Consider the following 72089-nt stretch of genomic DNA (forward strand, 5'->3'; position numbering starts at 1 on the left):
CCTGTGACCCGTTATTACTTTATCAGCTAAACACTGAGTGCCTCATCAAGTCTATTTTTATATGCCTCCAGGAATGGTGATTCAACCACCTCCCTTGGCAATCCATTCCAATGCCAAACCACTTTTTCTGTGAAGAATTTTTCTTTATCTAACCTAAACTTCCCCTTGCACAGCTTGACACTGTGTCTTCTCATTCTGTCGCTGGTCACCTGGGAGGAAAGACCAACCCTCACCTGGCTACAACCTCAGAGAGTGATAAGGTCCCCACCTCCTCTTCTCCAGGCTAAACACCCCCAGCTCCCTCAGCCACTCTTCATGGGGCTTGTGTTCCAGACTCTTCACTAGCCTGTTGCCCTCCTCTGCATGCATTCAAGCATCTCAACATCCTTCCTAAACTGAGGGGCCCAGAACTGGAGCCAGTACTCAAATAATATATGCCTTGTTCTGGTAAGAAGAAAATCCCATGTCAGTGTCATTAGGAACTATCACTGTTTCACAGGAGCAGGTGACAAAATGTGGGAGGGAAAATCTGTTAAATTCAAAGGCCACAAATTCCCTGAAAGTAACTGCATCATCTTCCTAAACCAGAGGTCTCTCTTTAACTCTGTCCTTCAGTGCATGGGAATTCTCAGTGTTCGCTTTGAGATGTATGACAGCCACTATATTGCTGGGGTTGAATTTGTTTGCCCATCTGTGATAGCTGCCTGGGGAAGCTATAGTGCCATGTTTCAGGTCTTTCAAAATATAAATCTACACCAAGCCATGCAGGGACATACCAAGGCTATGTAACAGTAAGGCTCTGGATACTGTTTATCCTGGAATTTTTCTTCTCCTTTGTAAGGTTTCCTTCATCACTGATGTGATCTCTTCCTGTTGAGGAATCAGGCTCTTCTCAAAATACAAACATCTCCTAGGTAGCAATTAAGAGCCCTGTTGTGCTGATCACAAGTTTTAACCCTGTTCTGACACCATTCTAGAAACTCTGCTTCTTCCCAAACATCATGCTGGCAATGCCATACTATTCCTCCCTCTGTGAAGGACCAAGGTAATGAAGTTTTTTCACAATTGCAAAAAGCCCTCTGGCAATAGGCTTTGCCTATTTCCCCTACATCCTGTGGATGGGGAGGGAGGTGTTGCCTTTTTTCATAGCAAAGAATTTGATCAATGAACCAAAGGTCCAGAGGCTTTATGCACACCAGATCACCCTCCCCAGTGTAGTCTGCTCAAGTCTACATTGTCTTTACCCTCATGAAACTGAAATAACCCCTGGAACTGTTAAAATGGGGAACTATGAGAATACAGCTCACCAACTTTGCTCCTGTTGACCTTTTACCAAAAGTTGGCAGACATCAATCATCCTCAAATTTGTAATGTTCTTCCCATGCAGGAATTATTTCAACAACAACAAAAAGTATCTTCCTGTTGTCTCATAGACCCAGGATTTTAAATAATGAATTTTTCTGACTTTTTCAGGTCTTTCACTTGAAGCATAAACCAGAATAATTGTTTATATGTCATTCAGAACAGACTGATGATAATAATTCATCATGTATGCATATGTATGTATATATATGCAAAATAGTATATAATATACCAAAAGTATTTGTATATATATCCCGAGAGTATTTGTTTATATATAATATAAAATAATGATTATATTATTTTCCTTATCAACTATAGCTCTAGTACATATGAATGGCATTTATACTGAGGTTTTCAGCCATCAGTCAACCCAGTTCTCAGAAACCAAAACCACATATATGTCTAAACAGTTTGTAGAACACCAATAATGTCTACAACTAAGACATCTCAAAGGCCACTCTGTGCTGGCTGCATCCTTCTCACTCAGGCAAAGACAAGGGTATAGCAGCAATCATGGCCATGGCTGCATATCTAGTGTTATCCACCAGCTTTTCTCACTGAGGAAATCTTTCACATCTGAGTAACATCTGATCTAGAGATCCACTGATGAAAACACTCTGGGAGCACATGAGAGTGCCACACATTAAGAACCAAACAAACAGGATCCTTATCTCTTTGGGAGAAAACCGTCTCAGTATTGACCTGCACAGGGTTTAGAAATTATATGATTTTACTGTGCATGGACTTTTAACAGATTACCCTTATTCCTAATATTTATAATTATACACCATGAGATCTCCAGTTGACATAAGAGACATAGACATGGTTGCAAAACATAGATTATTGACTGTGTTACCCGAAGTTCACTAGGCACGTTCTCTTTTTATGTGAGAATATTACACAGCATAGAGTCCGTGATGCCTTGCCCCCACTTTGCACTGCTCAGGTTGTTACCACAAGTATATTTGATCCTGAGTGTGGGCTTCTCCCCTGTCCTTCTTCCAGGAGGGCACCTCTGCCTTGAGAGACTCCTTGCTGTCATTGTCTGTGTCCAGAGGCGGGGTGAGGGACCCACAGGTGAAAAACCCAGGCTGCAGGATGTAAGGAAATAGCCAGAATAGGAAAACCCATCACATACAAGACTGAATATAATTATGGGACACCCAAATATATCTTGGGTCCCAGAATATATTAGGGTGCTCTGAACCCACCTGTCATTGCAGGGGGAAGGGTCTGTCATAATTTCTTATGATGGGGACCTTGCCATGACAGCTGTGCTACCCCTGCTACAATGATCAGTCATATCTCAGGAGTCAGGCAACAAAGTTAAACAAAGTTATCTTGTTCAGTTTTCAACTCAGTTTGGAACTGGGATTAGGGGTGTCCATGAGGTGGAAGAGGAAAGGAGTGTCAAGCCCATGGAGCACAGCATTTCTAGGCAGACCCTGTTCCCCTCCCAGCTCTGCTACAGTAGCCAGATTCAGAGATTGATTCCTGCTTTGCCTTCTGTTTGCTCCAATTTCAGACATCTATAGGCGTCACTGAAGTCCTTAATTGTGCAGCCTGAAGTCTTGCTAAGGAATTCCTTCCCAGCAGCAGCAGTACTCTGAGTTGCCAGTATCTGAGGGGAAAGTACTGAGCTGTGAAAGTGGAAAGTGGAATTTGCTGTGGCTTATTTGGGATCTTCTGAGCTCCCAAGAGAAACTCACAAACTCTTAGCTGATGTGATTTAGAAATGACTTCTAAGTTCTGCACAGTACCCACACTGTCTGCATCTGAAGTAAGTGGACTCCAGTTGCCCAGATACACCCATCACAGTATGTGCTTTGTGGTAAACAGGTTTTGACACATGGCTCTTTGTAGTGAAAAGGCAGAGGTCAAGATCAAAGCTGGATGTTGGCATCCTATCGGCTCACACTTGCTGTGGCTTCGCAGAAAACACAGAGGCAACGGCTGAGGTGACATTTCCATGGCTGCTGCCTCCAAGCCAAGTGAGCATTACCCATTTTTTTATAGCTGGGCTAGCTTGGAGCAGGTGGAGTTCAGAAGATGTGTATAGATGGGGAAGACTCTTGTGATTTTACTCTATTTACATTATATGTACCAGAAGGCCTGAAAGGAGAGGTCAGGGTCTTGCTATACTTGCATGTATAGCAAGTATACATGCATGGCATAACACTCCTCAACTGAGGAAACTCCAAATTAAAGGCAGGAGACAAATCTGAAGCAACAGGAGGGGAAGAAGGAAACAGAACAGTAGAGAGATCAAAATGCTTTGCAAAAAGTATAATTTAGCACCCTTGATTTTTCTTTAGGAAAAGAAAGAGAATATTTGTTTGGCAGTGTGATGGGCTTATAAGGAAGTGTGCATCAATTCTATGCTCCTTAGTAACACTTCTGCATATTTGATAGATTGAATTATTTGATCTTCAACATTTCTGTGTGCTTAGATAACATACAACTTGCAAAAAGAGATTTAGTTTGTAGGGATTTTGGTTCCTGGAAGCTGTGTTGTTAATCATTCGCTTAAATACTGCTATTTTTATCTTGGTAATATTGAACTTAGTATTCTCAAAATACACCCAATCTTGATAAAAGATTCTGACTGTTGCTTTACCAAAGATAAGTGTTACTGAAGATCTAAGCTAACAGATCTGCTTACTCTGTGCCTCTGGGTTGTACGTGTGTAGTTTCATTATGAAAATATTTCACTTATTTCATGTTGCTGGTAGCCCCACAAAGCAAAGGCACATTGAGAAATGCTTTTTTGGCTGGTGTCACCAGCTGAACTTCCAAACAAGGGTTTGATTGTCCACCTGTGAACTCACATTGCTATTATCTTCTTCTGCAGTTTTTGCAAACATCATTATCTGTGATGTTTTGCAGGGCTGCATGAATACCTTAAACATTGCCCTGTATATGTTCAGTGGGCTCTCCTGGAATTATCAACAGGTGCAGGTGTCAGTGGAATTGTGCTGTAAGCCCAGATCCACTATGCAAAATCACAGACCAGCTGCTTTTCATACTCTTTACATTGGTTCTCAACCCTTTTGATGTAGAACAGGCAACTATGTAAGCCTGTGTTGAGAAAAGAGCTGGCATCAAGAGACTGTTTTCTGCCATTTTCAGCCAGGTTATTTACTGTGCTGAAGTCTCTTGCTGGTAGGCAGAGAAATCTGTGAAAATGTATGGTCCTGAAAAAACTTGAAGGCTCAGAAAAAAATTGAAGAAAGCTAGTCCTGATTATCCAACCCTTATACAGGACCCCAGAGAGCTGCCTGGAAGGGAAATTCCCAGGGACCTCTAATGGGGGGGAGGGAGACTTCAGTGTGAGCTTTACTGCAGCAGTGCTGGAACTGGCCTGAAGAGTTGTCAGCAGTTACCACACAGAAACCAGAGGAAACCAATTTGACTCGTCATTTTATTTGTGTACATCTTACTTAAGTTACCTCTGCAAATAAAGGGATTGAATTTGGCTTAAATCTTTAAACAAATCTGATAAAAACCACAGAGCTTTATCAATTTTTTACCACAATACAAGCACATCCCAAAAGTAACGTGAAATTTGCATTATTTTGATGTCAAATCAAAAGTAGCCAAATGTGGAAAAAAGTATTCACAGTTTAGTTTTATTTTAAACAAATTTGACCTAAATCTCAACCTTGGTTAAGAATTCAAGATCATTTAACTTTTGCATACTTTGGGGTTTTATTAAAGTTTGTCTGTACAACTTGCACTGAAATAAAGTGGCTTTGCAAAGCCACTTTGAATATGAGTAATCAACAAGAACAAGTTTGACTCCTCCTCATCCATTTGGCCTCCTAGAATTTTCCCTTCTGCATTTCAAGGGACCCAGTTCAGTTTGCAGGCATTGAGCAAAACTTTCCTGAAGTTCAGGCAAAAGATAGTCCTCATCTGGCTTGTAGAGCAGGGCTCATCTCTTCCACCCTGTTTCCTGTATGAGCAGAGTTATGTGCAAAGCCCTTTTCTGTCTTCCTTCCCTTCAGAACCATGAGCAGAGGTGCCTGCAGGAGAGGACATTAAGCATTGGTATCACAAGGTCCCAGGTGGGAATTCTGTAACCCAGAGGAGTGAGGTAGCAGAAGAGAGAGAAGGGGAGGAGAACAAGACGACCCCCCCCACTTCTTCCTCATGTGCATGCCTGAAACCTTACTATACCCCACTAATTCTGGAGTCTCTTTTGTGCTTTCCTCACTCACTGAAAGCTTACTGCCAGCCGGAATTTTGCTTTTATGAGGGGCAGTAACTGGGGTAGCTCTAAACATGCTTGGTGGTTTCCTTACAGCAGTATTAGTCTCTGACACAGGAGAAACAGGAAACACTGGTGATGTGTAAGATACCAGACAATGATGTATAAGATGGTTGCATAAAACCCTCCCAAAGTTCTAAACTTTCATAGGTGTTCCTTTGCCCTTGGCAGATATGGGCCACCGGCTCTCTGCAGGCACAGAGTGTAGCCAGCATCCAGATGCAAAATGCCTAATTAGGTGATTTATAATTGTGTCAGTAGCATGTGGCTCACCCAATGCAGAGCATTTTGCTGAGCATTCACTTGGTTATCAAATAACCCCTCCATGAGGGGTGATTTAAATGACCTGAAACAGGCTGAAGGCTCAGTGAGGTGAGGGAGAGAGAATCCTCTGTAGCTCACCTCTGGCAGTCACCTGGGGAAGGCAAAGTCATAGTTCTTATTAAAAATCTGATTTTGGTACTTTAACCCTGAATTCTTCACACAAAGTTCATTGGCAGTCCTTGGGATGGTACTGTGAGGGTGCAACCATTAGACTGCAGAGCATGTTCCATCCCTTCTCCAAGTCTGTGAGCCACTGCAGTGAAGTGCTGTCCCCAGGCCCTTGGGATGAGACACCGCAGTACTTCAGGCAGCTGTGGCATCCTCTGCCCAGGCCAAGCAGCTGTATATCAAGTTGGAGAAGCCTGAGTGTTTCAGATCACACAGGACACTAATATCTTACTGGAGAATGAGCCATGTTCTAGGTATATGTCCTATCCAGTTTTTAAAAATCCCTTTCTGACAAGGTTTAAAGCCATTTTTCCTGTGACAACACTTGTGAATTGAGCTGCTGGAGTATGGCTTCAGGAACCTACCATATGTAGACAAAGGAATAGCACTTTTCTGCTACTGGATCCTTAGGACAGCATCTCTGAGCAACTCGCAGTGTCACAGACACAAGTAGGTCCTTTGTGAATTGCTTAGTTGCACCTAAATATCTGAAAATTACCCTTGTTACCCTTGCTCTAGAGTCAGATTCTTTATCTGCATTTGCCATCACCACAGAAAACAGAGAAAATGTACCTTAAAAATTGCTAAGAAAGGATTCCATGGCCATGGTGGGATGGCCACCACTTCATGACGGGATGCTTTGATGAGCCATCAAAGTGTTCTGACTGAAAGTCTGCATTTAAAAAATCCACTGCATGTGTTTTACTCTACTACCTAACTGTAACAATGTCCCTCTGCTTGTTTTTCTTCACAGCTCTTATTTTTTTTGCTGTCTACTAACTGAACACTTTTTGTCATGGAAAGGGAAATGGGTCACCATTACCTGAACACTGTTCAAGTTTCTGCAAGATGCTTTGGCTAATTCTAATTACAGAAGGAGAGCTGGGATCTGTGTGCTGGAGGCATTTGTGTCACTTGGAGACTTTTGTTTCACAGTTGTGCCTAGTGGCAGGATTTTCCTTAAAACATACAGAGACCTCTTTTCTCATTAAATAAAACATATGTTTTCTTCATCTTGACTGAAAAGGATATTTCTCTTACTCAGATTTTCAGTGGAAATTATGAATCATGAGCCACTTTTCAACATGGGTGGCTGTTTTCTTTAGTATGTCTATATTTTCCAGTAAAGAGCATACTTTTTTTCTTTGATCTTGAAACAGAAAGATTACCAACAGTGTTAGTAGGAAGAAAAAACAGGGTCTGATTCATCTGGGTTGGATTCCTGATGCAGATGAAGCTTCCTTTATCTTTTGAAGCTGGTGATGGTGCAGTAGGAAATGTTTCATAATGCTTTGCCTTGACAGTGTGAAAAAGAAAGAAGGAAATGCAGAGAAGATGCTCAGCAGCATCTCTTACACTGCCTTGATGTGGCTCCTTGGCCAGGCCAGACTGCTGAGGACCACTGAGGGTGCCTGTCTGGCTGACAGCACAGCCCTGTCAGGGGCTGAGCAGCTCCTTCAGAGATGGAAAACCTTAGGAACAGTGTTTGGGAGGACAGTGAGTACATCAGACCCTCATACAGATGAAGCCCCAGGCCAGGGACTGTTTTGCTGAATAAATATATCGTGCTTGAAAGAGATCCTTATTCACTGGCTGCATGTTTTAATCAAAAAACCCCACAGCTTTTTGAGTAAAAAACATGGCTTTTTTTAGAAGCAAAGTACTTTTTGCTCTGAAAGTATGCCTTAAAGATTGCTTATTGTAGCCTACAGAAGGACTGTAGGTCATAGAAGTTGCTGTCTGGCTAAGGTTTTGTCAATCAACAGGGTGGATATCAGGTATTTTTTCTAGAAGCTACCTGTCCCCACGGGCAATATTTGCCAACTTCTATTGCGAATGGTGTTGTGTCATGGTTGTGACATATTGCAGCTCCCCAGACAGTAAATCCTTTAATTTAGATTTTCTTTCCTACACTCCTGAAACCCTCTAACATCATCCCTCCCACACAGCCATGACAATGTCTTTAATTTCTCTTTCGTGACCACAGTGTAACCAAGCAGGGCCTTCTGCCAGGCCCTTCCCCTGCGTTCCCCTTTTCTACACAAGTGAGCCACTGTAAAGTCCTGCTGCTGCCAGCCGATGTCCTGGAGCACTACCCTGCTGCAGGAGGGGAATTCCTGCTTGGGCTCTGAAGCACAGGCATTAAGAAGAGCCAGGGTGTGGAATAAGGTAGATTTCCATGGAGCTGTGGTGGTGACTGAACAACAAAGACACAGCCAGGAGAAGGGACAGAAATGCAAGCACTGGTCTGGCTTTCGAGGATGTAGGTAGCAAGAGCTACGGAGGTCTAGCTCCGTTTCATGAGAGCAGCAGCACTAAGCTCTGATTAGAGAGATCCTCTTGTCCCTTTGTCTTATGGTCCTGGTCCTGCCCAGCTCTGTGGTAGCCCCATAAAAAGGAGCATCAACACAAGCAGTTCTGCTGGCACTCAGCCAAGTGCTCAATACAACATCCATCGTTTCACTCGGCCCAAAAGAGCCTTAATGAACAAATATTTTTTTTTTTTTTTTTGGGTGGGGGGGTGGGAGTGGGTTTGGTGTGTTGTTTTGGGTTGGGTTTTTAAAGGAAGAATTATTTGACTGAATAGACAAACAACAAGTACCTTACACTTTGTGGAGGAACTAAAGGACTGAGAATCCCAGTTTTGAGCTTCCTCCTCTAGTGTTTGGCCTCAGGGGCCTGAAAAGCCAATGCAGTGCTCTCATACTCCGTAGATTATGTTCAAACTGCCACCCTTCGAAGGCAATATGCTCCCTCCTGCTCTCATCAGCTGGAGCTAACGTAATTTCCACTTTTCTCAGTGGTTCAGAGATTTTTCCAGAAGAACCCTAGGGCAGCAAACGAGTCTTCCTTCTCATCAGGTGGAAAGGGAATTCCCCCTTACAAGTCTTTGCATGATCCAGATGTTAAATCCTGGCCGCAATTTTGAGACATGTAATACAATATATAAGCTGCAGTGAAACTTGCTGCTGCAGTGCATTGAGACAGGGATGAAATATCATTGGTGATGGATTTGCCAACAGTGTACTAAAAACTGGGACTGTTGCAGGATTTAATATGTGGAGGACATTTGATATTTCAAAGTTGTTAATGTTTGCAGTTTTTAAAAATGATTATGCTTGATGTGTGCAGCAGCTAAATCTTTCTTGTTGATAATCAGAGCTGATTTATTTCTTTTTAAAAATTGATCTTGAGCCATACAAGATCTTATTACTCCCAAGAGGAATTAAACAGCTCAGGCATAATCATTTAGATGAAGTTCACCCCCTGACCTCTTATTCATATCTCCAGTTCATACCTGTCCACTTCATTTTGCCAGAAAAGCTGTTTAATCCTTTCTATTCCTCCCTCTTCTCCAAGCAACTCCACTCATTGAATTGAACTCCTAATCACAGAACATAAATACAAACTTTCATCTCTCAAAGAAGTAGGAGATTTTTATCCCAGTAGGTAGACTGCTATAACCATGATGGACTGGACAATTTAAGGGACTGTGCTATATGGAATGTCTCATTGCAGCTAAAGTCAAACAAAGGCAGAGATGTAGATCCAGCTCCCCAGTAAATCTTGTATGGGCAGAAGTCCCTACTGACCACATGGATTTATTTTTAACTAAATATTTTCAAATACCTATTGTTTTGTTTGGTTTTTTTTGCTGTATTTTTCTGCATGGCAACTTATAAATTCAAATGTACAGGAAACTTCCCACATTATAAAACACTTTATGAATAATGTTGTGTGATATCTTCAGTACCAATCCTCATTTTGATTCATCTGTTTGCTTTACTCAAGTTTGGGAGCCTCTTTTCCCCAGCCTTAAATAAACTTCTTAAAGCCTGTAAGAAATATGATAGAATTTAGAACTATTTGAACTTTGAAGTCAATAAAATACCTGTACTAAGGGAAAATGGTCCTGTTAGTGTCATTTCATTCCCTACCCCATATATTAGATATGAAGCTGCGGTCTTAAAGTTAATCATTAAACTCCAAGAGCATTCATACTTGGGTTAATAATTCAGCTTGGGAAGCTAAACTTGCAAAATACATATCAAGGTTTGCATTTCAAACCATCTCAAGATATACAGGTATTCAAATTATGATGTATTTATCATTTATCCTTCCTCCAGAAATAGTCTTTTCCCAAAGCTGGGAGTTTCCAAAGAGAGATTTTACTTTTTGAAATGATGACCTGTTATAATATCAGGCTTTTTGTTTAGTTTTACTGACTGTTATTTTTTATTTTCTTTTATTTTAATCCTTTCTTGTCACACAGTCAATAGACTTGGTTCATGTTATTTTTACATATTTTTTTCTTTTTTTTTCTCAGCCTGTCATCTTTTACCTTTTTCCAACTCCTTTTCACTTGGAGGTTTTGGAAAATAGCAGAAAGAAATTTAAAAATGTCCCAAAATAATCTGGGACATTATAAGCATACTGCATAAGGGATTAAAGGAAAGAAAGAAGATATGAGACAATATGAAAAAATACTTTGTCATTAAAATATTAGGAAATACATGCAAACAGCATCATTACCTCACTTCCTAGAAACAGGCCCAAATTTTTGGTTTTCAGTTTTAAATTTTTTTTTCCTAAGTCCTGTTATCCACTAAAATACTATACAGGGATAAATTGCCCTGCACTCTCTCCCTATTGTGCTGTGGATTTTACTGAGATTAATTCTTTCACATGACATGCATGCATGCATGAAGGTTCTTATGGACACATACGACATAATTTTAAAAAATGTTTTATTAAGAATTAAAATATATTTTTCCAGAAAGAAAGGAGTAATGGCACCTGAGACTTCCACAAGCTTTCTTATAAGGAATATAAGTAATTTATTTCTCCAGTGCGGGATGTATGTATTTTGAACTGATTTGTTCAGACTTCCATCATTTGTTGTTTATCCAGCTGCATCCCAAGGCAAACCTCAAGTTTTTCCTTCTTTCAGAAACTCTTTGTTTCTTAAATTTCCTTCTCAGTCTGGTGAAAGGTTCCAGAGGATAAGACTCTCCACTCTTACATAGGATCTTGCATCCAGTTCTTCTCATAGGTAGTAGATAGCTATTTTCACCAATAATTTTCAAACACAGTAATGTCATCAGTTTGGTGGTTTTTTGTTGTTTTTTTTTTTTTTTAATCATGAAATCAATGTATTTATGGATGTACAGAGGTGAGCTTAGGTTGCTGGGGAGGTCAAGTAATTTGTCAAAGAATGGTGAGAGAAAATATAATGTGACCCAATACACCAGGGTTCCCCTCTCCCTCTCTGCCTAGGACCTAGTTACACACCCCCCTGAGCAGGGCTGTGTAATTGGCAGTCCCTGCTTCATTTGATGCTTTACTCATTTTCAATGTCACAGTTAGCAGTTTGCACCTTCTCTCTGCAATACTTCTGTGTATCCAGGTGTTTGTTGAGGAAAACCCTATTCTTGATGTGCCAGCTTATTTCCTCCTTGTCCCCATTTGCCCTATCAAATTTGAAACCAACCTTCTGTATGCCAGACAAGCAGGCTGTGTATCTCTCTCAAAAGTATCCTCTGACCAATATTTGGGGTTTTCTAATGTATCACAGAGATGTTTAGAATCAATGTACTGCTCTGGTTCCAGCAGCCCAAAGGTGTCTGGCAAGATATGCAGGCTGGATTCACATCTGGTCATTTATGGTCAGAGTTTTGATGAATTTCACATGGAGCATGAAGGATTGATCATTTCATTCACACTGAAGGCTCTGAGCCATTTGAGGCACGTCAAGTAACCCCTGAACCCTCTGGGGAAGTTGTAGAGGTTTCATGCCAAATGACAAGAGGAAGATAATTGCAAAGCAGAGTCCATGAATATACCAGCCATAGGGACTGTGTTGTGTTTGTGCTGCAAGACGTGAAGAGGAGAGATTGTGCCTCCTAGTTTAGAGGCAGATCTTGTAGGTTTGAACTGACCCAAGGAGCAATTGCAGCCTTACAATATATCCATCTTGTAATATATTCCTCTGTTAGTAAAAGCATTCTGGATTTAGTTAAATAAGAGGAGCCCCAAGGTGTGAATGGCAAAGATGTATTGACAGCACAAATATAAAAAATGCAAATGCACATAACTGAGGCAGAGTGTCACAGAGAAGTCTCTGCTGTACTGTCTCAGGTTTTGTTCCTCTTCTAAACTAACCCTAAGAAAAGGGCAGGTGCAATACATGGCAGTATGGCTGTACCACAAGGGTTGGCTTTGGAGGTAGTCTTTTTTTTTTTTTTTGTCTCCAGTGGAAAGTTTATCATAAAGGAGACTAGAAAAGAAAAGTTATTTCTGTAGCAGCACTACAGGAATCTTACATTTTCTTCAACTAAAAGCTGACATCTTTAACTTGTTATCATTTCATGTCCATGAGTCAGTGCATCAGGCAGGGTGATCAGTTCACAAACAAGGCTAGAGCAAAACAAAGCTCAGAACAGTACTACAGTGGGTGTCACATGATTGAGCACAGGGCCATCATGAGAGCTCAGGGAGGCTGGGAAAGGTGGGGAAATGCTGATTTCCCATTGTCCAAGTTCAAGTAGATGGAAAACTGCTTCCAAAATTTCCATGCCACAGGCAACTTATACCTAGAATAGAAATGGAGAATCAGTTATGTGCAGCACTCATATGTCTGAATAAGTCAAAATTCTGCTTCTGTTCTGTATCCAGAACTGCTTGTGTAGTAGCTTCTGTAGGACTTAAGTAGTTAGGAAGCTCCTCGTTCTCTGCAGAATATTTGCCCTTAGCCAGTAACACTCATAAATCTAGAAAACCACTTCCCTACAGAGATTTTCAGTATCATGCATCATCTCAAGAATCTGAACAGAACAATTTCACATCTCTTCCTCATGCGTAAGATCATTGCTTTGCACAGATGTGAAGCAGTGGCATTTCTAGGAACCAGCCCACCATTATGATTCAAAAGGTTTCCAGAGATTTTGCTTTTAGTTTTGTCTTCCTGCAAGGTGGCAGCATGAACTCCATTAACAAGATATTGTAAGAATCCCACCCTGTCACCCAGCCACCCACCAAGAATCAGTGGCAGACACAGCAAGCAGTTCTTCCCCCTGCCCCCCTCCCAGTGAAAGCCTTGCAACAGACACAAGCAGAGGTACAGCTGGGCTTGACACAACCTCAGATTCTTGGTTTTTTAGCTGCGTTCACTGCTGCCATGGGCATGTATTCACTGTTGTACTCATGGGAGTTGGATTCACACTTCTGATTCTGCCAACAGAGAGAAAATGCCATGAATTTAATTTGTGGTCGCTTACCTTTGCCACTCCTGCCTTTGTTCATTAAGTAGGGCAGTTACTGTTTTCAGTGGGAATATTTAGGTCAGAATGGACATATCAAACTCACATAGAAAACTTGGAATAAACAAACTGAAAACTAAAAACACACATTGCCCAAAAGAACAGTTTTGGTTTTTTGTCTTTCCTGAGTCAAATCTAAGTGGCTTTGCAGCAGAACAGTGCTGGAATTGCTCCACTGATGATTGTTTCCCCTTCTTAAAGAAAACAGTCAGGTGTACTGTTTACCAAAGTAATTTTGCTGCATTTCTCCTCTTTCCTTTGGTTCCAAGCCTTTAAATCAATAAACAATTCTGTCTTAGAAAAATTAAATCTGAGCTACTGTCATCAATGACTTGAATTCCAGTGGTAAATTAACACCTCAGTCTTTTCATCAAAAAACACAGCACTGCTGAGTATGTGCCTGTCCCACTCTCTAAATCTCATTAAATCAAGTTCCCCATCCATGACCTTTGGGAGAAGGGTTCTGCATTATCTCATATGTTTGCTTACCTTGTTCCTTAAGCAACAGGCCACAACACAGCAGACACAGGAAATGGCAAAAATGATCACACTGATAATAATCCATAACATGAGTCCAAGTGAAAAGCAGTCCTCTTTATCTGAAAATAGGAGGGAAAAAAAAGTCATTACTGGTAATTTTCATTTTTGCCTTCTACAGATGACTTCAATTCTTTTCCCTCTTCATATTAATAAGTTAGCAAAAGTGAACTCTGAAGAAGGATTTTGCTGAGGTGAATTGCCACCTTGCAAAAGTGTATTCAGTAGGAAGCAGAAGATGGCATTTTTTCAGAAAGAAAGGGGAAACTGTTGGCACACAGTTCTGAAAGTGTAGACTGAAAAGAAACAAAGCCAGGCTTGAGAGCACACTGAGAAAGAAAAGAAAAAAACAGAAAAAATCCAACCTCCAACATAGTGTTTCAGATCTGAACAAGGTTTAAGCTTATATGCAGTAAGTACCACAGGTGATTTTAAGGGCAGCCTGGTCAAAAGAAGGGTAGACTTTGTCAGTGGTGTTTGGATAGGGAGGCAAGCTGAGGTACTCAAGATTGCCCTTGCCCAGAGAAAATATAGGGTGTGAAACATTTAGAAAAAGCTCTGACCATTTGGCTATCCATACAAATGGAAATGGACACTGCAGACAAAACCAAATGTCACAGCTTGATTCTGAGAAGCTTTTTAAATACAGAGAGGATTGAGAGACAACTTGACTAAAGCACGTAATTGCTGTAGCATTTCATCCTCTATCTTTGTTTATTCCTGGTGTTGGCAGAGAGGAAAAGAAAGCAAGGGAAGGACAACAGACAGTACCATGCTGCAACTGAACTGTATGCAGAACTAAGAACTGGTGTGAGCAAAACCACCATTAACTCTTTCAGTTTAGTATACTGAAGAGCCACTGAATGAAAGCCAGGTCAAAATTAAAACCTGGGCAGTTAGTCTTTCTGGAGTTAGTCCAAGCCCTTCTCAGAAAACAGCCAAAAATTCTCAACAGCTGTGGATCTCTTCTGCTCGAAGGCCCTAAAGCTGAAGGTCTGCTTCACAGAGGTGAACACCATCTTCTTCACACCTCAAGGGCATCCAAGAGTTCCATATACTGCTACTAGAATGGATATTTTACAATAGATTTTCTTTAGTCCTGGGCTTTTGAAGATAGCTCTCAGAATGGATTTTTTTCCCACTGGCTAGACCTAATCTTAACATTTATACTCAGCAGCTTTAAAATGGACAAGAGAAATTGCTGTTGCAGGCAGGCAAAGGAGAGACTGCAGTACTCTAGAAGCTGTAGTCAAACTAACTTGGGTGCCACCACCACTACACAAAGCTCAGCATGGCCTGCAAAACCTGCACAAGAAGATGAAGAAATATGGAGAGGATGTGCTGAGCAGTGTGCCAACACAGCTCCACTGTTACCAGCCCCCCCTGCTAAGTAGTTTTAAGCTGCCTGGTCATTAGCTGTGTGAACTCTAGCCACATTCTTCACTGCAGCATAGCTATACCCAGTGTCTACTTATCAGTAAACTGAAGTGAGGGGAAAAGAGAACTAAACTTACCTTGGACGTACAAATAGGTTTCTTTCAGATAGCACTCTATGTAAGGAGGGGGTAAGAATATCTCCAGGTAGTATGTGTAAACGTCAATATGTTTTCTTTCCAGATTTTTAAGAATGAAAGTGGTGCTGCTACTTGAATTCTGTGTCTGACAGTAGGTGACATTACTCTTGGAGATAACTCTTTCTTTGCTCAAATGGAGTGCACAGATTTCCTTCTTTTCACGCCCTTTGAAGAGAGTCATGCTGAATTCGCTCACATTTTTGGGGTTGGGGAATGTGAAATAGAAGTTTCCATTTTCAAATTCCACCATCACCTGGCCATCAGAGACATGGGCCTGATCTGAAGACATGAAAACAATAAGTATAGTCACACATATAGCAGTGAAAAGAATCCTTAAAGTGCTAAGAAACTTATTTAAACAAAACAAATGAACCATGTGATTTTAATTTAAGGCATGTAGGTATTCAGAATGGCCTGCCTGTGAAAAGCAGCCCTCACAATGAGATACCACTGCATTATTCTGATTGTGCCAGACATTATTGATAAAATAAATGAGACCTGGCCTGTTATCTGCTCTAAGGCTGGAGAGATTACTGTTAGCATTAGATCAGTGACCTTGATAATATTACTCACTACTAAAGCTACTAAATGGTGAAGTTACTAATATTACTTACAATATCAATTACTAGATGTTGTTCAATGGCCCCCTGGACCAAACACTGTATAGACATATAATCCCTGCCTCAGTGTCAGATTGTCCTATTCATAGGTAAAACATGTGGGACAAAGATGATAATGATAATAATGGTCTCTGTTTTATGGTTTGTAATCTGTACCCTATTGAACATGCAATTATAAAATCATTAGATTAAAAATGACCCTTAAGTCCAAGCATTAGCCCAGCATTGCCAAGTCCACCACCAAACCATGTCCCTAAGTGCCATACCAATGTGTCTTTTAAATTCCCCCAGGGGTGATGACTCTACCACTTCTCCAGGCAGCCTGTTTCAATGCTACACTGCTCTTTCAGTGAAGATTTTTTTCCTAATACCCAGTCTAAATTTCTCCTTGTGCAACTTGAGGCCATTTCCTCTTGTCACTTTTTACTTAGAAGAAGAGACTAAACCCTACCTTGCTGCAGCCTCCTTTCAGGTAGGTGTAGAAAATGGCAATTTCTCCCCTGAGCCTCCTTTTTTTAAGGCTAAACACCCCCAGCTCCCTCAGCCACTCCTTTCACCAGCTGTGTTGCCTCCTCTGGACACACTCCAACACCTCAATGTCTTTCTTGTAGTGAGGGACCCAAAACTGGACACAGGATTCAAGATGTGGCCTCACCAATGTTGAGTACAGGGTGACAGTCATTGCCCTGATCTTCCTGGCCACAAAGTAATTGATACATGCCAGGATGCCACTGGCTTTCTTGGCCACCCACCTGGGCACACACTGGCTCATGTTCAGCTGGCTGCTGACTAGCACCCTCAGGACCTTTACCAGGCAGTTTTCTAGACACTCTTCCCCCAGCTTGTAGGGCTGCCTGGGTTGCTGTGACCCAAGTGCAGGACTTGGCACTTGGCCTTGTTGAACCTCATACAATTGATCTTGACCCATTGATCCAGCCTGTCCAGAGCCTTCCTGTACTCCCACCTAACACTTCCACCTAACTTGGTGCTGTCTGCAAAGTTATTGAAGGTTCACCCCTCACAGAGGTCATTGATAAAGACATTAAACAGAACTAGCCCCAAAACTGAGCCCTGGGGGACCCCACTTGTAAGCAGCTACCAGCTGGATGTAACTCTATTCACCACCACTCTCTGGGCCCAGCGACCCTGCTAATTTGATGATGTAGCTGGAACTTTAAAATGGGATGTGAATCCCAAGCTCCTATGCGACTGCCTTAACCACAGGACCTGACTTGTCTTTATGGAATAGTCATTTGAGACATGGCATAACCTAATTCAATCAACCCAATTAGTTAGATGGCTTTAGTACCATTACTGCTCAGATAATAAAAGGCGTAGAGGACAAATGTTACTGTGTGCATGCACCCACATGCAGTCCAGAAATCACATTTGACCCTACCAAAATCTCTATGAAAAGCTCTCAGATGTTGAGTAACTCTCATTTTACAAACTTGGAAAAGGAAAGAAAGTGAACTGACCAAAGACATCCCGCTACCTCACAGCTTGACTTCGTAAAGTCAGCAATCTATAGCACAGGAAACTCCCTCAGACAAAACTATGTTAAAATGTGCAGTAAAAAATGACAGGTTTTTTATTTAAGGGCAGTATATTCTGATGCAGAAAGGTATTTACAACTGTAAGCCAAATTAGGCAAATGCATCTTACCTATATTTTTGCATGCACATGATGAGCAGCTGTCAACTCCTGAAAAATACAAAGTTGTTTTCTGTTTAAAATTCAAGAAGAGCAATGCAGGAACAGAAGGTTAACCATGCAATATTAAGATGCTGAAGCTATTTTATAATTTGTATCACTATCCTATCTGATACTTTCTGTGCTACACTCTAAAGTCATATGATATGATAAAAGAATGAAATATAAAAATCAAAATAGAAAGAAAATGCTCAAGAGAAGAATTTATATTGATCATACACATAACATTCACAAATTCTTAAAACACCTTTACAAAGTAATACTTGTACTTCAGAAACAGAACTGACATGAAAGTAAAACTCTTTCACCAAGATACTGAGGAAATCTGCCTGAAATAAAAAGCATATTTTTGATTTCTCATGAGTCCCGATTTTGCAATAATCCAGCATTATGCTTTTCCCAGACCAAAGTACTCATTTCCATCAATGTTTGTTCTGCTTCCCTCACTGCTTGACACAGCACCAAAATATAATTATCTGGATCATGTTCCTAAACATACATCAAGAAAACATTCAAGCAATGCATATGGTTTTGTTCCTTTTCCAATAGCAACTTTTTCTCTTATTGTTCATAGGTGATCTTCATTACACAACACAGACACATTTTTAAGAATTGTTGTGGTTTTGTTTTTTAAGCCACTGCCTCCATCACCACACACCATGGCAACACTTCAGAATGATTTGTATGTCAGTACTAGCAACATAGCAGAGTCTGATAGTGTTTCATTTGGAATTTTCCTTTTTGCAGTGCCCTAAAATTAAATGTTCAGACAGATAAATGGAAAAAAAAATCTATTTGCTGTTCCTGTTTTCTGGTAGCCTGAGTAAGTTCTTCAGATGCTGCTTAGAATGAAACATATCTACATCAGGATTTTATGACACTAAGGAAATACAGGGCAAATACTTAAAGACTTTGATGCACTATCCTATTCTTGTTACAGCTGCATGGTAGTCTAAATAGATCCACACAGAGCAGACCCCCAGCTGTGCCAGGTATTGCACTGATTGCATAGTATAAATAGTCTTTTTTCCAAGGCACCTGTTATCTTTGACATTTAGCTTGTAAATGCACAAGAGCATAGGATCATTCTCTTTTGGGTACCTTTGTATGATCTCAACTCCTTCAGTCTTTTATTGTTCATGCTTTTTTTCCTTTTTGAATTCTTGCTCCTCAGTTACTGCCATTGGCAAGGGCATTGAAATGGATTATATTTAAGATACCTTTAGTGTGACACAGAAGCTAATGGACTTCTGGAAGACACTTTGTGATGCTCAGTTAGAGAGCAGTAAAAACAGTTATCCCTTCTTGACTGATTTACCATTTCCCTAGTCATCAAATTCTTCCTGGTTTACGGTGCACAGTCAGCACCCTTATCTAATTCTGTGACAGTTCTAATATCTGTACTTCTCTCAGGACTATTACTTTAGTATATGATAACAGACAAGGTATTTAGCATCTTGTACCGCTGGTGTGAAGACCAGACACAGAGAAAACACACAGCTTGCCAAGCTACAGTGAAATAGAGCTCTAAAACCACTGAAGGCACAGATAGAAAGTGCAAGCCCTTAAAATTTTATATAGTCTGAAAAGATGAAAGCTAAGGTCAAATAAAAAAATAATTCTTGATGACTTATATGTTGCATGAAGAAAGAAAACAGTTGCTATGAGAACAGCATTTGAGATAAAGGTCATTTCAAATGCTCTGTAGTTTGACATCCTGTAGTTCAGTAACACATACCTTTAAAATTAGGCCAAACACCCAACAAATTATTTAGGGAAGGGAAGAAAAAAACAAATGTACAGTAGAAGTTAGGGAGCATGATGAATGCATAAGCTTATCTGATATTTCTGAGAAGCACCTACCCGGAGTTGAAACCTCTACATTTTTCATTGGTCATCTGAGAGTAAAGGCAGATGCTGACTCTGCCAGGGCAGCTACAGAGCCAAGTGGTGCAATGCACCAGTGGAGCCTGGGACAACCCTACTCTGAGCACTAAAGTAACAACTTCAGATCTGTTTTCTCTGTTTTTCTCTGAGAATAGTTCAATTTCGCTGTTAGCTAATGAAATTGCCCTTTCATACCATATGGGTTAAAATGTTTGTCAGAGATCATGATTTTAATCCTTGTTTTTAATGAAAAAGGGCAGAGAGAGGTCATTAAGCATTTAGTTCATGTGACCTTGTGGCAAGCTGAAAGATTGTTTTGTATTCTCTCCAACCCAGAAGCCTAAAATGACTGTTTTCAAGGAACATTCAGTAAAGTATTTCTCTGAATGAGCATTTTGGTAAATGTGATACAATTAGTATTCCTCTGAAACAAGGGCCATAGAGAACAGTGTGCTTAGCATATGATACAGGCAGCACATTTTAGAATTAGATTAACAGTGCCTGAGACTAAAACACAAAATTGTCTACATGAATGACCACAATGGGTGAGAGCTGATATAAATTTCCAACTCACTAGCTATTCTGCATCAGTTCCTAATTTGAATGCACTTGCTGAATACTAAGAAATCGCTCGTTTCTCCTCCCTGTGCCTGACTGCTGATCTTCTGTCCCCATTTGTACCCATTCATTCCTAGGTAATCATATGGACCTGTAGCACTCTGTTGTTAATGGCTGGACAGATTTGGGATGTTCCTTGCCAAGCTCCAGTCAGAATGAATGTACATTTAGTAGGATGTTAGATAGGAACCTGGGGTTTAAACATCCAGTAATATTGAGAAATACCCTGACTAATTCTCCCTAATTTTTCCTCAAAAATATGTGAATAGAAGTCTACATTATGGTATTGTTGAAATTGAACAGGAGAATTTCACTGGTTCAGCAGTAAAAAATGCTTAGTTTTGGCTGTAAGATTCCTTTTTGTTATTTTTCATATAAAAAGATTATTCAATTGCATATAAAGGTTTGAGAAAAGAGGAAGAGAAGGTTTGAGAAAAGTTTGTTTCCTAGCAGTGTCACAATGTGGAGTTGCAAGAAGTTGTTCCTGGTTCACCTGATGTGAAGCAGAGTGCCAAAACAAATATTGTGGTTTAGATATAAGTCAAAGATATTAACATGTGTATGAAAGTTACATCTTATTATGTTAAGCTCTGAAGGAGAGCTTGCATGTGTGTACATTTGTGTATAAGTGTATTTACAGTCATGTACATTTCCACCTCAATTTCATCTTTAGTGCAGCAGGAAAACCTTTTGGCAGAAGTTTGGGAATTTCTGTGGTAGTGTGCTTGGATACTGAGGCCAATGGAAGGTGTGTTGTTTTCATTTGAATAGGATTGCATTTTTGAGCTTTCTAGTTATTTCTAGTCATTTCTAGCAGACCCAGCACTGTTTGAAAACACTGCCAATCCATTACACATTTTGGTCCTAACAGAAGCTTAAAAACCACTTTCAATCACTTTTCAAGCTTGAGGTTTAGACCAGGAGAATAGAATAATGTTAGTTTGTTTTCTTGCTGTTTGTATGATCTGCCCCAGCTCCCAGAAAACTAACTAGCTGTTAAAAAGAACAAGCATAATTTCACTTGTGTGTGTTTGTCTTTGAAGATAAGCAAGGAAATTGCAGACCCTGCCTTTAAAACAAACACATTTGTTTTGTTCATACTAAATGCATAATGAAACTGCACATAGGTTTCAAGTTGCTATAGTTTCGAACTTCCAAGGCACTCTGAAAGATGACACTGTCAATTTAGTGTCATTAGTCATATGCCTAAAACTAGCACATTTCTGTCTTTCAAGATCCAGGATTAAGTGAGGAAGGAGTGCTTGTGGGCAAAGCAGTAATGGTCCAATTTATTCTAGGAAGCTATCTTTATTCTGAATTATTTCTATGGTATAACTTATGTTGAGAAATACTGAAATTCATATAAAACATACCATGGAAAGAACAGCCAGGTGATAATATTTCAGAAGCCCTTCTAAAAAATTACTATGGTTTCCTGCTGTATTGACAACAGGAGATACGTCGGTGAAGAGTGATAATGCTTTGTAAATGTTGGTGTGCCAAAGCTCATGTGCAGTGCTTCATAACAAGGGCCTCAAGTGCTATGGAATCCTACCTCCAGCTCTGTACTCAAAAATCCCATTGCCTGTGTTTCTCTGTGGGCAACAGAGAGGCTCCCTGCTCTTATGAGCAATTTCTTTATCACAATTGGTTTATCAAATCATAATGCACATATGCACACATATATATCACCTCCTGTGACCTATTTACATCCAGAGGTCACAAATTATGCTGAGAACACTGTAAGACAAAAAACATGAGAGATACCATTTTTTCTTACATGCAGTCTCTTTCTCTTATCATCTCCTTTGTCCAGTCCCCTGCCTAAATCCTATCCTCCATATTTGAAGGAAGGGAGAAATGCTGGTATCAGACAGAACAATTATTTGCACCCTTAAAATTACAGTTTATTTCTTCCCATGAGGAAGGGCTTTCTAGATAGCTTCAGTCACAGGTAAAAACATGCTGGTCAGGTATTTGTGCTAAATTGACTAGGTGAGAAGTAACCAAACTGAAAGGATTTTTTGTTAGTAGATTTAGGAACAACTTTCCAAGGAGAACTTCCTTTAGCGATACCGATACAATTACTCTTCCTTGTGATTTCCCCCATCTTTTCATTCTATCGAAAAACTCAGCATGCTATCCATATATTAGTTAGCCTTCAAAAATGTATCTGCATTACCTAAAGAGCTGAAAATTAGTTTTTATTTATAGGATAGCTGAAGTTCTTCCTGAAACCTCAGGAGTACTTAAATTCTATCTCTTTTCACTAGAATTTCAGAAACAAATACTTAATAGCCCTTGGCATGACCATCAAAGGAGTATATTTAGATGGTGTTTAGTAACTGTGCACACTAAATATGATATATTATACCAATCCTTGGACAGAATATGAATGTAAAAAAAAGACTCTCCTTAATCTGTTATTATCTGTACTTCCATGCTGACCCATTAATATGTGTGTTTCAGAGAGGTTACAGGTAAAGCTGTGATATTTTACTTTACACAGCTGGGATAAAACACTGAATCTTGTTAAATGCTACATCCATATTTAAGGCTGGACTGAGATTGGTGCTGTCACTGTGCACATTCTCAAACACAGCATAGGAATTCCATGGTTCCTTTTAAATCTGTGTTTCAAGCCTGCACCAAAAGGATCTCATCTACTCTTCCATGCCATATACATTTTTCATTGTATAAAAATTCCCTGCTGAAAAGAGAGCAGGTTTAATATTGATAACTTGGTTTCTCTTATTATTCACTGTCATGCTGCTATGAGATCTTATATCCATCAAGGGAAGCTGGCTGGAGCACTACAATCTCAACAGCTAAAGGGTAACACTGAGCAGATGAGCTAAAGAACATAAACAATGAAAACTTGTACTTTTTCATTTCAGAGCAAACATCCAGTGCTGGCAGGAATTCTCTTCCCACCAACTCTAGTGATATTGAAGTTCAAAGCAGTCTTTTTGCAGCCAATACCCTCCATTACCTTTATTCCTCCAACCCCTTGCCATCATGCCTCATGTACTGTCTCCATCACTGGCTAAGTTATATTCTATAGAGAGACACCTACTGCAAGGAGAATAATCCAAAATGTTACTCACCGTACAGTGCTTCAAACTGAAAGCAGAGGACACAGAAAGTTACAGCAACTGCCTTCATGCCTGCCTGACCCAGAGGCATCAGCCTTCTGTCTACTGTGAAGATGGGAAAGAGCACATGGGTAGAAAAGGAAGTGGTTTGTGGGCTCTGGGGAAAACTGCAAGATAATCAGAATGATTTTTTAATTTAACATTTGTCCCCTGACTACATTATAGCTATGTCAGCATTACCTGTTGCACATAGTTGGTTTAATGCTTTATTTTTATTTCCTACCTAATGGCTTGCTGTCACAGACAGGAGGATGAAAGACTTTCTGACATTACTTTTGATGTTCACTTTGCAAAGACTGGTTTCTGGTAAGGTCTATCACAATAGAGACTGCAGTCATCTACAGTAGACTTCTGCAGATGGCCAATGGTCAGCAACTAGTATTAACTTATAGTACATACATATTTGTAACTGGTAACCTGGTTTCTCCCCACCAGTTTCAACTGGTTTTTCATAAATAATGGTCCTGCTCTATGTGGAAACCACTAGTTAGTGGGGTAGGAGTCTCTCATGTGTCCTCATCCTGAAAATCATGGGAAGAACATGGCCAAATTGCAGAAAGATCCCTTTGGTCCTGTGACTTCTGAAAGCTTCACTGCAGCATGACTTCCATTCTGGAGATCAGGCTTGTTTTGCCTGAAGTTTCATGAGAAACTTCATGTGGCTCTGTGAGAGGAGATCTGACTCAGTGCCCTAGGGCCTTAGGTCAAAAGGTTCTCTCCTTCCCTCTTCCTTGCCTTGGTGCAGCACACTCTGTCCTGGCCTGTTATCCATCTTTATCCTGGAAATGTTTTAGGACCCTTTGTAACATGTTCTACAATCACTTAATCCTGACTGCTTATCTATGTATATAATACCAATTTTAGTGCAGAAAATATGCAAGAAAACCAACTTCTAAATCATGTTTAATATATTAGATTAATTAACTTTGCATTTTTGATTGCACGAAGATAAAAAACACAAAGGACTGCTAGTGGTGCCTGACAGACACTGCTGGGGTTGAGTTCTTGTAATGATCAAATAATTGGACAATAACGGGACTGTGTTACAGATTCACTGCTACTTTATACTGTGTAAGTAAATCCTCACATTTTGGTTTACTCTTCTTCGAAAAGTGATTTCATGTTTTTCATTATTACCACTAAAGATCCGTTCACATGGATATTGGCAGAGTTTTACTTTCTTCAAATCTTTCCAAAGCCCTGCAAATTTATGCCTTTTTAAAAATTACAGTCAGAAGTAAAACTGAGTCAAATCAGATGTTGATCTAAATGTTCAGCTCAAGTCTCTGGGGCCAAAATTAAGTAACTCGAATTAGAGAAAATTTCTGCAGTATGCTTTTAGCTCTAAAGCCCAAAAGTTTATGGAGGTTCAAACAATGATACACCTACAAAACATACATCTGACTCCTGAGATTCGCCTATGAAGTTATAAACTATATTGGAATATACTGAGGTTCCAGGTAGGATCATCTTTTTCATCCCCTATAAAAGCTAATGGGAAGTGCTGAAAGAACAGACCAACCCTCTCCTGGGACATGACATTTACTGCCCCCCAAATAAACTTAAGAGTGGCCTCCAGAAAGGCCTATAGTAAGAAGAGCTGCTGATGTAAAGAATTAAGGGTGGAAGAGAACCATGTGTCAAGTACCCCTATGCACATCCTTGGGAGAGCATGGTGACAACACGCAGCAGAGATTGAGTCCTACAAAGCCTATCACTGACTGGGAAGGCCAATAAAGGTGTAGGGGAATGTACTCCATGTGCCAAGTTTTGGCTACTTTTTTATGAAAACAAGCTTTTAAAAAAATCAGTATAGTTAGGGTTCCAAAATTTGTTGTCTTTCTTAAAAATTTAAACATTTTGTTAGGAAAGTAATTTTGTTAGAGAGGATTTTTTTTTAACCAATATATTTCTTTTGGAGCAATCTTCTCCTCCCCTCCCTATGACCATATCAGTTACATCAAGGCAGAGATGATTAAGACACATCTATTTCACTTTTGGGGGAAGAATAGCTAGGAATATAGCTTGGCTGGTATTCATCTCACTACAAAAATTGAAGAAAGTCTCACTGTCCAGTTTGTGTATGTCAAGTCCTCTCTCTTTACTATAATTATAGCTTCAAGTCTACAATTACAACTTCTCCTTTTCTGCTTCTTGGCACTTGGGATGGCTAGAACACACTGACCCCTTTATTTCAAAAGGGTCAAGCCCAGAGAATACTTTGCAGTACATTTGGCAGCACTCTGAAGCTTGATCTAAACAGTGATTCCAAGTGTATTTGCTGATGAGCTGGCACAGCCAGGGGCACTCACAGCATATATTCACAAGCAAAGAGACTCTAAGTCAAGCTCTGCACTCAGTGTGAGGGATGCTCCCCTTCTAGTCCCACACCAACAGAGACTCCTCCCCTGCCTTTCAATCTTTCCATCTTTGCCTTGCTCCCCTGTCAGCGCTTATCTACTTCACAAAGACATTGTTACTGCAATTTTGAAGTGTTTCTTCTAAATACCACAGTCGGTTACGGTTAAACACCTGGAACAAATAGTCTGTTTCCACAGGCTTCCTACAAGTGTAAGCTATTTTTGCTCACAAACACGTGTTTCCTTTTTCCATCCTCATTCATTTATCTTATCTGTATCTTGATTTTCACTCTCCCATCTACCTATGTTTGCAAACTGGAAAATCCTTACATGAATTTTCATGCCTTTAAAAATGCATTCAGTGATACACTGAGTTCCAAAGAGAAATGGGCTTGTTCATCCCTTGGTCCATACGCCAGTGTTCTCTACTACACAGTCTTCAGTGCTTCTCCCCTCTAACTCAAAGTGACTTGGAAACCAACACTTCTGCAGTTTCCCCAAGGACACAGCAAAGAATTTCCCTGTGTGTATGATGTATATTTTTCTTTGCTCTGTTTAATCACATAATTGCTGTTATCACTCAAAACAATGTCCATGTTGGCAAAATGATATTGCATGGTCCACTGTGAAACCAAGGTGCAGTGAAGAATTTTACTCCATTTCACCAGCAGTTTTCCACTTCTGCTCACCCATGAGCAGCTGCCCACAGCAAAATTCTCTCCATAGAATGTTTTGCAATTCTTTCTGTAGAGACTGCTACAGTCTATCCACACAAATTATATTCCATTGTCTCCTGCTGTTTCTCATTCTTTGCTTCAATATCTGGCCTATATTCTCATGACTCTAGGTCATTCCCTCAGGGCTGAAGCAGAAAGCCTCTACACTCATGGTTTTTCATTTCCTGTCCTCCTAATTGAGAAGGGGAACAATGACTTCCACTGTGCTATTTTTAAAATTCTGTGATGGCTCTAAATCCCCCTCCCCATCTGCACCACTTCACATTAGGTGTGTAAACAAGCTGCAGTCATTCAGGATGTAGAGATTTCAGCCAAAACGCAGCTCATGTGCTCCCTCATTTGTTCTGGTACCTCCTTTGCTGATATATTGGTCTGCTCACTCCCCCAGGCCTGTGGGCATGCTGTAATATTTTCTCCATCAGTGTGTCAGTAGAGGCAACTGGGGTTCAGCTCAGCAGCCAGGCAAACACCTCCCTGCAGAGCAGATCTAATGAGACAGCCCCCTTTGGGGTGGGATTGTGTGTGGTTTTGCTTCTTGATACAAGCTCAGTTACCCCATTAATCACTTATTTTTGGGGTTTGGCTTTTTTTTCCTTTGGATGATGCTTGAGAATATTTGTCATCAAGTTTCCTAAAAGAATGGGAAAAAAAGTATATTAAGAAGTTTAGCCCAGCTCTAAGGCTTGCAAGGACATTGACCTATAAATTCAGTTGACAGGTGCTAAGTGGCAAATTCAGTCAATTCTAAACAGGTTGCCTAGAGAGGCAGTAGATGCCCCCTCCCTGGAAAAAAACCTGACCTAGTTGAAGACGTCACTGCTTATTGCTGGACTAGATGGTGTTCCAAACCAAACTGTTCTATGATTCTAAATGCCTCTTCAGAACCTGGGACAAATGTTTTGGACTGGCTGACTCTCAGCTGAGAGCCACCTAGGAAAAGAATGTCTCCATCTGATTTTAGGAACTGCTAGGGCTCTGCACATCCAGCCCTGTCCCTCCTGCAACACAGTTACCTAGAAGAGGTGCTGAACACTTCTTCAGGATGGGGTGTAGATAAAAAGGGCCCAGTGAGGCTCGTGTGCATGTTCTGTTGGTGTGGACTGCAGACCCACAGGGTGGTTGGGTTTTACTGTCTTCAACAACAACAAAGGTAATGACCATGCTCCTGCCCTTTGAGGTGTACTGGTAAGAGGACCGTGAGCAGCAGGTACTTTTCACTGGCATATGCCAGAGTGTGCAGGAGGGCTTCAGGAAAATACAAGGGTTGTAGATCGTCTATGTTCATGGGCAGTGTTCCAAAAGGAGGAGTGTGTCTTCTGAACAGTTCCCTATGGCCAATATGCAGCTGAGTGGGACTTTTTTACAGGGCCCCTTATATCTAGGTTTGGAAAGGAGGTCTTTCAGAACAGATGGCAAATATGTAAAACCCAAGCAAAGTGCAAAACAGAAGGCCAAGACTGTTAGTGCCTGGCACTAGAGGGAGCAGTGCATGACAGATATATGGATGTGCTGGGTGACCATGGAAGTTATTCTAGGTGTGACAGTGACAAATTATAGACATTTTGTAAAATTTTCACACCCGAAGTCTTTCAAAGCTTGCAGTAGGGTGGGCACCTCTATTATGTTGTTATCTGGTCAGCTGCCTTTGAGGAGTTAGGATGGAAAAACCCACATTCTGTGGTGATGCTTCTGGTTTGTGGTGTGGTTTTTATCTCAGCATTGTTGTGATTACTTTTTAAAGGTAACCTCGTGCTACTACTGCCTTGACAATGTAACAAAGAGAAACTTTCTGCAACAGAAACAGTCACCAAAGTTGTGATGCATTCTTGCAGATAACAGATAAATGAAAATTTATGCTGAAAATTGCAAGGACAGGTGAAGCAGCACAACGCTGTCTTGGACTTCCAGAAACACTAAAGTGGCTGGAGAAACACACATGCTTTTCCCAGCTGACTTAAACTGCTTTTGGAAACCCTGTCTCTCAAGTGTCTCCAAGCCAGATTTCACTATTGTTGTTAGTGGTTAACTGGAGCTAGACTTAGACAACTCAGGCCCTGATGAAATCACAAATACGTAACTAAGTCCTCTCTATTTTGTGTCTGTCATTCAGAATCTCACAGGTTACAGACTTGGGAACAAAGTTCTTTGTACATGCAGGCCAAGGCTACCGAAGGCAGTACTCCTACCTGCAAAGGTGAGATCCTTCGCTCCATCCAGCCGCACTCCTCTGATGGGTGCCAGAGCAAAGACAACAAAAGCTGGGTGCCCTGCAGTGTCAGCCCCGGGCTCCTGCCGCAAGGGGTCGGTGAAGGATTTTTTTCCCCTTCTGCAGGAGAAGCTTCCAAGAGCTGCCTTTCAGGCTGGGCTCACCTGGACACTGTGACGCATTGCTGACCCGCGGCCGAAAGCGCTGTAGCCCCGGGTGACCGCCCAGCCCTGCCCTGCAGCGGAGCCGCCGGATCGCGGCGAGCCCGTGTCCCCGGGCCGCGGCCGGCTCTGCGGCTCTGCGGCCGCGCGGGGGCGCTGCGGGCCGGCCGGCTGAGGCGGCGAGCGGAGCCCGGGGCGGCACCGCCCAGCACCGCCGTGCGGATCGGGCCAGGCCGTGGGGATGGGGCCGTCCCGTGGGGATGGGGCCAGCCCGTGGGGATGGGCCAGGCCGTAGGGATGGGGCCAGGCCGTGGGGATGGGCCAGGCCGTGGGGATGGGCCAGGCCGTAGGGATGGGGCCGTCCCGTGCAGCCAGTGCCACACGAGGGGGCTCGCCCTCAGCCCGGTCTCGGCGCAGCCGAACTCCTGGCTTGCAGTGCAGCCCTTTAGAGTCACCCTGCACGGCCCCGCATCGGCCCTCACGAAGGTACAACTGCTCTCTGTGGTTTCCTAGAATCCCACACCAGCCTTTGCACGTGCAGTGGCTTTATGTTTAAAGAGGTTTAGGGCTTTTTAAATCAGAAAGAAATTCTGAAACTGCACAGCAGAGAGCAGTGCAACGTCAGGGTCGCCAGTGCCTGCGCTTGGAGTGACAGACAGGTTTCTTAGGGCTCAGGAGGTTCTGAAAGCGTCATAGCTGAGAAGGGGGTTTGGTCTTTTTTGTAGGTCTTTGAACATTTGTAGGTATTTGAACATTATTCTTGCTTATTTGGTAAGAACAAGCTGTAAAAAGAATCCTTCCAGCAGGCCAGGAAAAACCAAGAGGTAATGGAGCTTGAACAGAAGTCACTTCTCAGGGCATCACTACAAGTGTGTGGCAGATGCAGTCTCAGAGGTGCTTATAGTGAAGAATGAAGGAGGATTTCCCCTGAGGCCCTACAGAGCTCAGCAGAGTTTGCTGCCACTCAGAATAACTGAGTTAACCAACTTTAAACCTGGGACAAAATTCTCTCCTGCAAGGGAGAGGATGGGAGTCGACTATAAACCTTTCTAACATGTTTGCTATTTGTCCCAGAGTACTTTTAACCCAGTGAACCAGAGCTTTAAAGCCTTCAGGACCTCACTGTAAGGGAGGGGTCTAGGCACACTTCTTTCAGCTAGCTTTGATGCTGTCACCACGCAAAAAGGAATTTGCAGTAATAACTAGAGTGACAACAAGCAAAAAATAGAAATCAGGTATCTATATTCTCTAGAAAACATGTGATTGAAATGACTACTCTAAAACATGACTTTAACCACAGTGATCACATTGCACATCACCATAGGATATTCTGGTGATTTGGCCTTTGTCTCTGCTTCAGGGAGACACAGCACTGGAGCAAAAGGAATGAGCTCTGCTGTTGCCAGGCTCATGTCTTGATTAGGTGCCCTGTGTCTCTAGTGCACTCTCAATACAGTTTAGGGTGGAATATCCAAACCAGCTTTAACAGGGACACAGTATCAGCCTGAACTCAGGAAGTATCTAGTTCCATTCAGGCAAGCTCCCCAGTAGCTAATACACCCTTGTGCTCAGAATAAAACCTCAGCAAGCTTTGCTCAGCCTAAGCTATTCCCAGCTACTATTAAGTTGGTCTGGGCAGATGCATAACATTGTATAGGAATGTGCAGTTCCCTGCTTGCCCACAACTGACTGAAAAGAACACGCTTTTCACATTAGGTCTCTTTGATCTCCACTCTTTGTTTGCTGGTCATTAAAAGTGAATGTTTGCTTAGGGGGCTTCCTCTGTCATCACCCCAGTAATGCTTCATTTGGGTCTGTAGCCTCATGTGATCCTGACTGAACCACAGCAAAGCACACCCATGTCTGGAGTAGAAGTCAAGCAGCCTGCTGCGGCAGAGCGAAGCTGGGGAAATAGAGGTGTCCATACTGTTTGTATAGATATTACAGAATCCTGGATTTTCTGTCAGAATCAGAATCAGAATCAGACAATTGCACAACCTGAAAATTTTTGTAGATTATGAGAGTCTTTCAGGATAGCATTACCATATGTCTTTCCTCATGTTACATTCCTCACTAGGCACCCATCGATGGATATTTATCTGAGGTAAGATACTTGACCTCTGATTTTTTATTTTTTATTCTCAACTGGTACAGCCTTTACATTTATACTTGCATGAATTTAGATGACTGTCAGAAAAGATGGAAGTTGGTGATTCTCTGTTCTCACTGTATTGGTACTGCTGCTAAACGTTGTTGTTACATTAGCATCTGGGGCTAACGGTAGTACTGTTCACAAATCTAACTTCAGAATTCCTCAGGAGTCACTTTCTGGCTGGAAGCTGCCTTGCTTTGCTGCCAGGCCAGGAATGGTGACCCAGAAATCTGTAAGCACTGTTTTGTTGGTGTTTTTTTAGTGTGATAATGAAGGTACAAATGTATAACTTTTCATGCTGGGTGTCTTGCTGCACATGCAATAAACAAATATAGGATTCTATTGTTACAAGGCCATGAATTCATGTTATATTGATTTAGGCATGTACCTCCACAAACCATTGGCGATTCCCTTCCCTGCTAGGTAAGAAAAAAGCTGTAACAAAAGAAAAAAAAAAAACAAAACAAAAAAAAAAAAAAAAACAACAACAACCCAACCAAAACCAAAAAAACCCCAAAAGAAATGGTAAGCCAGTCACACCACTCTACTTCTCATTGGGTTGTTGTGGTTCTGTGGTTACACTGTGTTTTCTAGTGACATCAGTAAAGGCTCTCTAGTCCGTGAACGACTGACTGTTTTGGTGCTTCTTTTGCTTGAAGAAGAAAAATAGTTGAAGGGGAAAAATTGTGTTTGGCCATTTGCATCTTTCCTTCTAGTTACGTTTTCATAAGTAGGTAATTAGTGCTAGTGGTTACAGAGAAGAAAGTGGTGATTTTATTATTAGCTTTATAGTAGACAGGTACAAATAGTTCTAGTTGATATGGAAACATAACTGGCTATGAAAAGAAACATTTCACTGTTTCCAGACTTTGAAAACTACCCTAGAGATCCCCTTTGGTCTATCTAGGTTTTCCCACTGTTTTTCAAGGCTGTTTGTGTTGCTTTAAGTCCTTCCATTTCTTCTGTAATACAGAACAGCTGATCATCCTTGTTTATGTGAACTCAAAACTCTACAGGGCTTGAAAAAGTGACAGAGTAAATTCATGGAAGAGAAATCCGTTGAGGCTGTTGAGGACAAATTCACCACTCTTTGAAGTTCCTGAGCTGCTGGTGAAGGAGGGCTGGAACAGTATTTTAGGAAGGTTTCATAGCATGCTATCATTGATTGTATACACTTCCCTGCCATCTGCTCTTGGGCATTGCTGGGAAGTGGACAGCTGCTATGGTGTATTTTAGCATCATTCCCACCTTTTTTTTTTTTTCTGCCTGCTCTGTCTGGTCTTGAACAATGCCTAAAGACACTGTAGAACAGGTCCTCTTTTATTCGTATTCATTTATATTGTACTCTTCCTGATTATTGCAAATAATAATCTTACCACATATGAAATAAAGTTACTGCTGCTGTGCTCTTCTGTTAGGCATCAGTAGAACTGAGAGTCTTTTGGTATTCCCAGTGAGTTACCAGTGATTGCAGCAGGGTTGGGAGCCCAGGGCAGGCTGTGCTGGCTGCTGCACAGTTTGCCAGTTTCAAAAAGATGAACTATGATACTTCATGATTAAGTGCTTACAAACAGTACAAATAAGATGCATGACTGCAGTATGTGTGTGACTTGGGAAAGGAAAAGAAAAGCTAAACACAGTATTACCAGCACAGATAAAACTCTAGCCAGAAACACATTCAAAATACTAATCCTTGGTAGGTGACAGCACCTAAATAATTTATAAGGTTTTCAGATCTTTCTTGCATACAAAAGAATGGTGCTTGTTGGTTTTGATCCTTAAACAACCTGTTCCTTCTGTCATAAAAATCTGCTGGGAAAAGGATATTTAAGTGTCTGAAAATTGTTGAAAGCAGTGATTCCTAGCTCTGTTGCAAGATAGATTCACAGTACTCGTTACTAAGTCTGCTGCTGATCCATGCTGTAACAGGACAGTGTTGGTAATGGCATATCCTCTTCAGAAATCTCAAAGGACTTTAATGAAACAAACAAAAATATTAGTACATTTGCTATTAAACTTGCAAACTTTCAAGATAAGAATTTCCTAATCTGTATCAGTACAAAATTGCCATCTTTTACAAATTATTATTAGTAGACATCAAGAAGGTCTGCCAACCTTCAAAGTTTTCCACTGAAAGGGCAGAGTGAGGATAGTCAGATCAGACACCAAAGTGTGTGTCTAACACACTTTGACCCAAGGAAGGTTTTTGCATGCATGGTTTAATTGCTGCATTCACACACGTGTACACGTGCACAGAGGCTTTTTCAATAGATGAACATTCTCTGTATGAGCTATCTGGACAATTCTAGTTAAGTGAAGGTGACTAATTGCATCAACTCACCTCTCACTGGAAAATGTCAGCCTTGTACTCATACATACCTAAAAAGAAATCAGGGCAGGAACTAAAGAGGACTCTGCAGAGCTTGTAAAATCTCTTGATTTGAAATTTTGCTGGGGTATTCTTTTTAAACATTTTTATTACAAAAGTGCCAAGGAATCTCTAGCTATCATATATCATCAGTTCATCAGTTTCATGCTGAAAAAGCTGAAAGTAGCACTTTAGCAAAACATGGAAATATTTTCTAGACAGAAACTGATTTTCTGATAATTTTTAGGTTTTACTTCACAATAGTGTCAAGACAATGTATTGCTGAAAAAGTGACAGGTTTTGTGAAGAGTTTTATTGTAATAAAGTGTGGGTTTAGGTAGGAAAGGAAGCCTCCAGGCATATTCAATATAGAGTTATGCATATTTCATAAGCATATCTTTAGATTACCATATTTTATTGTATATGTTTAATAGATTTCAATCCTAAATCTACTTTCCCACACTACCTGCTTCACATGCAACAGGCTATTTCCAGCTTTTGTTCTTCCAGTTCTGGTGCAGGGACAGCTTTCTGCTGCACCTAAATATTTCACTAAATGTTACCATATTGTTACTATTACATGACAAGTAAGATTTTGTGACTTATTCACGAGCTTAAAGCCACACGAATCTGATAGCTGGCTGCATGTGCCAATGCTTTTAATCCATATACTGGCCTCCATGGCAATTAAATCAAGTAAAGAAAGGATTAAGTTAAAAGGAAGTTAGAAAGACACGGATAGGTCTAACTGCCAGCATCTAAAGTTCTATTTTTCAAAACAGTGACCTGAACTTGGAATCATACAATGGCTAATTTCCCATAGCATAATCAGACAAAAAAAGGCTGACTAGTTAGTGAAAAGTAACTGGACCTTCATTAGCCACTCAAATGTTGCAAATAACACAGAACACTTCTGGTTTAATTGTAAGGTGGAAGGAACAACACAAGAGTATTTGCTACATTTGGACTAATCTGGATTTTTTTATATTAAAGCTTCAATATATTTTTTCTTTACAGGTTTAACACTCACATCCATAATTTCATCCATAATTACTGTTCTGCTGCAAAGACTATATTTAAATTTAGTTTTAAATTCACTACCTAAACTGAAAATCTGAAATTTTGACAAACTAGGAAGCTGAGAAAAAATAATTTTATGTTTGACAAAAAGAGTTCTTTTGTTATAAGTTTGATACAGTTAAATATAAAGTTAAACACTGTTTCAAAGAAGTCCAAGTATTTGATGCAAAAATACCAACAAATTTCTTTTTTTACACAATCGTTCAATACACAAATTTTTGCCAAAATAAATATTGATGTATTTACTGTGAGTGGAAGAGGTTTTTAAATTCAAGTACTTCATGAATCTAGAGCAGATTAGGTGCTGAGTGTTTCATGTTCTGCATGTTGAAAAGTAAACCAAGAGCATCTATGCTGCTGAATCTAAATCAACTTTTTGAGGGAGAGGCATTTCAAAAGGTGCCAATGATTCAAAAGGAATCATATAATTATGTGAGAAATTCCTTTTTCTCTGAAAGCAAGGTCTTGCCTTTTGCTGAATGAAGCAGACCAAAGTGAACATTTTCATGTATTACTTTTTAAAAAGGTGCCACCTCAGTGGAGGTGCCATTCACGCTGTGTGCAGACAGGCTGACTCTCACTTCCTGCAGCCTCTTCCTTTTGGTGCCTGACTTCCATGGGTGCTGTGCAGGTTGTTCCCTCTCCTGCAAGTCATCCACCCTCTGGGTAAATCACAGCCTGCATCCCCTTCTAGTTCAGGGATCAGGTCCTCTGGGGCATCCACCACTGGAAAATAAACCAAGAAAACAGATGCACACACTTAGCATAGGGAAAGCCCTCCTTCCAGGAAACATAAAGCAACTGCTGAAGGTATATTTCTGACTGAGGCATCTGAAGCACCAGTGAAGCTTCTCTGTCAACTCCCATGAAAGAACCACACCTTCCTTGTGACCAGTGACAGTAAAGCAATTGCCATATTTAATTAAAGTTAAATGGTCTTTTTTAGTTATAAAACATGAAGTAAAAACATGATAAAAAATAACAGATGTTTTCCTGAAAATTGCAGTATAAATGATGACATTAATGTGGGGAATTTTTTTACACCAGATATGTGGTTTATATAAGAGAGAAGGAATAACATGAGTTTCAAACCTATTGGTAAAATAATAATAATGATTCTGTGTTATTGCAGGGAGATGAAGAGGGAAAAGAGCTTAAGAGATGTTTCATCTTAGTGAGAGAGTACTATAAAAAGAAGACCAGACAAATAGTCATATAATACAGTATGATATAATGAATTAGTTTGGCATTATGAGAGAAAGGAAAATATTATTAATTTGTGAAACAGACAGTCATCTTTGCTACAGAATTAAAAGTGAGAAAGCTTTTATAAACGCTACCCACACAATCTAACACCTCACCAAAGCTCAACTATGAAACCAGCTTATTCTGCTGATTAGTGCTGTTCTAGCCATCTTTCCTGCATGTAAAACATTAAGTCAGCCAGTTATGAAGCTGTCAAATGTTTCTGAAGTGTCACTTACCAGAAGGATTTGATAGCTTACAGAGAAATGAACTGTTTTGCTTCCTGAGCTTGATTAAGCACTGCTTAACATACCACATTTTGTGACAGTTTCAAATGTGGATTATTTTTGGTACTTGTTTCCCCACCACCAAGTATTTTTACAATTTTTATCCAGCTCGTCGCATCTACATTTTTCATCAGTATGATGCAAATAAATTGGACCATAGTACCACCTAAGACCCTTTGTAGCACAGGAGAAGAGAAGGTCTAGTTTTAATCACCTATTTGTTTGCCTTCAAATGAAGTAGAAAGATGACAATAGAGAGAACTAGCAGCTCTGTCTAGCAGGTACAAAGGCCAGCTCTGAAAGCATGCAAGATGAAAAGAAGTCTTATCAAAACTTCTACAGAACTTCAAACACCTCAGCTTTCCCCACACAACAGCAGATGGAAAGAGGTATCTGGAGTTCAGCTGAAGGCCAACAGAGACCAACTTTTAATGTGAATTTTCATAGGGAGGAAGGATATTGAAATATTTCTTGCAGCTCTTGATGTCACAAGTACCCAGCACTAAGTACTGTGGAAGTTAGTACATATCAATCCCCTCATGCTTTCCAGTTTGCAGAGAGTTTGCACAAAAGTAAGCAGTGCTTCTGCTGGCCCATTTCATCACTAGTTCAAGGAAGTTACAAATTCCCAAGGACAAACTATACAAACAAGACTAAGGTGTAATAAGTTAACAGTAACCCATTTAATATAGAACAGGATTCATTTATTGCCTGTGTTTACTCAACAGTAAGAGTCTTTGGGGGTCTAGCTACTGAGTTTCTAGTTTGAAAAAAACATGGAGTATTTGCTCAGTGTATATATTTTTATTTATATAAAACCAGCAATCCTATATTTTTCATGTCAGAGGCAATCTTGGCCCAAACTTTAATATTCATTTCCTATAGAAAGCCTACATTCCAGACACTGATCTGTCTGGGAAGAATAAAGCACTTTGCTGCTTGTTCCAGCTTTCCACACAAGCCGCTGCATCGCAGGCCAGAGCATAAATGTCAGTAAATCCCACCCACAACACAGCACAGTCCAACCAGATGTTACCTAATGTTTCAAGTTTTTCCAGTTGTATCTCCTGTGCTGTTAGAGGATGTGGTCATCTAAAAGTATCATCTATTGGAATCATATAATTATGTGAGAAATTCCATTTTCTCTGAAAGCAAGGTCTTGCTTTTTGCTGAATGAAGCAGACCAAACTGAACATTTTCATGTACTACTCTTTAAAAACAGCAGTCAGAAAGGAATGAAGAGGAAAAGCCATCAATGAAGAAACTGAGAACTTCTCATTCAACTGGAACTTCATAATCACTAAAAAATGTTCAGTAAAATATAAAAATGTGACTGTGATTAAGACAGCTTGCTATAGAAATAGAAATAGAATTATGTTTGAAAAGTTGAAAAATGAAAGAATAGTGAAATTTTGACTAGGTAACAATCTCTTAGTTCATGGAAACATCTGCTATGTTACCTCGGCTGCAATTACTAATGATTCCAGTGACGTTTTGTCCCTTACCTAAACTCTTCCTTGCTTCGTCCCTCTAGTAAACAACAAAAAATTTTAAACTGTCTTCAGGCACAATTTTTACACATCCCCCTTCCCACAATTTCTAAGATATTTTATCGATAACTGTTATGTGCGGGGGCCCCACTGCTTAGCTGTGATAGAAGCTACCTCAAAATAACTTTTACATGTTCAAGCAAGAATGCAGTTTGCAAATGTCAACAATAAATTGGTTTTAGTAATGCATAAATCCATCTGCTATACACCAGCATTCTTTGGATTTCATGTTACAACTCCTGGATACATCATCTGATTCCTAATTATACCTCTCCTAGAGGTAGAGCTCTTAAGTCATGGTTCAGACTGTTCCTGTCACATGCAAAATCATGCATTTTCTGGTTGATTTTTCAGAACTCACTCCCCAGCAATAGCTTTTATCTAGTGGAAGGAAGAAGCCTGTTGTATCTTACCTTCCAATGTACTTTGCCTCCAAACTTCACCTCAGCTCCTCACACACATACTCCCACTCTTTGGACCTGCAAAGCTCAAAGTCAGTACTGAAGCCAGGAATTGTATCAGATCTGTTAGGAGTTACCTGGCCAATGCCAGCACTGGTTATTGGAAAACAAGAAATTAGACCCATGGGAGTCTTGAGCAAAAGTCAGGACATTAGGAAGGATAGCAATAGGTCAAAAATGTCTGCTCTTGCATAGCCTAGGAGTCCTTGATGATTTTTTTTTTTTTAATTTATTAAGTAACTGTGGAAAACTGCATTAATGAACTTTTCCTACAGATGTCAAGGTCTGACAGAGTAGTGAGTTCAGATTCACATATTCCTTCAAAGAGTGGGGAATCTCTAAACCTAAAATGACAGACTGCTCACTGCCTACTCACAGCTGTGTGGGAAACCTTTGTCGTAGGTTTTTCTCTATCAGATAGGACTCTGATAATTGAAAATGACAAGGAAAAAAGTAGTTTTAAAGATAAAGAAGTGGATGAAAATGAAAGTAGAATATTGGGGGCTGGGAGTGGTGTATGCATATGCCATTGTCTTTGATGCACACAAGTATACCTGTGAATTCCCACCCATCCAGCCAGAAACTCACACTCTGTTTCACAAACAGGCTGACAGATCTCCCAAAGAGGTGAAGAGCACATCAAAAGAAGCTCTTCCTGAACGTCACCAAGCAGTATGGTCCCATAATTTGGCTGCCCAGGTAAGAAACTCAGTTGTGTTTTAAAACTCCCCATTCTAATGAGCAGAGTTCTGAGACCAAATCCTTTCATCTTTGCTTTGCACATTCTTCCCAGAAAGAGGCATGGTTTCCTCTTTATCACTTTTTCTGGAATGTACACTGATCTAGCATTTTCACTTTTTATTTTGGTACTGCTGTGATCTCACAGAACACTATATTTGACTTGTATATATAAAATTTTTGAGGGTGCTGATAGTGAAAGATGCATCTCCCTGCTATCAGGGAAAAGCACAGACCTCAAGGTTCTGGGGGGCATCACAGGACAATGGAAATTCCCTGAGGTCTCAGAGGTCTCATCAGAGCTAACTGCTATATGAACCACAGGGAGGTAGGTATAAATATCATCTCTGCAGGTACTTAGGCTCCACTCATCTCTGTAGTGCCAGATGTGAATGATGAGAATATCATTGTCAATCAAATCTGAAATGAAATCTCCCTTTGGTCTTCATTGCCACATCTGCTGATTTGAGTGCACCTACTACCCTGCCAGAAAATTCAAAAGAGGAACCTGGCTTAGAACAAAAAAGTGATAAAGCATTATATAACGTTCAGCTCAGAAACGGCTGTCACAGTGGTAAGGAAAGCCAAAGAAAATTAAGCACTGCAGAAACAAGACAAGGTTGGAAAAAATAGCCACTAAGGATGGAGAGAACAGACAGAGAATTTAGGCAAAGTAATTTCTTTTAAGATATTTAATAAACATCATAATGTTAGAGATTAATAAGACAATTAATAAACATCAATAATTATTTAAGTGCAGGAGGCAAATACAAAATATTGCTAGTACCATAGTACCATACATGAGATTATTGTTTCTGTTCTGCTCTCCCATAACCTTCACTATTCAGCTATTTTAGCAACCTGTTAGTTACTTATGGCAGAATTCTTTCCTGATTGTTACACACTGAATGTCTCAAGGAAACGCAGGTGTACCAAAAGGAAATTGTCCAGGTGGATGCAGAAGGCCTAGTTATGGTCAACTTAGGGGTCAGAAATGGAGGTAAATTAGAATATGCACAGGTTCTGTGGTGACCCGGATTCACAGCCAGCTGTGGCCAGATGTTATGAGGTTGTGGATACATATCCAAAGCATCTCTTCACCCAGGACAGATAAGCTTAGAAAATAATGTACTTGAACTGCTTTTAGATTGCTTAAGAAAAGTAAGTATAGAAGAATTGCCAAGAAAAAAAAAAAAAAAAAAAAGAAACAACTGATTCCTGATTAGGAGTCAGGCACATGATTCAGTACTTGCTGCAGTGGAAAAAATTGCCCTGTATAATTATTCAGGCTTTCTACAGCTTCTACAAGTGGATGTGTGGGTCAAACCTATTTTTCATCATGGTGTCAGAGAACCCACTTGCCTGATCAGGCTGCACCTGAAAGGGCAGAAGTTTAGTCATTTTGAAGTGACAAGAGATATGTGATCTTTTGCCATTTTTTATTCCAGAACACTGAGTAGTGAAAAATTACGGGAAAATACCAGAGTAATGTCAGAATGCTAAAATACCTTCAAAAAAAGGATATGTCATCAGATGCTACTTTTACTTAATGCGGAACTTGTATGTCAACACTGAGATACAGTTAGCACCTGCAAACACTGGCAAATTGAGAATGTGAATGTGTCTTTGCACAGCTGGAGGTGGTGCCAGATGAATGGGCAAGAGAGGGAAAGCAGACTGATAGAGCTATGAGATTTGGTGTTCTGGGAGCTGCTGCCACTGCAAGAACATGGAATAAAGGGCTCTGTGGTTTGGCTGCACAGCTGTGCAGCCAAGAAGATGGATTCACAGCTGTGAAACAGAGGCACATGCTGCCAGTGTTTTGGGTTACAAGGTGAAATTTTGATAGCAAAGAATCAAATTAATAGACAGTAGCTGAGAATTCTGAAATTGCTTAAAGCTCCAGCAGCTTTGTGTGTTGACTGGCATTTAGTGAGTTGAGAGTGTCAGAGTAGTGCAAAGAAAACAGGATTTGAAACTAGGACAAGTTTTTTGTTTAAACATGTACAGGAGGTGCTGTCAAAGGCATTACAGCTAGTGAGTAAGTCTGCTGGAAGTGAAAACTTGATTGGTAGTGTCTCTGAAGCACATCACAGCATCTGTAACTGGATAAATAGAAGAACTGACAGATTGTAATGGTGGCTGGCTGAGGAAGAGAGCTGAGAACGGAAGTGTTGGCATGAGCACACAGGCTGTCTCTGAAGGGCAAAACAGAGGGTCAGAGAGGAAAGGTTCATGTTGTCTTCACTGCTTTCTAACATGTAGCCACTTCCTGTTTCTCACTATTCGGAGATCAGTGAACAAGAAATGAACTCGAATTTGGGCAAAGCATCAAGGTTTTTATTGAATGGTACATAACTAATAAACAAGATAATACACTGTCAGTATTTTCATGGAAAATAGACTTTGTTAAACACAGCAACATAGTTCTGCCTTTTGGATAGATGCTAATTTAGCATTTGTAAAACACAAGGCCCCAGCAGAGCTGGAGCATTCTCCCAGCACAGCCTGATGGCTCCTGCTGGAGCCTTTTCTCTAACCAAACTGTCAGCACTGGCTGAGAGACCATCAGTCAGCTCCATCACAGCACTTCTGGGACACAATGCCACTCAGGCTTCAAGAGCAGCAGTGTCATCAGTGCCAGCCTATGGGGAGGCCTCTGTGGAAGTGCAGAGCACTAATGCCAGAAATGGAACCAATAAATATCAATGCAGGGAAAAACGTCAACATTCCTTTGTACATTAGTGTGCTCTCCTACCTCTGCCCCCCAGACTTGTGGATCAGCCTTGTGATGGCACACAAGTCTCTGTCATAATAGTGTTTGGATTTCAGTTGATCAGTAGGCATGATGAAATTTGACAGTAAGATGCTCAACTGCAACAGCAATAGCTCTTAATGCTACACACATATATATTACATATTGGTACAATACATCTCAAAAAAGTCAATGGCCTAATGTTGCCATTTTTATGTGATAGGGTTAATCTTCAAATATGAATACATACACTATTTATTCTCCTCCAAACTGTAGAAGTTACAAAGAATATTCTCTCACCTTCTGTACACTTTTTGTAAAAGGACAGTTAATTTATTTCTTTAACTGAAATGAATTATTAGAGTCTCCATCCCAGCTAGGAAATGGTTTCTCTCTTTCCTTGTTATAGTTAACAGTGATGTGGAATGGAATCACCTTTTTTTCTAGCTTTTCAGAAGGCATTTTCACATAGACTCCAGTAGTGAGACATCGTCTTCTCTTTATCTGTAACATATGGGAAGAAAGTAAAATAAACAAGCAATCACAGCATAATCATTGACCAGCACAATTAGAGAAACCGATGGATGTTCTTCCTTTGCTGAGTAAAATGTATTCTAGACACCTTTCTCTGCCTCTTTATAGAAGACCTGTTAAGAGCATTTGAAGGAGGATCAGGATGTACAGGGGCTATTTATACAAAAAAAAAAAAAAAAAATAGAGTCCTGCCATTCATTTGGCTTTTTGAAGGTGCTTCTGCTTCAGAATTCAGTGTTGGTTCAAAGCTAGGAGTGTTCATACCTAACAGCTTCATTTAACTTCTAAGGACAAAGACTGATTGAAAAATATGGGAGAGAGACATTGTTTGGTTTCAAGCTCAGGTTCATTTCTAACAGACTATGAGTGCTGCAGACCCCTGTGGAAAAAGGCAACCCAGGCTTACGTTTTGCATATTTTTGTGCAGACATTTCTAACTGTGAAATTAAAAATACTTAAAGTTACACTTGCCCCGTCCAAGGAGAAAGCTGTTTAAATTTGCTTTACAGCGGTGAATGATGAGAAAAGGAAAAAGATTAAATTCTGGGATTTTATGTGAATAATTTGTGAAATGAGAGTACACATGAAGACTGTTGCCTTCAATCTCAGAAGCATGCAGGACTTTGCCTGGTTTTAAGCATCCAGCCCGAAGCCAAGGCTCAGTCCAGTTGATGGAAGCTGACTGCTTTCTAGTATGCTGGCAACACAAATGAGCCATAAATAAATGTAAGTGGCAGCTCCAGCAAGTTCTCTTATTTTGCATTATTGTAATAACATTGCACTTGTAAAATGGAGCATACCACTGGCTTTGTTTACAGTGTTCTTCCCTGTTCTCATTTCTTGCTCCTTGTTCTCACCACACAAAGGGATATTATTAGCAGAAGGGGGCTGAGTTGATGGGACTTACCGCTTTGCCCACAAGAATGGCTGAGATGATGATACTGTAAAGAAAAAATCCTGAGGCAGTAGCTCCTAATACCCAGAGATATATGGCAGGGTCTGGACAAGGTTCTGGATCTAAAATATATGATATCACACATGTCATGTCACACAAGAGCCTCATAAGGAAGGCCCTAGAGTCAGTGAGTCAGTCTCTACACTGCTTTTCTCCAGCATGTGCTATCCTAAGATACCACCAGGACTGAGCTCTGAATCGCTGCCTACTCAACCTCCTATGAAAAGAGTCTTTATCTGTAGAAGAGCTCACACCTTACTCTGACACTTCTGCACTTCTGTATCTAACTGCCTAGACATACATGTACACTGCATGGTATTGCTTATGCTATCATTCCATGGCTATGACTATGCTTGCTTTGGGTGTGTGCAGTGAGATCCGAAAGAAATAAAAGCTAATCAAGATTTTCAGTGCTGAAACCAGTATTTACCCTCACTTCTTACAAACAGAACTCTGAAGACATTTGAGATGTAATAGCAACTCCCTTAACTTGGAAATATCACAGTACTGTAAACCTGCTGGCCTTACCAAGGACATAGAGATGCGTGCCATTTCCCTTGTTCATAAAATAGGGTGGGGGGTACATCCGCTCCATCTTGCAAATGTAAAGCCCGGTGTCATTTGCTTGCAGGCCAGCCAGCGTGAGGGTCACATTGTTTTGGCCGGGCGTAACATGGCACTGAATGACCTTTTTCACAAAGAATGTTTTAAACTCCGTAGTGTATGATGAAGCGCAGATTTCTGTGATCTGGTCACCAATCTGTTTAAGCAAAGTCACTCGAATTTCCTTTGCATTCCCGATGTTCTTGTATTTACACACCAAGCTGGCAACTCCTTGCCTGTTGGCCAGCACAACTGCTGGCTGAGTCACTTCCATTACTGTAAGGAAGTAAAGAGTGTGATGGTAAGTGAACTATCAGTAAAGGATCTGGACTCATTTACTTCAAACCTGTAGAGTAGGAAAGGAGTTCTGCCACCTCCTGTCACCCATTTCTAGGGTGATTCCTAGAAATGCTGTTTTCAAAGAAAGGACTCCAAGACCACAATTCACATTAGCAGTGCATTAATATTCTTTAAAAAGCTCAAGAAATGCTTTGTTTACTAAAAATTATATTATAAATCTTAGCAATTACTTGTTGCTTAGATAGTAGGTTATTTGGCCCATTTAGTCGAGCAATTAATGACCCACATGCTTCAGTTTCCCTCAGCACAAACTTCTTAGTATACCTAAGAAACTAAAAAAATAGACTATAGATGGTAAGGTTGAAATTTGAAATTTAAAATCAGGCTTTTAAACCACAATTTCTGCCTAGTAGAAATAAACATGTTTACATTTAGGAACAAAAAAGTTGACATCCTGTATGGAACATAGAACAGAACTATTTAAGTAAGAGTAAAACTGAATAGAAAATCTGTTTGCATACTTTTGTTTCTGATCTTTTTTCTTCTTATTTTTAACTAGCTACTCCCAAGCCACAGTATAGCAACAATATATACCCCTAGCTAATATAGCAGCACACAACAAAGCCTGATGAACAGACTGTAAAAAAAAATCTTAAGGGAAAATTACTGTACTATGTATAACCTCACTGACAGCTTTTTGCAACTTCTATAATCATGACACATGATTGGATGGCACTGTCTTTTGCTTTAGTAAGCTGTGAAGACTCAGCATTATTTTTTTCAATCTCATTTTATATCAGTCCATTTTGGGTTAGGGTTTGTCTTCTCAGTTCTGCAATGCAGGAATTCCAGATGAAGAGTAGAATTTCTCCATACATTCAAACCTCTATACCCATGTTTTCAGCTGTCACAACTTCACTTGCAGGGCCTGGTTTTTCAAGATCTTTTCTTCCTTCTTGAGCTACTCTGAATGTTGCCCTGCAGATAGTAGTGCTCTAAAGTCTGTGTCTGGTTTTCCACACACCTTGCAGTGCACTAAGACCTCGCTCCCATTAGTCCTATGCCACCTTCCTCTCCCCGTTGTACCAAGTCTGTCTCCTGCAAAGACATGAAACTGAAAACAAGTCAACAACCCCAGATACCTTGCCTCCTTCATCTACCCACCTTCAGCAATGGCAGTGGCTGTGCAGAGAAAGCCCATGGTGACCAATATTGAGAGCATTCCTGTGCTGGGACAGAGGCTGAAGGTGCTAATGCCTTCAGACTTAAGAACAAACTGGAACTCTCAGGACTGGAAAAGAGGTGACACCTTTCAGGATACTGAATCTTCGAAATGTTTGAACCCACACAGAGACAGTGTGTATATATATAGCTTTGATCCCAGATGCTGTACCTGAAAGTAGTATGAAGCTTTGTTTTGGTTTTACGAGAAAGGAAGCAGTGGGTTTGATTAGTACGTGCACAGTTAACCTCAAACAGCATGAACAAAAACAACTATTCTGCAGATGGAAAATATATATTCAATCTGAAACTGCCGTCCATTCTGCTTTAAGAATTGTGGGAGGAAAGGTAATCATCATTAGAGCAGTTCAGGCCCTTTGGGGGTGCCAGCTTGCAGAATCATAGCACTTAATATTTTAGCAATCATCAGGTATTTCCTACCAGGGCAATGTGCAGAGAACTGTACTTCTGCCTAATGTGGCACAGTGAATCCCTGCAAGCGAGTTTTTTTATGGAGGACTTGCCTCCACCTCCAATTTCTTTGCTTGCTTTAATATTAGTGCTTTTGATGTTTAAAGATTGCTACCCCTTTAAAATACTGATTATACTTGCAATTACTTCATCTTTTTGTATCAGCAATGTGACTTGAATCATAACCCGGCCTATTTAAGCTTTCCTGTTTCCAAGAAAAAATTATCTAGGTTTATAGCTAATGACTTTCACATCTATACAGAACTTTGCTACCTACGGACTTTACTGCCTAACTACCTTGACATCAACAGATGAAAAACACTGCAGGAGCTTTGATTATTGCTATCTCTGCTTAGAGCACCTGCATCATTTCAAATCTCAGTGAAACAGATTTTGCTCATGGACCTTTTAAAAGTCATGTAAGCTCTGAAAATTGTTTTGCTTTTTTATATGATAAGCTGTCACACCCATGAATCATTGTCTAAAGAATTCCAAAAAAACTGAGGGTTCACTTCAGTTATCCTGAAGGTTGGCATTCTTTATTTTTACCCAGACTTTGAGAAGTTCTTTTAGAAGGTGCTTCATTATTTATATATGTAGATCTAGTAGATTGTGAAGATCTGCTTTTGCACTGTGACCTAGAAAAATTAACAGCATTAGTTCTTGAACACTAGCCAGCCCAATCCAAAGATCCAGGATAAATACTTAGCCTTGAAATCACGTAAATACCTAATGATATAAATAAGCTTACTGCTTCCATACCTAGGTTATGCAATATTTGTTTGTAATGACAGATTCACAGTCATTTTAATCTTAACCAGCATTCAAAACAGAACTGATGGTAAATAAAAATACTGCTATGGGAAAATGAAAAACTGCATCCTAATAATGAGACAGGCACATACTGTATTACTGGTTAGACAAGCTTAAATCAATTTTAATATTAAATGTAAAATAAATGCTATTACAACATCATGTACTAGAATATCAGTGAGATTTATGGCAAGAAATTACTAGGATATACCTGACATTTTCATATCCAGAGTAGTAACTAAATTATCTGCCCTTTGTATCTCTTGAGCTTGGGTTTTGCATGCAAACAAATAATGCATTTGAGCTTCATCAACTGTGGTGTCATCTCCTGATAATTGATTGAGACTGTAAACTGACGGTGCAATTAGCCACTAAACAGTGGCAAAGGATTGCCATGTAAAACTCAGTGCTCATGCCACACACATCCATGGAATCTTGCCCTGCTAGAGTGACAGGCAGCACTCTGGCACTCCTCTCTCTCCTGTTTGAGACTGATCTAGCAAGCTTTGTTTCCAGTGGGATTCATCTTGTTTCCTGGCTGTTTTGTTCTCAGGGTACATTTTCAGATCCACAACTTTTTCTTTTTTACCCTTGTTCCTCCTTAAGAGCCTTGTGGTATGATAATTACTCTTCTAAGTAAAGCACAACATGTCTCCCTGTGGAGTCTCTTGAAGTCATCTCTGTCTTCACTGCCCAAGTGAGCCCAGGCTGCCTTTGGTTATCCTTTCCAATAGATGATTACCTTGCCATGGTGCCTTCTACCCTTCCTAATCAGACTCTGGCTCTTGAGTTAATGTATGCAGACAGCAGGTAGATCATGCAGCAGAAGAGATCTTGTTCCAAATAAGACCTCACTTTCACTGTTCCCATCCTTCCCAGCTCAGTTACAGCATGGAACAAGGTATTGATAACAGAATGAGTTCCCCACTAAAATAAAATACACAAGAATCACTGTAGAAATCTCCTCCGTGTCCCTTATCTAACTACTCTTCAGCTGCTCAAGAGTCTCTGAACTTCTGCTTGTCCCACGTTCCCTGAATATATCATATGAAAAATACAGGCCATACTTTGTGGGCTATAGCCACTGGACCTACCTTACCTAGTTACTGCACCTTCTTGTCTGTGTAGTCTGGAATCTTCTTGCCCTGACTCTTTTATCTTGGGAACTCTTCATCTTCCACCCTTTCCCATAAATGGAACCTTACACATGGTCAAGTGGCCAGGCAAGGGAATGGCTGAAAGAAGAGCCCTAATTTTGACTTTGAGATTCAGATCTTTAGAGTGAGGTTATTCCTCAGGCTGTTTCTAAAAGCTTCTGCTTTGTGCTCCAAAAGATCAATATGATATTCTTCTTTCCTTTAATGCACACACTTATACTGTAGTTCTCTTTGTTCTTAGGGGTGTTATTAATTCCCATGTTACAGGAAACCTTAATACTTTACATATGCTACCACAGCAAAGTGTCAGAGCAGGGGAGAGGACTGAAGGCCTTGCAGTGCAACGATGCAGAGCCTTAAACAAAGGTTTCATATTAGGAGTGGCTTGGGCTTCACGACCTCTTTGAACTTAGCTGAGAGAGGGACATGCAGTTTTACACTGCACTACACTACTGTGATTACTCAGATTGCTAGGAAGTTAAATAACTACATTTCTCATATAAGTTTCTTTCTCATTTTGGGTTAGTCACTTGCATTCTAGTGATTTGCTTTTCTTCACCGAATACTTGTTAGGGCAAACCTTCCTGCTGATACCCTGTCAGATTTCCCATTGCAAAATGTTTTTATTCACAAAATTATTTTCACACTTGTAAGCCTGTGTCATGCTGCCAATGTTTATTTCTGTGACAGGAACTTGCTTGGTAAATTGCTTGAGATGTAATGGGGAGAAGAAATTCTTATAATTTGCATAAGTATCTGGTTTCAGGATATTTTGCGAAACTCAAAATGTGAGATCATGTCTTACTATGTTAAACAGTTCACGTTTTTACCATGCTAGTTTGCCACAAACCTATTGGCAGTTTGAAGTGCTCTGTCATTTGAAAAAAATCCAGACCTCTAAGTGGTATGGCTGAAGAAAATATTTTTTGTACAAAACAAGAGGTAAAGAGAAAAGGAAATAACAGAGTGACTGGAAAAATACTGTTTCATTACCATTAAAGGACTAAAACCTGGTTAGTTTAAGTAAAGGACTAAATATAACCAAGTTTGGTGGATCAGACTAAGTTCCTGAAGGAATCACAATTCATATCACAAAACTACTGATTTTTAAGTCTCTCAGAATTGTTGCCTTTTTCTCAGCTTCTAACCTGGTTTTGTAAATGCTGCTCTCCAGTCCTAAGCCTGTGCCTTCAATCCAGCCACAGAAGAATTGGGGACAGCATTAGCTGAGGAATTCTCTTTCCACTACTTCTTAGGGCACATGGAGTTGGTGTTCTTGTGAGCTTCTGCTGATGACTAGATTGTCCAAAAAGATTTGAGATGGGGGTGAACATGTGAGGGTCCTTTTTCTTTGTGAAATCATTGGTATTTCTTTTCTGGAAGCTAGGCTTTGTTTCCCCTACAATAAAGTCAAGGTTATATCCAAGTTTTCCTGATATGCACAGCATCTATAATCATCTAACACAGAGGTCAAATTTCTTCCCAACTTTTTAAAGCTACCAGTTTTGTGTTAGCTTTGAGTGTCTGAATTCCAGCCCTTACCTGGCCGGGTTTGCTACATGTTATTTGTCTTAAGCTGTCTATGTCCCAGTAGCAACCAGACCTGTGTGAATGTGTTGCCCCCACCCCATTCCTGTGCAGCTTATAGTCAAAATGTAAGATCTGAGATGTATGGAAAGAGATACAGACAGAAGTAAGAGGAAATACAGACACAGGGCTGAAAAACAACACCGGTAAAAGGTCTTCACACACCGACTTCCTTATTCTTCTTCAGCTTCCTGCAAGGAGTTGTAGCAAGGGAAAGATTTTAGGACAAAGTTTAACAGAGACCATAAGTGTCTTGGCAGATATTTAATAACTCTCCTTTACTGCAAGGAGTTTTCCAAAGCAGAGCTCCAGATATTTGTTGTTTTCTAGACCAATCACTTGGGATTGAGCACAGAATGAAGCAGGTATCTTCACCCCAAAGCAGACTGAAAGCTAGTCTGTTCATGAATAAGCAGAGAAGAACCAAAGAAACCTGCCAAGCCTAAAATGAAGCTGTTAAGTGTACCCCATGACTGGAGAAATACTGGAGAAATGTTTTACTTCCACTTTCCTTTATTTCTTAAAGCATTGCAAAAAGGAAAACCAGCAAGAGGTAGACATATTTCTGAGTCTCTGGCTCTGACATTGCAGCAGTTTGAATTTAATGAGGGACACAAGAATAAATCATAAAGTTTTGCTGAAAACATGTGAGAAATTACACTCTAATAAAAAATGAGATGGGCAAGAAATATTTTAAAAGGGTACAGATGAAGAGCAAAATTAAGGGTCTACTTCCAGTTTATACAGGGCTAATTGAGTCCCTGATGTTAAAAAAAAAAAAAAGAAAAAAAAGAAAAAAAAAAAAAAAAAAAAAAAAAAAAACAACAAAAAACCAAAACAAAATTATTGCAATTCAAACTAATAAGATCAAAGCAAGACTCCTGAAAAACATAGAATTAAATGTTTATAAAGCAGAGGACTCAATGAAATTTACATAAAGGAGCTAGTGCTCCAGCGCAGTAGACTTATGGAGAATCCAAATGTTTGAAAGACAGGAGACCTGGCAAAGAAAGGCATTATTGTAAGCTCACAGAATGAAGTTCACCCAAGGAAGGGCATGGAACAGATTCTAAAGTACTATTTTGAATTAATGACAAGTGAATAATGAAGGTCAACTTTGCCAAAGTCTGGAGGACATTTCAGGAGAGTGCATGTGAGCTTATAGCTAGAATGGGATGGGCTAGAATATGAACGTAAATTGAATTAAATTAAATTAAGGGAGAAGTTGGTAATGTAGCAGAAGGCAGAAGTCATTGGATAGGCACAGAGAGAATGACAAGGTGTTCAAACTGACAGATTCACACTTACATTTGGAATACACAGCTGTGAGCCAACATTTGTCAAGGCCAGAAGAGATTGTTTCAGCAGTTGAGGTGAACAAGAATCATAAGCTAAGGCTTCTAAAGGTATTTGGTCACATTCAACCATGTCCACATTTTGTCTGATTTGCCTTTGCAGGGACTAGATCTCAGAAGTAAAGCACAATATGCATCTTTTCCCAGGGGCACACTGAGTTTGGGAAGACAAGCCACAAACTTTGGACATTTTAGGGGAGCAGCTTCTGTGTGGAAATCTCAGAAAGCTTGTGATGAGACAGAGGTAGGGAAATGGGAATACCAAGAGGAGAAAGGATGTTCTGGCAAAAATATGAGTGGCTGGATCTGTGAAGGGTACATATAGCTTTTTTGTGTTTTCAGATGTCACTGTTGGGTTGAGTGAAGTATATTCCAAGACAAAACCTGCCCAGAAGTCTCTTACAAGTGAAAAAACATTTTAGTGAAGACCAGATAATGCGCCACCTGCATCTCTGTCAATAATGCTCTTTAAATTTTGCATGACAGAGTTAGGCAATACAGAAACTCAGCACTGAGGGATGGGGACCATTTCAGAATCCCTCCTTGCTGTAAACCTTGCTTTGCTTTTCTGTTTCAGGCACCTTCTCCTTGCCTCTTTCCTTGCAGTTTTATTTACAAAAATCATAGGATGAATAGTGGCTTTATCACAATTTGTTTATTCAGGAGTTGTATGAGAATGTAATCCTGAGAATTATGTCTAAGATCTGTAGGACTGATGCCCTGATTTAAGGAACTTTAATGTTCAATCTGTTTGCCTCTGGTCCATGCCACCACATGTTACTGAAAGTTTACAGTGATATATGCAAGGATTATGAGTTGCCATTAGAATGGTTAATAAATCATAGGCTGGGGGCTCAGGAAAGCAAAGATACAGATTTTCTAGCAGAGGATTGTAGAACAAATTCCAGACTTTGCAAGAACCTTTCTGATTTTGAAGTTTAGCACTTGCAAAAAAATTGTCACTCCATAAGGCAGACATCTCTGCAAATGTGGATACTATAGCCAAGCAGTGGCTTTATGGCTGGCATCAGCAAACTAAAAGTAGGTCCTATACCTTCCAAAATGTATCAGCTGCAGGATTTGTTGTTCAACCCACTCTTCCCCACATAATCTGATCTCATGTACAAAGCCTTACTCTTGGATTATTGGTAACTCAAACTCCCTTTGTCTTCCCTAGTTTATGAAATATTTGAAACCATATTTCTAGGACTTAGCAATTGCCCTTTCCCAGGGCTAAGTACAAAAACAAACCCCTAAAATATCTGAAAGGCCAGATGTGCAAGGGGCGGCAGAAGTCTTTCATTAGCCAAAGTGAAGTTTGAAATAGCTGACAAGCCTCTACCTCTCTGCTAAGAAGCTCCTTCTTACTCTCCCTCTTTGCTGACAGGTATTAGCGCTCCCTACAAGCTTTGTCTTTCTCATATTCTTAGACAGTCACATCATAGCAACTCTTAAGAATATTAACTTGAATGGGTGAGTGTTGCCAGCTTGCTCTCCTGGTTGTTTAAGTTGAGCACTGATTAATGCCTGCTCTAAGGCCTCTGACTGCAGTGAGCATTCAACTTAAGTGCTTCATCACAGCTCTAGCTGGTTCCTCCCACTGTCATACCTGAAAACCCAGCTAGGAACTCCTACATTTTAAAATTCAAATCCATCCTCTAAAAGAATTCTTTATGTTTTGGCCACAGGGATAACATACTACAAGGTATGATAATGATCAGCTTTGTTGGCCTGTGTACTAGGGATGAAGGGGAGAAACAAGGAAGTTTACAAATATATTCCTAGAGGGGAAAGAAATTATGAAAAAAGGCTGCAAAATCAGTAAAAGAGGATGAGCTTGTGGGTAACACACCACTTTGGGAATTCTTCTTTTCGATATCACTGTGATTATATCCAGTACATACAAAGAAAACAAATGTGTTGGATGGAGACCAATAAAAATCAAACTCTAAGCAAAATAGGAAGAAATGTTTTGAATTTTATCATTTTGAAGAAATGTTGAAGGAAAAGGGAATTTTTTTAGAAAATGAATGTACCTATTTTCATAAAACTTTTTTTAAGTGCCCCACAATATAATTCATTTTTAAATCATTAGCTCTTTTGCAAAAAAAGACCCATCAGTATCTTACATACCAGCAAAATATATTTTTTATTTTCTTCTGTCTAGAACCAATAAAGGGTGAAATGAGGAAAAGGTGAAGGGAACCTTTTTCAGCAAGGGCAACTCTAGCTAAGCAAAGCCTTCTTGAGAAAGTTTCACTTCCTAAGGTTTTTTGCTATGTTTGCTCATTTAAATGGCCATTGTATTAACCCACTTTTTGTGAGTTTCAAATGTCAGCAACTAACTGATGCCATTTAGAAAAAGTAGAAGAAAGCAGACTGCCTGGTTCTCATTAATCTAAGCACAGCAACAAATTTTGCTGCCACAGCCTTGTAATTGCTGTTCCTGCAATACTACATGCTTCATATATCAGCCTGGGTTGGGTTATTGCCAGGGGTCAAGATTCAGTGAAAATACATGGTATCTCTGTACCACGGGCCAGAGGGGTTAAGCAGGACTCAGTCTCCCTTCATTACCATTCCTTTAGCTACTGAACTACAGTATTGCCCATTCCTGCTTGAAGGGGTTTAACTACAAATGCTCTGTAAGAGCACTTTTCTTGCTGCTCTTTTAATAGTGCGTCCTGAAACAGAGTAGTTTCATTTTCAAGCTATTTAATGGTAGATTGTGTACTAAGTAATAATGCACTGAGCTGGCAAATGCAGGCTCTGGAGAGGATGCAGCAATAATTTCTGTCTGTGACTTGGCAGTGATTGGTTAGTGTATTGTTAAAGTCCCTGGGCCACTGAGGAGCTGGGGATACATGGAGCTGCAGGCTCTGGAGTCTTGAGACATTTGGATTTGCCTGATATACTGTCAAGCCTTGGAATGGGGCTTTTGTTTTTGAAATAAACTTCTGCAGCCAAAAGTTAGATATATCTCTAGTTAGATATCTCCAAAAGGAGATAGTAATACACTTCAGGAGCTTGGCCAGTACAATCACAGTCTTTAATAACAAGGAAAAAAATCAGAATTTCAAATTAAATAATTCTCAAATTATTTTTCAAAATAAATTTTTTTCTTTAAAAGCATTACTTTTCTTCCAAAACTCCTCTATTTTTAAATGTTCAACAATATTTAAATAGTCACCATCCAAATCAGGTCTTAATTGTTTTAGGATTAAATGTCTGTTTTGAAGCCTCCAAATTATTACTTCACTATTCACAAAAAAATCAATTTTTTTCCTTTTGGTCTGACTGAAATGAGCCTTTTTGACTTTCCAAATTTGCCAGGGTAACACAAAAAATAATTATTCATGGAGTTCCAATGAACATCCTTCATAAAATTTCTGAATTATGCAAACTAATCACCTTCTGGGAAATAGTTATAGGTCATTTTATGTTACAAGATTGAAATATGACTCAATGCGACTCCACTTGCACACCTATAACCCTCCTCACTCATCTGATTATTTAGACTTTTGCCTTTTCTATGGTTTTGAGCTCATTTCCATCCTCCCCCATACCACCATCAATCTTCTCTAGTTTTCTTTTGCTTACAAAATTTGTTCTTTATCTTTTGAGATATCAAATGCTGCCATCCTGTGAGGGAAACGTAACTGAGAGGACAGAAATGGTTACATTGGAACTTTGGTTCACAAATTCCTTGTAAAACCTGTTACTACTTGGATGGTGTCAGCAGAAAGGACAAGGAGCAGCCACCTGTCCCTGGGCTACCCATGGCACCCCCAGGTAGCACCAAAACAGGGATGGCAGGGAGAGCAGGGATAGCAGGCTTGGCCTGCCAGCTAATGTTGCTCAGGATCTCTAGCAGGGCAGGAATTCTTTTTGGCAAAAGGTGGAGGGATTCTCTTCACAGAGGTCTGTCCTTGCAGGTGAACCCCTAGGGAAAACAAACACCAAGAAACACACCAGAATTGAGACTCACAAGGTCAAACTGAGGGACCAGAGGCAGAGGAGGGAAATGAAGAAGCTTTGATTTCCCCTTCCTTTTGCACCCACCCCTATCTCTTAATTTCCCTCGTCTCTGTGCCCTGCGACTGCAAACGCTGCCACCAGTGAGCGTGGTGGGAAGCAAGGGCTGCCAGCTTCCTCTTTACTGTCAATCAACACCCTCCTGAAGTGAATCACAGTCAGTTCCTCCCCAGCAGCCTCTCTGAAGGACCCTGGCCTCATTCACCCTCATGCTGCCGAGCTTTTCAGCTGACCTTGAAGACGAACACAGCTGCTTCTTCCTTTAGTATTGCTGCTTGCAATTTGCACAAGAAATGTTCTCTTTCTTGCACTTCTCACTCATGCATAGGACCATGGGGCCTTGGGGTGGTATCGCAGGTGCCCCAACTGAGCACAAGTCCTTCCCTTTGAACTTAAGTGGACAGGAGCCATCTACATGGTAATCCATTTGCTCTGCACTTTCAGGGATTAACTGCATTTTTAGTTAACCTGCATTTGCTGTTGTTTGGATTCACTCAAATAAGTGCCCATAGTTTCTTTAAGGCTTCTCCTCCATTGCCCAGTTTATTAGCAAATATCATAAAGGCCACATCTAGCCTGTATACTCCTAGCTGTTTAAATGTCTACCATAATTGTCCATGTCGTTGTTGGATATTTTTTCCCCTTGATGGGTGGAAGTTTTCTACAGGAGTGTGTGCCTACAGCAACCATCATTCATTTAGCAGGAAAGGGAAGACAGATGATAAGGTATTTTGTTATCAAGGGCAGATTGAGTCTTCAATTCCAATGCCATCAAGACCTCCAGCCATCAAGACCTCAAGTCCAGATCCCTTGAAGATCAGGCAGCAGCAGAGTTTAGCTGATGGCATCTTACCCTCTGAGTTGGTTGTGCTCATTTCAGGGACATTGTGATGCCCAGACATTCAACATGTCTTAGTGGCAAATCATGTTTCATGTGACTTGATTTCTGGTGAAGATATGACAGAAAGTTTGTCCTTGTACTCTTTAAACTGCAGACAGCTCTAATTTCTATTGGCAATTGTCAGCCTTCAAGGGGAAATTCTCCTCAGGGAGCAATGCTGTTTACCAACCAACAGGGCCACCTCTGCTGTTACATTGTGGGCACACATTCAGTGTAGGCACTGTGGTGCTGCTTTTGAGCTGCAAAAGATTCTTCTTGTTACAGCAACCTTACACAAAGCGGCACTAAGCCTTCCCTGCAAAGGGAGGGCTTGGCCTGCCATTGGATATGTGCTACTGCCAGATCTCAACTCTTATCTCTTAAGCTAAAGTAGCTATCACCTTTCCACCTCATCAATTCCCTCAGGCAAGCCCAAACCACCACCTTTTAATTGATTCAACTAAAGGGATTTTACTGTATAAATTATTGTGATCCAAGTGAGGAGACAATTCATGCACAGTGCATGAATTGTCTCATCACACAGAGAAGGAAGACACTCTGTCACGTGGGTGTGGTTTCACTGATAACCTGACCTCATGGAAGAGCAACTTCTATCCGAATAGGCAGGATCATTCCTTGCCCCCCCAAATCCCCAGCCAAGTAGCTCAGTACCTCTCTCCCCCTTGTTGCGGCATTAGCCATTGTGCAGCTCTGCAAGATAAATCCTTTCTTTGCTCCAGTTCATGCCACTGCCAGATTAATCCCAGTTCCACCACAAATGGCCAAATTAATCCCAGTGCCACAGAGTGGTGGTGCCACTTTTCTCTGGAGACCAGAGAAACAGGCTGGATGGTGCTGCCTTTCCTTGACGATGCTGACTGAGATCAGGTAAAGCAGATCATGAAAACATGCAAAATGCTGCCTAGCACAAAACACTCCTGACAGTCAGGACAGGACTGGGGAATTCCTCAAAGCTTTCTCCTAAACCACATACATTTTTTTTGTATTTAAATCTTTGCTGAGTCTTGACTCCCCAACACACTGTATATAGTACATCTAATACACAGTGAAGAAAATTAAATCTTAAACATGTAGTCTATGTTATGGCTTGACACACAAGTGTGATATGGTTCACACTTGTGAGCAGTGTCACCTCAGGGAATACATGGATGGAATGAATCTTTGAAATTGAAATTTATTTCTGCACTGTTTCCTGGTATGGCACTTGAGGTCTAGTCAGCTTTGACTTCAAAGGTCCTCTAAGCAATGACTTCTGTAGCAAAGTTTTCTAGCAAAATGGTAATTTTGCTCTAATAGAAAGAGCTGAAGGAGGGGCTGTGAAAAATATCAGAACTATTTAATTTGAACAGGGGAATGTCTTCTAGAAACACACAGTTCGCTACAGAGACAGACAGACATATCAAGTGAATGTGATGGGGTTAAAGCAGGGCTGAGCTCTCTATAAGAGGATAAGGCAAACCTGGGCATGTTGGGAACCTCAAGAGGGAGGTCAGGGAAAAGGAATTCTGGGTGCCCAGAAAGTCACTCTAGTTGTCTGTGTTTATAAGTTTAATCCTGTTGGATCAGCCATAGCCATAGGAATGATGGAAATGTGAGGAACTCTTCTTGTCTCTGCAAACAGCAGATGCTGCTTTGGGTGTTTGCCACAAGATACTTGTTTCTGGAATGAATGGATCTGGGCTCCAGGAATATCCTGTCTGTCCCCACACCATTCTCCAGCAGCCATGCCTGAGTGTTGTAAGGTATTTAAACTCAAAGATCAAGTGTTAGTTACCAGCTCACAGTTCTGGCAGGGGGACAGCCAGCCCTTACCCCAGGGCAGCCAGCAAGTGCCCTCACCAAAGGGCCCCACACTTGTGGAGGAAGGATGTTCCAGTACCAGCCCCAGCCAGATAAGCAGCTTGGATGCAGCCGCCCAGCTTTGGAGGCTGGGAGGTTTTCACAGGAGTGTCCCTGGGCCCATTTGATTTGCTAACAGACACAGAGCAAGATTTAGTCCCAAGGAAAGGGTGCAAAGGGAACTTTTCTTGCAAGCTTCCTGAGCCAATGTTCCTGTAACTCTGGGGGTTGGAACCCTGAGGCTTTATAACGAATTCACAAGGTTCTCCCCTTCTAGGAAGAACATACCTTTTGCATTAAAGAGTGGGCCTCAGATCTTAAAAGCATTGTTAGTTTTTCCCCTAAAATACAGCCACACCTTCAAGAAGCATTTGGACAACCCTCTCAGGCACATGGATGTGTGGGGTTGTCAAGTACAGGGCCAGGAGCTGGAGTTTGATGATCCTTGTGGGTCCCTTCCAGCTCAGGATATTCTATGATTCTATGATATTTATCCTTCACATTTACAGTGTTGTCATACTCACATTAGGACCAGGTTTGTAATCTTTTATCTAGTCCTTGTAAGTGGGGGTGCAACAAGAAACAACAGCTGCTGACCACTATAATTTGATAGCCCCAAAGAAAAAGGAAGACAAAAAGAGATGTGGAGTGAATCTAAGCCTAATTTCTCTAAATTTAGCATCCCTCCAAAATATTTAGGCATAGCCAATTAGGTAAAAACTCTGGTGTAAATGTGTAATGAAAAAAAAACTTAGAAGTAAAAAAAATGAGCTGAGTGTGCAATAATGTCCTTATCAGGCCTCCTTGGAGATGAACAGGGCAATATATATCTTTGGCCTTTCCCCTTTGGCAAGAGTGTTATGTTTATCATGCAGTATATTCTTAGAAAAGCCTCTGCCATACCTTCCTGAAGAATTCATTTCCCGCAAGCCTCCCCCTTTTCAGTTTGAGAGCTGTGGGTTTGTACAAAGCGTCACTGTAAAATAGGTCTACCACAGCCAAATGTCACTTGACATGCTACATTCTCAGAACCAGCAATACCGTGCCCTTGGCAGGAATGATGAAGTACCAAGGGTAACTATGAAATGTGTGTGAGGCAGACAAGTCTTTCCTTTCGTATCCTCCTCAGCACCAGTGGTTTCTGCTTTAGTGCGGAGTGGCCGTGTGACACCTCTCAGGTGTCCTCCAGAAGGGAACATGTTCCCTGTTTTTTTTTACTCAGTGTTGCTCACAGTTGTGCTGGGCAGACCAGAGCTGAAAGCTCAGTGCCCTTCTGCAGGTCACAGACCATTTGCATCGGGGTCCAGTCACAGAGATTTGCATGGCCCCAGACAAAGCCCACAAGGCATATCATGGCAGGTGCTGCATGAGACAGGGAAAAGGTGCTATCAGTGTCATGGGGGTCCAGCCCAAAGCTTGAACAAATCCAATACGTCAAGTCATTTCTCACTGCGCAGTCACTGCACCATTCCGCAGGCAGCGGGTGAGGCATGGAGAGTGTAGCATTCTGGCAGGTGTTCTGGTGGGAGCACCACACAGGAAAACAACAGTGGCTTTATGCCTTGGCCAGTTCTGTGCAGAGCCCAATTCTCCTGCCAGGGAACATTTCGTCATTGCTCAGTGCTGGTGTCTTCATAATTTACAAGGCTGAAGGAGTATTACTGCATCAGGATGTGAGATGAAAACCCGAAGTTTATCAGTAGCTTGGGACCTCGTGGGAAATGTAGGGAATATTTCCTGCTGCCCTAGGATGGAGTCATACTTTGTCTTACAGAGTCTTAAACTGGGAAGCAGAAGTGTAAACCTGGAATAGTTGACTAGATCGAGTAAAGCTTATTCCTGGGGTTTGTATTATCGGGCTTTTTCTATAACTGAGACAAGTGAGCACTATGGAATGAACAGAGTTGTGAGAACTGTGGTGAACCTTCTGAAGCCTCCAGTTACCTCATTTGGCCTCTATAGAAAGAATGAGCAAACAGACCCCTGACCTCTTTCTCTCCTCCGCACATCCTCTTATGTGGGAACTGTCCAAGACAGTCCTGGGAGACCTCTGGTGCTCAGCACTGATGTCACTGCTTTCAAGAACATTTGTTACTTTTGGAAATGCATCAAATTCCTCTGGACCCTGGGGAAAGGCTGAATGGGATCTCAGCTGAAGAGGCACCTCCCAGCTCCTTTTCCCACATGCCATTTTCTTCAGCTCAGCTCACAGTGCCCATGTTGAACAGAGGACTGCAGCCCCTTGTGTGCAGCAGCCCATCAGAGTAGGTGGTTTTCCAAAAGGGGCACACAGCTTTCCTTCCAGCTACCTAACTTAGCCTTCTTCTGCTTGCGACAGAGCAGTTGGATGTGTGGACCAAAGGTGAGGCAAGGCACATCCCAGAATCTGTAGAGTGCTGCTAGCTAGCTCCCAGTGGGCCTGTAAAGGCAACAGAATTTTGATCCACATATATCAGCAGGTGGAGAAACACTGCTCCTTGAGATAGCGGGGACTGCCCCTTTCCTAGCTGCCCTCCTGTCCCCAAGTGCTTGTGGTAGAAGGGGTGGGAATCAATGTGAATGTGAAGAGACCCAGAATGAGCCCTCGGCTGCTCAGAGGGGACGATGCGTCCCGGCGATTTGCAGACTCTTGGTGCAAAACAGCAGCTGATGGCTTTCTGCAGAGGCTCCGGCATGGCCAGAGCAGGAGGGACCTGCAAGGGGCTCGGGGCTGCCGGGCCGGGGCGAGAGGAGCAGCCGCAGCGGCGGGCGGCGGCCGCGGCGGGGCGCTGGCGGCCGGTGCCGGCGTTCGGTGCCAGCGGCGCGGGCAGGCAGAGCCCGGCCCCGCCCGGCCCCGCCCGCGGCTCCCTCCCGCCCCGAGCGGCGCCGCGACACCGCGCTGTGCCCGGCACACAACGGCGCGGGACGGAGTGCGCCTGGGTGCCGCCAGAGGGGGAGTGCTCGGCGTGTGCGAGCTCTGGGGCAGCGCCTTCCTCAGCCTCTTGTCGCTGACTGACACCGCAGCGCGGGGCGGGAACAGGAGATGACAGTGTGAATGGAGCTTTCTGTAAATTGTGGATGCTGCTGAAGTCCACTGCTATTCCATCAGCGCACCCACAAGCAGACCTACAGCAAATAGGAGCGTACTTAATCCACATATTTTTATTTAATGTCCATGACTCAAAAGCTCCTGTGCAAGAATAAAGATTACTTTTTTTTTTTCCTTGCCCCCCCGCCCCCCGCCGCCCCCAGGAACTGCGGCAATGAGCTGTACGAATGCTACAAGTTTAAAGACAGAGAAATGGTTTACAGAATTTTTCAATATCATTTCAGTCATTTAAAATCACTCTGCCTTGCACACTTGTATCACACTTAATAAAGCAATTGAGTTTCCAAGTGTTGGGCACACAGTGATCTATTTAATACTATAATTGTTGCCATTTTATTCTGAAGGTAGTAAAGGCATGCATTACTAAAAGGTGTGCATTACATTTCAGGATCATATTCTCATTTCCTCTTTTAGTATTAGATGGTCCTTTTAATTCCTGATTCATTTATTTCCTTCTGGTTTTTTTTTTTTTATCTCCTTCTAGCTCAAAGGCTGCCCATGTGTTCAAGGGGAAAAGCTGAAATTCTATGCAGCCAAGTAAAAATTGAAACAGCAAAGAGCTGTTGCTTGTGCCTTTCCCACTGTGACACATAACTAGTTCAGGCAACACCTCAGCCCATTTGGGTGTTGTAGTTCTTAGAGGGTGGCTGGGCTTGGATGAGCATGTACTCCCATCCCCAAATGACCATGTAAGAGTTGCTGTACCACTGACATGGTTAACTGAACGGTCATAGATAGTACAGACATATTTTGTGAGGCCACTTGAGCTAAGTACCTCTTTGGCAGCTGTCTGCTTCTGTCGAGCTCTGCATACTGTAAAGCCTTTTAATTCCTTTTCTCTTAGCAAGCACTCAAACCCACAGTTTTTCTTCTAAATTCCTTTAACTGCGTCAAAGAATAAAGAAGTCTGCAGATGAAGGATCTCTCTTCTAATCTGAATTCTCTGCACCAGCTTGAGGAGTCTTGCTTGGAAAAGCAGCAGCAAGCAGTTTTCTACCCACCTGTGAGGGAATACCTGCTCTGCTGCAGAAGGATGTCAGCAGTGATAGCTTGCTACTCCCTGCCCAGACCACTTTCCCTTTCCAGCTGATGTTCTGGACTAGGGCAATGATATTATTCTCTTAGGATTGCTGGCAGAGTACCCAGCTCAAACTGAAGATGAACCAAACAGAAGGTAGAGTGGAATGCAAGAGGTGGGAACGTGTTTTTCTGGGAACTGCCTAAAGGCAGGCTGCTAGCCAGTGCAAATGTCTGTATTTCAGGTAGTTCTTCAGAGCCCCCTCAAATCATCAGAGAGCAATCATCTGTTTACTGATGCCAGATGTTAGCTGAAACGAACCTGGTTTCCTTAGGCTCTCTCATAGACCATGAATGGACTCACTGCAGTGCCAAGTATAGATCTACATAAATTACTAAAATGAGTGAAATACAGGTCATTTTAACATGTGGTCTGGCAACTTTCAGTAATGCCATTTTTGTGATTGAACAAAACAACCAGGAAAATGAGAAAATGTGTCTCTGTATCATCCTGTCAAGAAACAGGAACAACCTGATAGGAATGAAAAAAATTGAGTTCAGAGAAGATCACAGAATCATAGAGTAGTTTGGGTTGAAAGGCACCTTTAAAGATCTCTAGGCCAACCCTTGTGCAATGAGCAGGGAGATCTTCAACTAGAACAGGTTGCCCAGAGCCCTCTCCAACCTGACCTTGGATGTTTCCAGAGCTGGGACATCTCCCCTCTTTCTGGACAGCCTGTTACACTGTTTTGCCACCCTCGTTGTTAAAAATTTATTCCTTATATCTAGTCTAAATCTCCCTTCATTTAGTTTGAAACCATTGCCTCTTGTCCTGTTACATCAGATCCTGCTAAAATATCTGTCCCCATCTTTCTTGTAGGGCCCCTTTAAGTATTGCAAGGCTGCAATAAGGTGGCCCTGGAGCCTGTGCTTCTCCAGGCTGAACAACTCCAGCACTCCCAGCCTGTCCTCATAGGAGAGGTGTTCATCCTTCTGATCGTTTTTGTGGTCCTCCTCTGGATGTTCTCCACCAGGTCTATGCCTTTCCTGTGTCAAGGACTCAGTACTCCAGGTGGGGCCCCATAAGAGCAAAGTAGAGGGGCAGAATCCCCTCCCTCATTCTGCTGGCTTCATGCTTTGGATGCAGCCCAGGACATGACTGGCTTTCTGGGCTGGGAGCACATGGTGCTGACTCACATCTAGCCTCTCATCCAGCAACACCCCTAAGTCCTTCTCAGCAGGACTGCTCTCAGTCTGTTTATGCCCCAACCTGGATTATAACCAGGGGTTGCCCTGACCCGGTACAGCACCTTGCACTTGGTCTTATTAAGCTGTATGAGATTCCCATGGGCCCACTTCTCAAGCTTGTCCAGGTCCCTCTGGATGACATCCCATCCATCAGGTGTGCCAACAGGACCATTCAGCTTGGTGGTGTCTACAAACTTGCCAAGGGTGCACCCAATTCCACTGTTCATTGTAACTGACAAAGATATGCAACAGTACAGGCTCCAGCACAGACCCGAGGACGTCATTCGTCATTATGTCTATCTGAATATTGAGCCACTGATCTCTATCCTCTGGATACAATTGACCAACCAATTCCTCATCCATTGATCAGTTCACTCATCAAATCCATCTCTCTCCAATTTAGAGAGAATGGTCAGTAGTTCCCATGGTTCTCCTTTCTACACTTCTTAAAAATGGGTGCAGTATTTCCCTTTTTGCAGTCACCTGGGACTTCACTTGACTGCCATGTCTTTTCAAATATTTCAGAGAATGGCTTGGAAACAACATCAGCCAGTTCCCTGGGGACTCTGGGATGCATATCATCAGGTGCCCAAAATGATCACAAATGCGATCTTCTCTTACAGTGGGAGGCACTTTGCTCCCCCAGTCTGCCTCCCATGCAGTCCACCCACTCAAGAGATGTGGGAAGAGAAGTTTCCAGTGGACACTGAGGCAAAAAATGTTTTTGAGTACCTCAGCCTTCTCGTCATCCATTGTCACCAGTTTGCCAGGGGCAGTGTCCTCTTTCTTTGACATTCATGGAGATTTGGCATCAAATCAGGGCTGAACTATTTCTACGTCAAACTATTAATGAATACAAAGTGTCCAGGTGTAGAGGACAGCTATTACATTTATATTATGTGATGAAATTAGTATAATGAAATTGAGAAACAAAAGAAATACATTATCTCCCATGAATTTTATTAAGTGCTCCTTCACTGAGGACCCTTTCCCTATTTTCTTTTTTCCCCACATCAAATTTTCCGAATCTTCCACTAGGGTGTTACTTTATTGTGCACCAGAGGAGGGAGATACATATCCACAAACCTTCTGAGAAATACATTTAGAGGAAGTAAAAAACAAACAAGCAAGTCTTTCTGCACCACTCTCCATGTGAAGAGACTGTTCAGTCTCACACCTGTTAAATAGCTTAGTTAGGGATTAAACTAGTGCTAGCTACTGAAAATGTAGTGAGCTACATCGTGATCATCACATGGTCTTCAGGTGCTGCAATGCATGATTGTTATCTGTGAGAATGAGAGCCCACTGAGTGTCATACACAAATGACAATCAATGCTTTTCTAAGAAGTCCATCTTTTTAATTGCTTTGCTGGCAGATGGATTCTGCAGAGTTTCATTTTCTCACTGCAAGCTGCCTTTGTTTTTTCTCACTTTCTAATCAGATAATTCTGTATGGTTTGCAGACACATCACTCTGCAGAGACATATACAGCACTAAAAAGGTCTCACAGGTTTTTTTTCTGTAGCGTTGGAGTTACTCCATTCTGGTGACTTAACCCTTCAAAACCTAAAACATCTCAATAGAAAAGGAAACAGATTTTACATATGTGAGGGTTGCCATTTAGTTTTTGAGATAATGGAGTCATTTCCACTTTCTCTCCATTCTCCTTGTCTGAAAGTCATAAAAAGTTGATGGTCAGCTTCTTCCTTCATATGAAAGACTCAAGCTTCTAGCTGTCTCCTGAAATACTTTTCCAGTAAGAGCATCTGAAAAGCTTTTGCAAAATTATTTGCTTTATTCATCTAGGAAAAGATAAGATGGCCTGACATTTTGACTCCTTCCAAGTGTATAGAGAAGTCAAAGGCTTTTAAAAGAACCCATGTCCTAAAAACTTAATGGATTATTTAGGTGGCATGCATAGTTCAGCCTTGTAGTGCCTACAATGGTCTCTGTACATCTGGTGGCTCAGGAGTTCCTGATTTATTTAAGCTGCTTTCAGGTACTTGACTCTGGAGAATAGAGATCTCATATTGATTTGTAGGTTTGTTCCTTCAGCGTACCAAATCTCTTGAAGAGCTTCTGTGTGTCCTTTTTTTCTTGTAACAACAGAAGGTTGTTCTGATGCGCCACTGTTCTTTGTCTCACTCTTCATAGCGAGACTTCACCTTCTCATGATACAGGCTGTTGCCTAGTGGATGGCTAAATTTCTTCTGAGGTTTTGAAGGAATGCTTCCTCCCATGCTTGTCCTCTCTGTGCACAGGACTCGCCAAGCCACATCAACAGGGCTCTGTTTCAGTAGCAGACACCTCCGCTTTGAGGGCAAAAGGACCACTACACAGCCTCTGTGTATTTTTGTATTAGTTCTTCAAAACAACTTACATGTTGCCATACTATTTCCCTTGGGGATGGGATTCCTGCTATAATGTAGAGACAACTCTTCCTCCATGTCAGCAGTGAGATTCCATATTTTCATATTTATACTATTTCCCTTGGGGATGGGATTCCTGCTATAATGTAGAGTCTCTTCCTCCATGTCAGCAGTGAGAGTCCGTATTTGTTAAAGAAATACCAGCACATGCTGACATTGCAAAGAGGGCACAGTACTTGTGGTTTCATTCAGCATCACAGTAAGCAATTTCCCTATTCTGTCAATTAATTTTTGTGAGTGCAGCTGGAACCTGGAGGCCAATGGGCTGGAGATGACAAATTTGTTTTGATCCAAGGGAGTGTTCTTTTGAAATCAAAGTCATTGGTGTTGAAATCTAAATTAAAATGACCCAATTGCCAAGGCTTCCTCAGTGCAGAAGGAGGTTAATTAGGCCACCATACTTCTCCTGAGCAGTCCTTGCTTTGAGAGAATGAGTAACATGAGCTGGAGTCCACACTACATAATACCATTAGGCTTATTACTCTGCTTTTATAGCTCACAGTAAAGAGAACTGTTGCAATTAATGAATGAAATGAATACAATGCTGCAGTCAAGATGTGGGTGAGGCATAAAATACAGAGCCTAGTTCTGCCAGTCACATATTGGCAGGAGAAAGCACCATAGTTTGTCAGGAAAGGAAAATGGGATCAGCTCATCAGTGAAAAGAAATCTCTCCCTCACATTTATCTGACAGCATCCTACTAAAACTCTCCAGGAATGATAGCTGGGAGCAGAGAGGAAGTTAATGAAGGCTCAGAGGAAGAAAAAGACCATTCAATCAATTAGCCAGAAACTGGAGACACTCCTCTGCAGATTGCTGGCTGCAGCAGGCAGGTTATATGTGGTGCTATGAAAAAAAAAAAAAAAAAAAAAAAAAAAGACATTTCCAGTTCCAAATTTCATGCTCTTGCACCAGTGTAAATCCCAGTCACTGCTGTCTGTTCACTGTTGTGTAGCAGAGAGATATAGATTGTGTTCCTCTTCTCAAGCATTAAACTGCTGTTTGACTGAAAACAAGGCCAGCAATCCCCAAAAGGCAATAACAATATATATTCCTCTCTTTTCATTTCTTTTTCACTGGTTATACACCCAATTTAAAAGCAAACAGCTACACATGCCAATCACATTACAGTTCCTTACATGTTCTTGTATTCTATTTCCCAGTCAATCAGCTGTCATCTGTTTTGTCCTTACCCTCTAAATTCTTCAGGACATGGAAGATCATTTTTCAGTTTGTACAGCATGGAAAAAAACAGATATTTGATTATTACTGTAATATAAAAGTGTATTTGTGATCACAATGATTGCAATTGCATAAAATGAAAATGATATATATTATTTCTTAAAGCTCCTGTTAAAGGCTCTAAGATTGCTAGCTAATGATAGAAGCACATTGCTGTCGGGGCAAGCTAGGCCATCATAAAGGCTTAATATCTTCCACTGGAGCAGCTAGGTTTATTGGAAACCAGACACCCTTGCCAGATGGAGCAGAGGTCTGTGTGTTTCTGTTCTGTTGCAAAATGCCTCATGAGTTCTGGGTCCCCCAGGATGAGGCAAGAGAGTTCCTATGATCTCGTTTGCAAGAGGAGTGACTGATGCATTCAGAAATCAAGTTTCTTTAGGCATGTTTTTTTTTCCATTAGAATGGGACACACTTTGCCAACCAGAGAGCAGGGCAGGCACTGAGCAGCATGAACAGTTTGTGCAAGGAGACCTTACACTGAGCAATGCTGAGGAAATAGAAAACCATGCAGGCATAATTCTAAAAGAAGCATTATATTCTCATAGAACTGATTATATGTGTAAATGTTAACCCCCTCCCAACCATGTACAGATGTTTCCAATGGTATAAAGCATTTTCAGTATGTTCTAATGGTGGGAGTGGGGGTGAGGAGCAGAAGGGGTGTGAGGTGGCTCTAAAGCTTCCTTCTGCCCTTTGAAAAACACTCATTTGTCTTCTGGGTTGTGTACCTGTGCTTGATCTAAACTCTGTTATTCCTCCTTGTTTTTCCCCCAGTACCGTGATGTTGCAAATTTGTTGCGAGTCGAGCATCAGCAAAGCTCTCTTTCAGTGGAACTATTTCAGAGCAATGCTGTGCTTGAATCAGTGTGAGGGGATCACCTGTGGTTTCTGGGTTGTTCAGTGAGAGGCATCACCTACAGAGCTCTCTGTTGATATTGTTTTCTTGGCTTCCCTTTGATGTTTACATGCAGCTATATAAATAAGTGATAAAGTGAAAAATAAGCTTTGGGAAAACCACAGCTCTGATGGCCAGATGTGTTCCAAGTGGTAAATAAGAGATATGTCAGAAAGGAAGTGAAATGTATGGAAGGAAGAAAATGAGAACATATATGTGTTTCTGTCCCAGCCCCTGCAACTTTGCAGGTTGGGTTTTATACTTTCCCCTCCGTTGCTCTTAGTGCTGACATTTACTGAAGAAGGGAATGAGAGGCTGATAAAACATCTTCTGAAGTTATCACTGTCATTTGTACTACAATATGAGGACTTTGACCAAGACTTGGAGTCCCAGGCACTGTACAAAGAGCTTGCAGTCACAATAAGGAAGATAGAAAGTGCCAATGAAAGATCAGAGGCAGTGCTGACAGCAAAGCTCACCTTCTCTGTGTCTACATTACACTGCTTCTGCCAAGTCATTGAATTGTAGGGACAGCAGCTACCCAGAGGTACAGGGCATCTGCAGGAATAGATGAAGGAATAGGCATCAGTCATTATTCTTGCTGTACATGGATTTGCTTGCAATCTGTGCAAGAATAAATTGCAGACTAATTTATCCTTTGCATGCAAAGCAAGTTCCACAGTTTGAAGAGGGAATGTATGCCAATGATGCTTCTTAATACCCTGGCAATCTTCTTGAGGAATAAAAAATTTGAGTCAGTCTGAAGCTCCTGCACCCAAGTCAGACTCATCACTTTCACTTGCCTTCTTGATGTGTAATGTGGTATATTCCCAATCTCTCCTGAAAAGCAGTGGGACAGATGACCTTCACAAGGGTCCAGCCAGGTGGCACAGACAAATTCTGACACAGATCTTTGACTTTCTGCTGCCTTCAATTTGCCATACTCTATTATCACAGTGTACAGCCATGCTGCTTTTCTACTTTACTCCCACAGCAGCAGACATTCCTTTTTTCATGGAAACGTGTTACCCAACCCTTTTGTCTGATAGCCAAAGGTTGTCATCCTCTGTGCATAGTGCTAGGGGACAATTTGACTTATGGAAAGCCTGTGAGAAATGATCAACTGTATGATCATAGGAAAACTCATCACAAAAAAATCCCAATCCCAAAGCTTTACAAGAGATGAAATGATTATCCCCTCTAGTTCCTGTGGAGCAGGGAGTCCCCCACAAGATGCACTTGTACCCGTGGTGGGTGCAGTGGGTAGACTTTACAAGCAGTGTGAAGAATGTCGCAGTTGTGCTTTCTGTCCTCACAACTGCTGAGCTTCATATGTGTGCATAAGCACCATACCTCTGCTTCCCCCTTCATTTCCTTTTTCCATTTCTCATCTCTTCAAGCAAGGACTGGCACATCACTCCTGTGTGTGTCACATGTATATTCTATATATGTCACAACTCCAGCATCTGGTCTATCCTAGTGCCAGCCCAAGTGGTTTCCAGATGATACCCTAGCAGAGATGAAACACAGAGAGGCCAGGCAGGATGAGCCAGCTAGCTTCAGCTGGGAGAGGAGGGACATTAGAGTGCAAGCCAGCAGTGATGATGAGTCACGCAGGTATGCACAGTAACTACAGTTGTGGCCCTTCCAACAGCCACAACATCCTTTGCACTGTCTCTTGGTTTCCTGTTGCCAGCACAAAATCAGTTTGCCTTTAGCAAGTAAAACCCTTTGTTTCTCTGTATTTTCCCACTGTCTTGGATCCTTTAGAATTTTACTGTGTCTTTGCAATCTATATGGTTATGAGATGCTAAACTTGGAGAGATTACAGTGTGAACTCAATCCTAAGGGATCTGAGAGTGCTACTCAGCTGCTAGTGCTCATGTCATTCAACAGAGGTAGCACTGAATTGATCAGTCCTTCAAATTTCACAGATTTTTGGTTCTGATATTTTTATTCTGCTCTTCTGTAGTCAAAAGTGCAAAACATTAGTTTGTTGACAAAGATTGCAACCCAGCATTTACATTAGGGAAGAAGACACTCCCACACCAAGTTGCAAAGATGTGCAACTTCCTCACACAACTAATGATACATCAACTGGATTCCTTCCCTCAGTAAACAGACACAAGAACTTGTGGTTCACAAGAATAAGGAGATAATCTTTATTGACCAAGCATTCATTATGGCAGCTATCAAGATCAAGTGAGTTTAATTTTTATAAAGAGGTCTGTTTAGTGGGGAAGGTGAATGTCAGATTTTGCACTTGGGGCAAGAAGGGTTAGTCAATACCTTGGTTTTCCTGAGCTGTAGTTGGAGCACAAGAAGAGTGCAACATGCACTTTTGATGATTAGAATAGCTGTAGCAGACCAACAAGGAACCCATTCTCTGATCTGCAGTCAAAAGGGATGGTTATTAGTGTTGTCACTGGGCTTAGTGATAAAAGTCTTATGAATATATCTCAAGTCCAGGGCTCGAGCAAATTTCAGCAAATTTGGAGGTGTAAGAAGGTTTTACTTCTAAATACAGATAACCTGAATTCATAATTTTTCTGATACTCCCTGTATCTCAGTGCCTGGTTAGTTGACCCAGACAAGTCAGCACACAGCCAAGTCAAACATTATTAACCCAGAGATACCTTAGATGCAGTGAGCATACTGTGTTTGATGTGCAATCCAAGACATATGCTCACTGGTTTGGGGTTTTTTATTTTATAGTTACATATATACATAATAATGGAGAGGAAAAAACAAAGCTTGCATCTGTGTTTGTACAGTTGTTTACATGTCCATATGTGTAGTGTCTCTCCATATACAATGTAGGAGATGCCTTTGTTTTAAATCTCTTTTTAAACTAGTGATTTCTGTGCAATGTATGCAGCAAGCAGTGTTTAACTGTGTGCAGAGGTTCATTCTGTCATAGGCATAAACATGCAAGGACAGAAAAACCACATCTTCTACATGGACACTAACACTTGTGTCATGAACCCAGGGCTTCCAGTTCCTGCTAGCATCTATCAATAGAAGACCAAACAAAATGTTATTCTGTAAACTGATTGCACAGCACATAGCTTTTCTTGTTGCAAATCTCCATAGTTCAGCAGATTGGAGGAGGGGAGAGGGAAAATCAAACTTCATGCCCTGGGAGCCAGGCTATCTTAGTGATTTACGAATGACCTCAGTGACTGAAGTCATTCTGGGCGCTTAATATTGCTCAAGTCTCTCTGTCTCCCTCTCTCTTGCACTCTCTCTCAGCATAATTAAGCTAAGGAAATCCAGGAGACTAAATTCAGTGCTGCAGATTTGTGACAGGAAGGAAACTGGATATGCATGAATTAAACAAGACCATTTGCCTTTTTGGATCTGCATATATTTTTCTCTCAGAAATGAAACCTCTTTTTTTTGCAGGTGACACCCACACATCTCCTTCACTTACTGGCGATGATAAAAAAGGAGATAAACAACTGGAGCTCGTGCAGTTAGGCTTAATCTTTGTATGTCATCGTCGCCAAGCAAAGCCACAGCAGTAGGAAAATAGAGCTGGTTTCTGCTGCTCGTTTCTAACTGACATTTCTTCACCAGGTTGCTCATGTAACCTGTGGACTCTTTGAACTCCACTTTGTGCCTGCAGTGTTTTTACAGCATGTGGGTACTGCTATGCTGTGACTGGGCTGAGCTGCAGTCCATATATACTCTGCCTATACCCTGGTCCTCATTTTGCCTCTGCCTCAGTGGTTTGAAATCAGATTGCATAACTACAACATGAATGCCTTAATAATTAAAAAAAAAAAATTAAAAAGGGACAACAAAGGAACACTGATTTTAAAACCCTCATACTACAGGTAAAATGTAGGATGTATAAGTAAGCAATCATTTAATACAGAAAATAGAAAAGGCAAAAATAAGGGTATTTTAAAATATTTTTTTTTCATATATATGGTTATTTTGATTTAAATGTCGTGAAATAATCACTTCCTCCTTCCAAGAGCTGTTTTTACCAGAAGAAATCCACTACCACTGCAGTTCAAACTAATGCATTTCTCTAGTTGCTGGAGGAAAGCTCTGGAGTTGCTTGACTTCACTTTTCCTACAGACAGCCATTCATCCATCCTACCTTTCCAAACAGTTTGCTAGTCCATTGCCCTTTGAACATAATTTGTGCTTTCATCTCAAGAGTTTCTTGGGAGTCAACTGTGCACCCAAGTCCACACACAGGACCTGGCTTTCACCACCAATGCAGCTTATGTCTTAATGATGCAGAGCAGCCAAACAGTAAAAAGCACTTCTTGAGGCAAGAAGGACTCGGGAGTTTTTAAGAGTTATTTCTAGTGTATGGCTAGGGAGAGGCAAAAATCTGAGCTGTGTAGTACATCCTGCAGCTGGTTTGTTCATTTCCATTCCCTGAGAGACTTTTCCAGGATGTCACTAAAGAGGTTTCAGAGTGATTTCTCCTTTAACCCCTTTTGCTTCTTCCATCCTTACTGGTGAACTTCTCCCTTACAGGGCTGGACTTGAAAGTAGTGTCAACTGTGTATGTCTGCAGGAGGGAGAGAGGTTATTCCCCTGCTGTCCAGTTCTGTATCTTCATAGCCTTATACTTTTTTTGTTGTTAAGATAAAACATTGGCATTACTTCAACAATCAGCTAATAAGAGAAAGAGATACAAGGAGGGGATAATGCTCCCAAAGGCGTCATTCCACCCTGGTCCTCAAACTCCGTCATTAAGTATCAGGAGCTGATGAGCTACGCAAACC

At 41.1% G+C, this 72089-nt stretch overlaps 2 protein-coding genes across 3 annotated transcripts; both read right to left on the reverse strand.

Annotated features, from left to right (window-relative positions):
• Positions 1–12570: 12570 nt before the first annotated feature.
• LOC128790980 (inducible T-cell costimulator-like) lies at positions 12571–29014 on the reverse strand. Of its 2 annotated transcripts, none has more exons than XM_053948228.1 (7): positions 28831–29014; positions 23500–23589; positions 17840–17878; positions 15495–15833; positions 13933–14042; positions 13264–13354; positions 12571–12717 (listed from the first exon to the last, which is right to left on the reverse strand). In XM_053948228.1, exons 2-6 carry the CDS (start codon positions 23576–23578, stop codon positions 13265–13267), a joined length of 657 nt encoding a protein of 218 aa, XP_053804203.1. In that variant the 5' UTR covers positions 23579–23589; positions 28831–29014; the 3' UTR covers positions 12571–12717; position 13264. The 2 variants fall into 2 exon arrangements, with proteins under 2 accessions (XP_053804203.1, XP_053804202.1); XM_053948227.1 differs by having other exon boundaries at positions 23500–23592.
• Positions 29015–41980: 12966 nt separating this feature from the next.
• Positions 41981–45261, reverse strand: LOC128790981 (cytotoxic T-lymphocyte protein 4-like). Its single transcript, XM_053948229.1, has 4 exons — positions 45204–45261; positions 43665–44015; positions 43089–43198; positions 41981–42151 (listed from the first exon to the last, which is right to left on the reverse strand). The coding sequence occupies exons 1-4, from the start codon at positions 45259–45261 to the stop codon at positions 41981–41983; spliced, it is 690 nt and encodes a 229-aa protein (XP_053804204.1).
• Between the last annotated feature and the right edge of the window lie 26828 nt (positions 45262–72089).

The sequence above is a fragment of the Vidua chalybeata genome, chromosome 7, assembly GCF_026979565.1.
Source record: "Vidua chalybeata isolate OUT-0048 chromosome 7, bVidCha1 merged haplotype, whole genome shotgun sequence".
NCBI lineage: Eukaryota > Metazoa > Chordata > Aves > Passeriformes > Viduidae > Vidua > Vidua chalybeata.

Coding starts and splice junctions, on each gene's coding strand:
- LOC128790981 (XM_053948229.1), bottom strand. CDS start 45,261: ATGCTCTCAATATTGGTCACCATGGGCTTTCTCTGCACAGCCACTGCC. Junction 44,016..45,203: donor AGCCACTGCCATTGCTGAAG/GTGGGTAGATGA, acceptor ACTTCCTTACAG/TAATGGAAGTGACTCAGCCA. Junction 42,152..43,088: donor CCATTCTTGTGGGCAAAGCG/GTAAGTCCCATC, acceptor CATATGTTACAG/ATAAAGAGAAGACGATGTCT.
- LOC128790980 (XM_053948228.1), bottom strand. CDS start 23,578: ATGCCTCTGGGTCAGGCAGGCATGAAGGCAGTTGCTGTAACTTTCTGT. Junction 17,879..23,499: donor TCAGTTTGAAGCACTGTACG/GTGAGTAACATT, acceptor TGTATTTTTCAG/GAGTTGACAGCTGCTCATCA. Junction 15,834..17,839: donor ATGTGCATGCAAAAATATAG/GTAAGATGCATT, acceptor TCATGTCTTCAG/ATCAGGCCCATGTCTCTGAT.